This window comes from Protomyctophum parallelum, assembly GCF_964188405.1.
Source record: "Protomyctophum parallelum genome assembly, chromosome: 12".
NCBI classification, from domain to species: Eukaryota; Metazoa; Chordata; class Actinopteri; order Myctophiformes; family Myctophidae; genus Protomyctophum; species Protomyctophum parallelum.
Genome location: NC_139712.1, coordinates 4,123,551 through 4,195,639, shown reverse-complemented (window position 1 = coordinate 4,195,639; position 72,089 = coordinate 4,123,551). Strand labels below are relative to the sequence as shown.

Sequence of the window (72,089 nt, the reverse complement as noted above, 5' to 3'; positions counted from 1 at the left end):
GACTTGGCTGCCATGACGTCACAGGGGAGCATGAATAAGTCCACCGTGGACCCTCTTCTGAAAACTGTTAATACGTATTTCAATCAATCAATCAAAGTTTAATGTTTCTAAGTTAATCATCATGACGTTGTTTGTTGCACTTGCAACTTTGCAAGTAGTATTTGTATTTGCAACCAGAGGGCTACAAATACAATCAGTCATTCAGTCAGTCAGTCATGCATTATTATATAGACTCGTCGGTCTTTCCTATAAAATAGTAAAAATAATAATAATAAAAACGTATGGGTTTCCAATGGTAGACAATGTCAGACCCAAGTCAGTCATTTTTAGGGGAATGTCATGTGATCTACCAGCATAGCCTTTGTGATCTACTGGTACCTTTTGGGTGCCCCTGATCTACAAGCTCACAAAACATTGCAATGAGCTGCAATTGAAACAAGATATTAAGCACTTGGAAGTGTGCAGGAATTACTCTACATAGCTAATTAGCTATACATGATGGGAAAGCACTAGCTAAATTATGCACTGTGGTAGCCTATATTTTACTGACGTGTAGTCTAGGCGCTGGCAAATTGTGTCTTGGCGATGTACTGAGGCTAAATTGGTCTGGCGGACTACCTGCATGCAGACAAGATCGGAGCCTGCGTGTGAAGTATTGTGTTTTTACATAGTTTCATGACTCAAATGGAAGAAGTAACTAAACATAGCATTTCTAATTACTACTCACAATATTTAAGGTGCTGATCTGTTGTTAAAACTTTGAAGGTGGCTCATTTTCTACATGGAACAAGGACTGTAAGAATAGAAAGAAAGAATACATTTTAGGAATCTAGTATTAACTATTATGCAATTTTTCTGCTCCTAGACATCCTGCACATGTATGTGTGTAAAGAGGAGGATTCTATTAAACGGGAGAGGAGCCCCAGTCTGCTCCAGGAGGAACCAGAGCCTCCACACATTAAACATGAACAGGAGGAGCTTAAAGAGGAACAGGGAGATCTTCTTCAAAAACCAGAGCATCCTGATGGGTCAATGTTGACATTACTAGCAGTGAAAGGTGAAGAAGAAAATGATGATGAAGAAGAATACATCTCTTCCCACTGCTCCGAAGTCGAAGTTGAACTTGAATCTGACTCTGAAGTCAGTGATGATTGGGAGGAGACCTCTTCCCACTGCTCTGAAGTCGAAGTTGAACTTGAATCTGACACTGAAGTCACTAAAGACAGTGATGATTGGGAGGAGACCAGTGAACACATTGATGACGAACAGCCTTACAAGAGTTTCCACTGTAAACATTGTAAGAAGACTTTCACTAGGTCAACTAATCTGATCAGACATCAGAGTGTTCACGCTGGAGAAAAACCTTTCCAGTGTAAACATTGTGACAAGAGTTTCAAAGCGCCGGGTATCCTGAAGTCACACGAACGTATCCACACTGGAGAGAAACCTTTTCACTGTAAACATTGTGACAAGAGTTTCAGCCAGTCAAGTAATCTGAAAAAACATCAGCTTGTCCACACTGGAGAAAAACATTTCCAATGTAAACATTGTGACAAGAGTTTCAAAGCGCCGGGTTCCCTGAAGTCACACAAACGTATCCACACTGGAGAGAAACCTTTTCACTGTAAACATTGTAGCAAGAGTTTCACAACGTTGCGTTCCCTGAAGGCACACCAACGTATCCACACTGGAGAAAACCCTTTTCACTGTAAACATTGTAGCAAGAGTTTCAGTGCGTTGTGTCACCTGAAGGCACACCAAAGTATCCACACTGGAGAAAAACCTTTCCAGTGTGAACATTGTAACAAGAGTTTCAGGTTGCCGGGTTCCCTGAAGGCACACCAACGTATCCACACTGGAGAAAAAACTTTTCACTGTAAACATTGTGACAAGAGTTTCAGCCAGTCAAGTAATCTGAAAACACATCAGCTTGTCCACACTGGAGAAAAACATTTCCAATGTAAACATTGTGACAAGAGTTTCAAAGCGCTGGGTTCCCTGAAGAGACATCAGCATATCCACACTGGAAAAAGAAGGGGGAAAGAAGCTACTATAAATTAGCTCACTTTTCTGTTTGCTGGGACGTGAATAGAAAAACAGAAATATTAAGGATACTGCTCCTTTCAACAGAGGCCTCAGTTAAGACTCGTCTTTTGGAGGCAGGATCTGCCAGCAGTTTTTTTTCCCTCTCCATTCCTCAATGTTCCGTTTGTTTTGTTATTTATGTTTATTCATATCTATTCATTTTTATATAGCAAAGGATGTCATTGTTGTAGTCCAGGGTCAGTCCGGGGTATATTAGAAAAACTCTATTTTGATTTTCATATTTTGCACAGGGCTTTAGATTGCCACCAACATTTGTGTGCAAGTTAACATTTAACCTGATTGCATTTGTGTGAGTTTACGATTATTAGGTTGGTCATGCACCACTTCATATTTAGTGTTTACTTTTTCTTCGTTTTCTAAGTGAATGGCATAATGCAACTGAATAAATTATTCATTGTTACACACAAGACAAACATATTTTCTGATCAAATCTTTCAATTCAGTTGGATTGCCTCCCATGCGCAATTGCTACTTTTGACTATTGTATGGAGTGCTGTTAGCTTGTAACGATCTGTAAGGTCTGAGATTATTTCACGTGCAGGCACTGCAGACTCAGGGCACTATATTGAATGGAGCCTTATCCCTTATGCCTATTGCCAATAAGCATCCTTGTATTACTAGAGTCGGTCGGTCACATAATATGCATATCACCATTTATGGGCATAGCGGGCGGATCTGTGACTCTGGACATCCTGATCTCCATGTATGCCTATGAGTATATGTACACCATAGAGTAATAAAAGGATAGATACCGAACCGGAGTGTATTTTATTGTATTTAATATTACTGTCATCATACTCACATTATGAATAATGTACTGTAGCTACAACTACCATTTTCTTTATTGTTTTAAGAAACTCGTGTTTTGTAGTGTTTTACACTCGATCAACATGCAATGGAAGTATTTGGATGTATATTGTGAGAGAAATGTATGTGCTGCACCACTGGCAACGGTACCCCCTAGACAGGGCAAGGAGTAGTTTGGATGGGAAAGTAGATTAGAGAAGTACTTGTACAAAATGCGGCAGCCAGAGTTTTAACTAAGATGAGATAATTTTGGCTTCGGAATTGGCTTCCGGTTGTTTTTAGGATTGATTTTACAATTATTTTACTTGTTCATAAAGCTCTCAATGGTCTCGCATCTTATCATGACTGACTGCCTAAATATGTCACAAACCGCCCCTAAGGTCTTCCATTGCTGGCCTGCTTTGCCTAAAAAAATGGCAACAAAAATATACGGTGATGCAGCTTTCTTCTTCTACGGGCCGACGGCGTGGAACAAACTCCCACTGTACCTTCAACAGGCAGTCTCTGTAGACACTACACTCTTGCTTATAATTGATCTTTTACATTATATTGGCCATTCTACCGAATTGGTTCAAATTGCAGTCCCACAATGAAAAACGCATATTAAAAACAATTTAGTATTCAGACTTTTCACTGTAGTAATGTCATAGTATGGTCTAATTAATCACAATACATTCATTGAGATAATATAACATTAAATATATAAAATATTATCCTTTATATGTCACTTCCTATTGGAAGGTGGCTGTCCCAACCTCTAACCCCTACATTTCAATTCATGAAAAAGTCCTTAAAGGTATATTCAGTGATTTCACTCAAAAAACCTTAGGTTTCGTTTTTGGCTGTGGGACCCAGCCTTTCGTCCAATCAGGATAGAGAGTCAAAAACGAAACCTAAGGTTTTTTGACCCCCAGGGGTTAACTGGGGACAGGGAGGAACTCCTTATATGGTCAGCACACTCTATAGTAGGGAGGATTATCACAACAAAACAAAAAAATAAGTGATATTTGAATTAAGTGAAATCACTGAATATACCTTTAAATTATTTGTCACTTTCCTAAAAAAATGTTTTTTAAAACATTTTATAGGGAAGTTGAAATAATGAAATTAATTTTGTAGATTTCTTATAAATAAAAAATATATATATGTCAGTGACTGTGACTGTATGGATTGCCATTAAACTAACCGTGGAAATGGGTTTCATTAATGGCAGTGCAAACACACACGCGCACGCACACACGCACACGCCTAGAGAGAGAGAGAGAGAGAGAGAGAGAGAGAGAGAGAGAGAGAGAGACTTCGATGTCTTCTTCCCCAAAGCCCCCAGAGGGCGCTGTTCATTAACCTATGGGTCAGCGGTTCCCGGGACACCACGTGACACGTCGATCACATGACCAAAAAACAAACAAACAACTGCTTTCCCAAGCTTGAAGGACTAATAACGTGACGAAAAATGTCCGTCAACTACCTTTTTTCACTGACGAAAACGAAATTGAAACTAAATAAAAACCAAGCTATGATGACTAAAACTAAGGCTAAAGTATAATTGACAATTTCGTCAACAAATTTCTCATTACCAGGCATCAGTGCAGCACTAATACTATGTCTCTCTCTGTTTCTGGCACAACAGCGCCCCTAATGGTACTCATAGTCATATACTGGTGCTCATGGCCACATAGGTACATAGGTGAACACGGACATTGCTGTTCCTTGGAGTGGTTGCACCACTCAAAAACAAGAGACTTATACTGGACAAGTGATCCAGTATAAGTCATTTTACACTTGAGACTCAGGGTGGGGGCATAGTCTGTGGAGCTGACAGCCATCTTTGCTCTACTCGGGATGAGCGGTTGGTCGTCTCTGCTCCGTCACTGCCCCCCCCCCCCCCCCTGTATTCCTAGAGAATCGAGGCGGAAGGAGGAGGTTGGGGTGGAGGATGGCAAATTTGAAGAATAGCGAAAATAGCCGATCTACAAGTGCAATACTCACAACCCATGTTTGGTCTGTCGTGAAGCAGGACAAACAACTTGGTTGAGAGATCGCAGGTGTATTTATACTGTGGTGATTGCACCAGGGATTGGCTGTGGTGAGAGGAGGCAGGTCTAGTCACTGAGAACAGAGTGGCAGTGATAAGCAGATGGGTGGTCGAGAGACAGCGAAATCCAAACGCGACGTACGACGACGTTGTGACTGATTTTTTTTTGCGTCGCGCCCTATTTTTTTGCGTCGCAACGTATTTTCGAGTACGTCCTGGCGTAAATATCAATTCGTCCCGTCAGAACGGACTCGTCGCGGCTATATCTACCCGTTTGCGTCGTAATATGTTGACTGTTATTTTCCGTCGCAACGTAAAGAATCCGTTCTGGCGTGAGCTGGACTCGTCGCTGCAGAACGTGACTCGTCGCGGCTATATCTACCCGTTTGCGACGTAATAGGTTGACTTGTTATATGCCCGGCGCCCGGCACGTGCGCCGAGCTCTCCGCCGTCTCCAAGCGAGCCTGAGTGGTTCTCTGGGGTTCCAGCAGGCCTTTTTCCGCGCGCATCGTGCCCGGGGAACGGCCCATGCGCCCGCCTTCGCCGTCCCCAGGCGACCCTGCGTTCCAGAGCTGTCACCTTTTTTTGCCCACCGAAAATAGCAGATCTACCAGCTCCTACATGGCCCGACCCGCGTCTGTGGACCCCTGGGGGGGTGTGTGTGTGAGCGTCTGAGCTCCTATCTGTGTGCCTCCCCCCCCCCCACCCCATGTGGACCCTTGCAGGGGGGGGGGGGGGGGGGGTCCCCCTATGCACTTTGTGTAGATGCTGCGTATCGCCTCATACTGAAAAAATTACTATTTTACGCACAGCGCAAGGCAATATGTGATTACGATCGTCCTTCTGGCCAACACAATAGATAACCTACAAGGACATATGAATTTAATTTATATACACGGCTATATTAATTTAGCCGATCATCAAAGCTCACCGCGCTCGTATAGCGCATTGACTGTCTGTCTGTCTGTCTGTCTGTCTGTCTGTCTGTCTGTGTCTCAATGACTTGCCTTAGGCGGATAATATAGACTACAAGTACTTTATTAAAGTAAAGTAAAAGAGTGAGTTCTCATTGCGTTCTCTGCGTCGTAGCGCATGCAGATAGGCAGATAGGGGGGGGGGGGCAGTTCTATAGGCAAGGGCAGAAGGTTCCTATAACGACAGTGGGTGCGTGCCCACCTTAGAGTAGCCTATATATTTTAAGGCACCCGCCCCGCAACTTATTATTATTGGCTTATTATTTTGCCACCAGCGGAGTTGACGCCGTTGTCTAGTATAGACTATAGGCCTGTGCCAGGATGATTTTAAATAAATATGTCTCTGTCTCTGCGTCTCTAGAGCTATAACATATATACTGTAGCACACATCATGTGTGACACATGTGTGCACACACACACACACACACACACACACACACACACCGAGTAAGTATAAGTAGCATATAGGGTACGGCTCTAAAAACATTAAATACTGCGGGAGCATTACACTAAACAAAGTTGGATTTGTACATTGCAGAAACGTAGCATAACGTAAGTGTTCTTATTATTGTCCGTCTGGGTTTTATAATGCAGTGTGAGTCCGCTCCGCGATAGCCGATCTGCAAGCTCACAACGCGTTGCGCTGATTGACAGTGCACGTGCAGCAGCTACTGTATAAAATTATATTTAAGTAGGCAACTTTTTTGTGTGACGTCTGTGTGTTATTGACTTCTTGTTCCTTAATGTGCAGGTTTATCAGAGCGATATAGTGCAGCTGTGAGTGAGTAGGCCTAGCTGCTGCTGCTGCGTCCGTGCACCAATAGAGCGACCGCGGCAGCGGCACGTATGCTTGAAATATTAAATATTTGTGTGTGTGTGTGTGTGTGTGTGTGTGTGTGTGTGTGTGTGTGTGTGTGTGTGTGTGTTAAATGTGGTCATTTAAATGTAGGCCTATTATATATACACGCACCATACAAGCACCTATATTATATAATGTGTTATACAAATGGGCAATCAACATATAGCAGCACCCCCCACCAGCAGATGTATATAAACATGGAATTGCGCTATGATATTAAAATGGACTGAGCTGTGATTGCGCCATACTGCGCCAGTATAAATGCATTATCATGCCTGTTGGTGAAATATAAACATCTAAAATGGTTCAGTAATAATTAGCATAAGTTATTATTAACGAAAAACATCTAATACTATTTTAAATTGGTCTAATAAAGTTAGTAACTAATCAGAAGCAGCAACCATTTTGTTTCAAACAACTATAGACCAATAAAATAGTAGGCTAGTATTTATGTTTTTCGTTAATAATAATACATGCTAATTATTATTGAACGGTAAGTACGCTGGTATGTACGCTATGGTACACTATAAGCTTGTAGATCTGTTTATTTTAGTCAGAATCTCGTGTGTGTGTGTGTGTGTGTGTGTGTGTGTGTGTGTGTGTGTGTGTGTGTGTGTGTGTGTGTGTGTGTGCGCGCGTACACACATCACATGTGCACACATGTGTGCTATATGTTATAGCTCTAGAGACGCAGAGACAGACATATTTATTTAAAATCATCCTGTCTCGCACGGCATATAGAGCCAATGAACGGAGCATACCCCCCCCCCCCCCCTCTCTCTCTCTCTCTCTCTCAGCACACGCTGTGCTGTGATATCAATCAGACGCAAATGATCATTGAGTAACGTTAGCTCTGACTCGCACATTATGTGAGATCACATAAAAGGCCTTTAATATAGCCACAGATCATATAGGAATAGGCTTGGGCACTACCCTACCATCTCTCTATAGTGGGGCACCGACGATCTGCAAGCTCACAACGCGCTGCATGTGGACGCAACACTTGGAGCTTGTAGATGCGCACCACAGATCATACAGGGCGTGTGTTCCAGCTAACCCTATAGCATAACACACACACAAGCAACAGTATAGACATCTATTCATCATTATTTATTTCAAATCAAAATACAATGTAATGCTGCACCACTGTCATGAAGTTCGCACGCACACGCACACGCGACACACACACACACACACACACACACACACACACACACTTACACACACACACACACACACACACACACACACACACACACACACACACACACACACACACACACACACATGTTTGCTTTCATTCGCTGTATGATACATTAGGCGATATAGACCCGCTGCGGCCCAGCGATAATCAACCGCTGTCCGCAGCGATGCGTGAGCTTGTAGATCAGATGCCGACAGACAGACAGACAGACAGACAGACAGACAGACAGACAGACATGAAATGAAATGGTTCAATAATAACACACACGAGATTCTGACAGAATGCGGCGGCATGCTTAAAATAAACAGATCTACAAGCTTATAGTGTACCATAGCGTATACATACCAGCGTACTTACCGTTCAATAATAATTAGCATGCATTATTATTAACGAAAAACATAAATACTAGCCTACTATTTTATTGGTCTAGTTCAGTTGATTGAAACAAAAGTCATGGAATTCAATTGCCTACATTCAGTATAGGCCTGGTTTTGATATAATGATGCAGGGAGATTTTCTGAGCCAGTCCGTGCCATGTCATTTTTTCAGATTAATATTTAAATCTTTAGTTAGTTTAGCCCAACATATTTTTATTTAATATTTCAAGCATACGTGCCGCTGCCGCGGTCGCTCTATTGGTGCACGGACGCAGCAGCAGCAGCTAGGCCTACTCACTCACAGCTGCACTATATCGCTCTGATAAACCTGCACATTAAGGAACAAGAAGTCAATAACACACAGACGTCACACAAAAAAGTAGCCTACATAAATATAATTTTATACAGTAGCTGCTGCACGTGCACTGTCAATCAGCGCAACGCGTTGTGAGCTTGCAGATCGGCTATCGCGGAGCGGACTCACCCTGCATTATAAAACCCAGACGGACAATAATAAGAACACTTACGTTATGTTACGTTTCTGCAATGTACAAATCCAACTTTGTTTAGTGTAATGCTCCCGCAGTATTTAATGTTTTTAGAGCCGTACCCTATATGCTACTTATACTTACTCGGTGTGTGTGTGTGTGTGTGTGTGTGTGTGTGTGTGTGTGTGTGTGTGTGTGTGTGTGTGTGTGTGTGTGTGTGTGTGTGTGTGTGTGTGTGTGTGTGTGTGTGCACACATGTGTCACACATGATGTGTGCTACAGTATATATGTTATAGCTCTAGAGACGCAGAGACAGAGACATATTTATTTAAAATCATCCTGGCACAGGCCTATAGTCTATACTAGACAACGGCGTCAACTCCGCTGGTGGCAAAATAATAAGCCAATAATAATAAGTTGCGGGGCGGGTGCCTTAAAATATATAGGCTACTCTAAGGTGGGCACGCACCCACTGTCGTTATAGGAACCTTCTGCCCTTGCCTATAGAACTGCCCCCCCCCCCCCCTATCTGCCTATCTGCATGCGCTACGACGCAGAGAACGCAATGAGAACTCACTCTTTTACTTTACTTTAATAAAGTACTTGTAGTCTATATTATCCGCCTAAGGCAAGTCATTGAGACACAGACAGACAGACAGACAGACAGACAGACAGACAGACAGACAGACAGTCAATGCGCTATACGAGCGCGGTGAGCTTTGATGATCGGCTAAATTAATATAGCCGTGTATATAAATTAAATTCATATGTCCTTGTAGGTTATCTATTGTGTTGGCCAGAAGGACGATCGTAATCACATATTGCCTTGCGCTGTGCGTAAAATAGTAATTTTTTCAGTATGAGGCGATACGCAGCATCTACACAAAGTGCATAGGGGGACCCCCCCCCCCCCCTGCAAGGGTCCACATGGGGTGGGGGGGGGGGGAGGCACACAGATAGGAGCTCAGACGCTCACACACACACCCCCCCAGGGGTCCACAGACGCGGGTCGGGCCATGTAGGAGCTGGTAGATCTGCTATTTTCGGTGGGCAAAAAAAGGTGACAGCTCTGGAACGCAGGGTCGCCTGGGGACGGCGAAGGCGGGCGCATGGGCCGTTCCCCGGGCACGATGCGCGCGGAAAAAGGCCTGCTGGAACCCCAGAGAACCACTCAGGCTCGCTTGGAGACGGCGGAGAGCTCGGCGCACATGCCGGGCGCCGGGCATATAACAAGTCAACCTATTACGTCGCAAACGGGTAGATATAGCCGCGACGAGTCACGTTCTGCAGCGACGAGTCCAGCTCACGCCAGAACGGATTCTTTACGTTGCGACGGAAAATAACAGTCAACATATTACGACGCAAACGGGTAGATATAGCCGCGACGAGTCCGTTCTGACGGGACGAATTGATATTTACGCCAGGACGTACTCGAAAATACGTTGCGACGCAAAAAAATAGGTCGCGACTTCGTCGTCCGCCGCGTCTGGATTTCGCTCCACCTGGGGTGGTCTCCACTCCTGAAACTACATTGTATAAATACAACTACCCTAAAACTAGACTAACACTACAACATGACTGTTTATTAGACTATAGACATGTGACCAGGCCAATGTATTTTGTTTCTTGTTATTCCTGTTAATTGCTCATTTAGACTCCAGGTGCTGCCTATTGAGTGTTAGCAATCAAGGGATAATCTGCTGCAGTGCTGCTGTGCAGGTACTTTAGTATCAGTCACTCAGTGTGAATTCACTATGAGAAGCCAGCTTCATTTGACGGTCAGGCTTTTTGTTTGTGCTGAGTGTGAGTCAAAGTAAGTTGTAAGTAGGCATGTATAACTTTTCCAAATACATTGTAAATGTTATGTTTCATTGAAAGAGTGGCATATTTGGAGTTCTGTGCTTTTGTTTGTTTGACATGTGCTACTTTGTCATGCCTTTCTGGTACCTAAATGTTTGATTTGCTGCATTTGAGTACATATTTGATGTTTGATACTGTACTTGTTTCGTACTCAACTGTTTTACTTAACCCGTTTATCCATTCCAGTGTATTGTTACATTATGGATATTACAGCAGCAGTGATAACAAATATCATCACACAATCACGCATACGGGTGGTGAGGGCCGAAAAAAACTATTCAAGACACTATGACAAAAACTAAAATAAAAATGTGCTGTCAAAATCAACACTGTGTAGTAGGAGTTGGTATAAAACCACCACAAAATGCATTCCTATGGGACATATATGTACACTAGAGCTCTACACTAGCCGCAATTTGCAACTCTAGATTTTTTTATAATGGGATGAATCTAGAGTTGCAATACCCTCCATTGACTCCCCACTCATCCAATTTGGTTTGCGATCTGCTTGTCTAAAACGATGTTAAAATTGCAGCTGTAGTCCAAGCTTGAATTATCCTCTTTCAATCTGCCGAGCTTGTTTTTCATAAAAATCCACCGTAGCCATGTTATGAGCTACTTTCTGTCAATATATTCTGTGCAGGTGATTATTTTTCTAAGTGCTGGAGTTTGGAATAACTCGTCGTATGTCACTGAACGGCCCTGCGTAATTATCACCTGTTTCGAATTTGCACATAATGCAGGAGGGAAAAAGTCTGTGTGCTTTTCGCCTATTTTAATTGTGCATTTGTTGTTAGTGTACATTGATTTTATGATGTCATAGGTTTCCCCCCAATGCCACTTTCCAACAGTTTGTACATCAGACCCTCATGCCAAATTGAATCGAATGCTTTTTTGAAGTCGACAAAGCAGGAGAATAATTTGCTTTTGTTTTTGTTTATTTGGTTGTCAATTAGGGTGTTGAGAGTGTAAATGTGGTCTGTTGTGCAATATTTTGGTAGAAAGCCAATTTGTGATTTGCTCAGGACATTGCTTTCTGTGAGGAAATTTTTAATTCTGTGGTCGAGGATCATGCAGAGGATCTTTCCGAGGTTGCTGTTTACACAAATCCTGCGGTAGTTATTTGGGTCATATTTGTCTCCACTTTTGGGGAGTGGCGTTATCAGCCCTTGATTCCATGTGCTGGGGAAAATCCCAGAGCTGAGCACGATATTTAGGAGTTTTAATATGGCCAGTTGGAATTTGAGGTCGGTGCATTTTATCATTTCATTTAGAATTCCGTCTGCCCCACAGGCCTTCTTGGTTTTAAGTGTTTTATCTTTTATTTGTTTTTGCTCTTTGTTCTTCTCGATTGGGCCAAAGAGGCTAGAAAAATGGTTCACCCATATATCTCCATTTTGGATGGGTACTTCATCCTGTTTTAGCTTATTAAGTCTGTTCCAGTTTTCCCAGAAGCTGTTTGTCTGTATGGAATCCTCAATATCTTGCAGTTGGTTTCTAACATGTTGATCTCTTTTTTCTCTTACTGTGTTCTTGTATTGTTTCAGTGTTTCCCCATATTGGAGACGTGTGTTGTGGTTGTCTGGGTCTCTGTGTTTTTGGTTTGATAGTTTCCTTAATTTTTTCCTGAGATTCTTGCAGTCTCTCTCAAAGGGCACCTACGGACGGCTGCAATTTGAAACTTGTCCCCGTAAAATCTGAATCCCCCACCCACTAAATGTGATCTTAAACAACCAGTAGTTGTACTGGCTGCAGCAACAGCAGTAATACTATTTGTGTGGTTGCATCTTGGTGAAGGCACTGTTATTAATGTAACCCTGATCGTTCAAGGTTTTTTATGATCTTTAGGTTCATCCAATAACAATAACCGGTATTGAGGATCATGGTAAATGCAGGGGTTGAAAGTTTGAGTACCATTAAAAACCTTTAGGCCCTTAAGGCAAAAGAATATAGGTCTAATTTGAATTATGCTTTAAAAGGATCCCTGGCTAATGAATAGGGGAGAGCCGCCACGATTGTAACGCTTCACGGTTGTAACATGGACGTTATCTCTTGATTGGTCAACGCCACCATGACGCCATCGCGTCAGTATGTGTACAGCAAAGTACTCTACGTGCCCAGGAAGTTTGTTGAAGTGTTTACCTTTATCCTACAGGGAGTTATTGGCAAAAAACTGACTTTTTTCAAAAGGCGTATAATTTGACACCTGGAGTATATCTGTGCTACAATTTTTTTTCTTTGGTGTTGGTGAATAAAAATCCACATGGATGTCTTCATGCTTATGTTCTTCATTAGTTTGCATCGTGTTTAGACGGAATTCACGTTCATTCTGGTCTGTAAGCAACGGCAAAGAAAACTTGTAAAAGTGCAGGCCATTTGTAACATGTTACAAAATGGTCCGCTTTCCATTCAATACCATTATATGTAATATTTACATATTTGACATATTGGCCAATATTATATGTTCAGTCAGGTGTCTTCATTACTGAGTGTATTCTAAAATTAGTTTAGGGTTGTGTAACATTGTACAACTCAATCAATCAAACGTTTGTTTAATCAATGTATTTCCCCATTGAACTGACCAAAAAAAAAAAAAGCCCAAACTGGTACACCCGATACTATTTAATATTTCCCTTATGTTTGATACATTTTCTTACCACATCCATGGTATGAAAACAATGCTAAGGAGTTGCTTTAATGAAATATAATTGCTTTAAGCTGAAAACGATATGTTTAATGGTGTTTTTTAGCGTTGTTACATTTATCATGCATGCCGTTACAATTAATCCGATATGCGCAGCAAATGTAACACTGAAACAGCGTCCACGTTCGGTTTAATAACTCCCGATCTGTTTTATCAAAAAAATAACTTGAAGTGGTTTATTGTATCAGACATGTGTAGGTCCGTTGCCTGAAAATATTACATGTGTAGATAAACGGATCTCTGAGTAAAAAAAATAAACGTGCAAAATGTTACATCCTTGGCGGCTCTCCCCTACATATTTTTTCTTTCATAAATTGTGAATCTTTCACTCAATAGGGACTGCTCCTGTCGCAGGTTGATGTCATATGCCCATGTGTGGTCTAGCCCTATGGAATTATGGGATGCATGTGCTAATACAAAATAACGTAACACTTTCTAAAGTTAATTATTTCTAAAGCAATATTTTTTACATTTGTTATTAGCACGTGCATTCCATAATTCCATAGGGCTGGACCACACATGGACATATGACATCATCAACTTGCCACAGGAGAAGTCCCTATTGAGTGAAATATTCTCTATTTATGAAAGAAATAAAATATTTAAGGTGCTTTTATTTATTTATTTTAGTTATAGAGGGAAAGTATAATGTTTTAAGGCATATTTGTCTCATTAGCCAGGGACCCTTTTAAGAAGTATGTAAGCATGCTAACACCACTAGCTCTCGAGTTACTAAAGTCCTTCCTTATTCCTTTCTTTAAATAATCTGTTATCCCAATATGTAAATCAATCATTGGAATATCCCTCACATTTAATTTTGAAATATATTCTATTTAATGTTTATTTTCTTATTACCATATCCAAAAGCACTTTGGATTTTGCACAAATGCAATGCGAAAGAAAACTGGACCATATAAGTTCACCTTGTGATTGCCTTTACAGTATGGATGTAGGTCTCAAACAGATTTCATGGTGTCTCTCTGTAGGAGACGAGGTGTCTAGAAAGACTAGACTATAAAGTGAGTCTGAACTGTGTGAGAACACAGATATTTGCCTGTATTTTTCGAGGTTTCACCATTTGAACCCTAGCATCCCTATATTGTGGGGGGGAACAGATGCCTTATACATAGTCGATCTACAACAGGGGTACCCAGACATCTTGGACTTGAGCGCTACTTTCAAAATGACCAGCTCGACACGATCTACCCATCAAACAGATTATCCCATTGCTGATTTTATTTATTTTCTAAATACCTGAGGGGACTTTGGAATAGCGGCGATGGTGTTTTAAAAGACAAACACACTTGGAATGGGAAATAGAGGGGTGGAAATGAAGTTGTTTTCTTGTATAACTTTGTAATGCTACTACAGCTGTTTGTGCGAAACACTCTTGAAAACAAAGTATTGCATATTAAGCCCTTTTTGATGTCAATCAAGTCAATAAGTCAAGTGACAGAAAAATAGTTAAAAAAAATATATATATTTAAATTGTATATTTTTAGGGGAATGTCATGTGATCTACCAGCATAGCCTTTGTGATCTACTGGTACCTTTTGGGCGCCCCTGATCTACAAGCTCACAAAACATCGCAATGAGCTGCAATTGAAACAAGATATTAAGCACTTGGAAGTGTGCAGGAATTACTCTTCTGTTTAATTCTGTTTATTCATTTGACATTAATATGCTTAAAGTGTATAGTGCTACTTTTCAACACTTATCCACAGGAGGCATTTCTAAATAGAATAGCACTAGTCTAAAACCCAATCAAGTAAAAATATATAAATATACTGTGAGTGTCAGCCTATAGCAGGCTGTATTGTTCCATTTTGTGATGAGATTAATATCTTGCATGTTCATAATGTAATTGTCAAGCCCCAGTACACGCTCTCCTGTGAGTCTTCACTCGTGTTATGAGTTGCCGATACATAGCTAATTAGCTATACATGATGGGAAAGCACTAGCTAAATTATGCACTGGTAGCCTATATTTTACTGACGTGTAGTCTAGGCGCTGGGAAATTGTGTCTTGGCGATGTACTGAGGCTAAATCGGTCTGGCGGACTACCTGCATGCAGACCAGATCGGAGCCTGCGTGTGAAGTATTGTGTTTTTACATAGTTTCATGACTCAAATGGAAGAAGTAACTAAACATAGCATTTCTAATTACTACTCACAATATTTAAGGTGCTGATCTGTTGTTAAAACTTTGGAGGTGGCTCATTTTCTACATGGAACAAGGACTGGAAGAATAGTTTTACATTTTAGGAATCTAGTATTAACTATTATGCAATTTTTCTGCTCCTAGACATCCTGCACATGTATGTGTGTAAAGAGGAGGATTCTATTAAACGGGAGAGGAGCCCCAGTCTGCTCCAGGAGGAACCAGAGCCTCCACACATCAAACATGAACAGGAGGAGCTTAAAGAGGAACAGGGAGATCTTCTTCAAAAACCAGAGCATCCTGATGGGTCAATGTTGACATTACTAGCAGTGAAAGGTGAAGAAGAAAATGATGATGAAGAAGAATACATCTCTTCCCACTGCTCTGAAGTCGAAGTTGAACTTAAATCTGACTCTGAAGTCAGTGATGATTGGGAGGAGACCTCTTCCCACTGCTCTGAAGTCGAAGTTGAACTTGAATCTGACACTGAAGTCACTAAAGACAGTGATGATTGGGAGGAGACCAGTGAACACATTGATGACGAACAGCCTTACAAGAGTTTCCACTGTAAACATTGTAAGAAGAGTTTCACTAGGTCAACTAATCTGATCAGACATCAGAGTGTTCACACTGGAGAAAAACCTTTCCAGTGTGAACATTGTAGCAAGAGTTTCAAAGCGTTGCGTTCCCTGAAGGCACACCAACATATCCACACTGGAGAAAAACCTTTTCACTGTAAACATTGTGACAAGAGTTTCAGCCAGTCACGTATTCTGAAAACACATCAGCTTGTCCACACTGGAGAAAAACATTTCCAATGTAAACATTGTGACAAGAGTTTCAAAGCGCCGGGTTCCCTGAAGTCACACGAACGTATCCACACTGGAGAGAAACCTTTTCACTGTAAACATTGTGACAAGAGTTTCAGCCAGTCAAGTAATCTGAAAACACATCAGCTTGTCCACACTGGAGAAAAACATTTCCAATGTAAACATTGTGACAAGAGTTTCAAAGCGCCGGGTTCCCTGAAGTCACACAAACGTATCCACACTGGAGAGAAAGCTTTTCACTGTAACCATTGTGACAAGAGTTTCAGCCAGTCAAGTATTCTGAAAACACATCAGCTTGTCCACACTGGAGAAAAACATTTCCAATGTAAACATTGTGACAAGAGTTTCAAAGCGCCGAGTTCCCTGAAGTCACACGAACGTATCCACACTGGAGAGAAACCTTTTCACTGTAAACATTGTGACAAGAGTTTCAGCCAGTCAAGTAATCTGAAAACACATCAGCTTGTCCACACTGGAGAAAAACATTTCCAATGTAAACATTGTGACAAGAGTTTCAAAGCGCCGGGTTCCCTGAAGTCACACGAACGTATCCACACTGGAGAGAAACCTTTTCACTGTAAATATTGTAGCAAGAGTTTCACAACGTTGCGTTCCCTGAAGGCACACCAACGTATCCACACTGGAGAAAAACCTTTTCACTGTAAACATTGTAGCAAGAGTTTCAGTGCGCTGTGTTACCTGAAGGCACACCAATGTATCCACACTGGAGAAAAACCTTTCCAGTGTGAACATTGTAACAATAGTTTCAGGTTGTCGGGTTCCCTGAAGGCACACCAACGTATCCACACTGGAGAGAAACCTTTTCACTGTAAACATTGTGACAAGAGTTTCAGCCAGTCAAGTAATCTGAAAACACATCAGCTTGTCCACACTGGAGAAAAACATTTCCAATGTAAACATTGTGACAAGAGTTTCAAAGCGCCGGGTTCCCTGAAGTCACACGAACGTATCCACACTGGAGAGAAACCTTTTCACTGTAAATATTGTAGCAAGAGTTTCACAACGTTGCGTTCCCTGAAGGCACACCAACGTATCCACACTGGAGAAAAACCTTTTCACTGTAAACATTGTAGCAAGAGTTTCAGTGCGTTGTGTTACCTGAAGGCACACCAACGTATCCACACTGGAGAAAAACCTTTCCAGTGTGAACATTGTAACAAGAGTTTCAGGTTGTCGGGTTCCCTGAAGGCACACCAACGTATCCACACTGGAGAAAAAACTTTTCACTGTAAACATTGTGACAAGAGTTTCAGCCAGTCAAGTAATCTGAAAACACATCAGCTTGTCCACACTGGAGAAAAACATTTCCAATGTAAACATTGTGACAAGAGTTTCAAAGTGCTGGGTTCCCTGAAGAGACATCAGCATATCCACACTGGAAAAAGAAGGGGGAAGAAGCTACTATAAATTAGCTCACTTTTCTGTTTGCTGGGACGTGAATAGAAAAACAGAAATATTAAGGAGATTCATACTGCTCCTTTCAACAGAGGCCTCAGTTAAGACTCGTCTTTTAGAGGCAGGATCTGCCAGCAGTTTTTTCCCCCTCTCCATTCCTCAATGTTCCGTTTGTTTTGTTATTTATGTTTATTCATATCTATTCATTTTTATAGCAAAGGATGCCATTGTTGTAGTCCAGGGTCAGTCCGGGGTATATTAGAAAAACTCTATTTTGATTTTCATATTTTGCACAGGGCTTTAGATTGCCATCAAAATTTGTGTGCAAGTTAACATTTAACCTGATTGCATTTGTGTGAGTTTACGATTATTAGGTTGGTCATTCACCACTTAATATTTAGTGTTTACTTTTTCTTCGTTTTCTAAGTGACTGGCATAATGCAACTGAATAAATTATTCATTGTTACACACACAAGACAAACATATTTTCTGATCAAATCTTTCAATTCAGTTGGATTGCCTCCCATGCGCAATTGCTACTTTTGACTATTGTATGGAGTGCTGTCAGCTTGTAACGATCTGTAAGGTCTGAGATTATTTCACGTGCAGGCACTGCAGACTCAGGGCACTATCTTGAATGGAGCCTTATCCCTTATGCCTATTGCCTAATAAGCATCCTTGTATTACTGGAGTCGGTCGGTCACATAATATGCATATCACCATGTATGGGCATAGCGGGCGGATCTGTGACTCTGGACATCCTGATCTCCATGTATGCCTATGAGTATATGTACACCATAGAGTAATAAAAGGATAGATACCGAACCGGAGTGTTAGCCCCCCCCCCACTATTCATTTCAATGGAAGTTGCTCAGTGGCGTTTTGAAGCACCCGGAAGACTGCCGGAAGTATAATTATAACTCAATGGCTCGAGCGAGCAGAAGTTTAGCCCAGCCTAGCCACGGACCTCAATATTGAGGTCCGGGCTTACGTACGTGACGTCATGAACGTCCACCCACCTCCATGAAAGAGCTGCAATTCCACATTTCGCCAGTAGGTAGTGGCAGCTTCAACGTTGGATAGCCCTACTGGGGGCTTGGTATACACCGGGTATATCTGTCTGGGTGATAAAAGTGTTCCATTCCATTCCATGTTGTTACAACACATGCAAAATATCTTTAATACCTGGTGATTTAGAGGTGGAAGGGCCATCAGCCTTTATGGCTAAAGGTTGTAACCTGAAGACATGCATCTTTACCTTAATGTAGTTCATTTCAATTTATTTTATTGTATTTACTTGCGCAAGCAGAGCGCGCAAGTAATGTTTTCGCCCCGTCTCCTTCGTCGTGACAGCTGTTCCGCCATTCGATGCTTACGCAGAAAAACATCAAATCTGTGCCTGTGTTGCTGGACCAAATGACCACAAATGACCATATCTCTTACGTCATCATTTAGAGCTAGTCATACGTATACTATATACATAATCAGTAAAAAATAAAATAGCAAATTGTGCCTGATCTGCTGGGACCAGAGTACGTGGTGTGTATGTGTATGACTAGCTCTTAATGATGACGTAAGAAATATGGTCATTTGTGGTCATTTGGTCCAGCAACACAGGCACAGATTTGATGTTTTTCTGCGTAAGCATCAAATGGCGGAACAGCTGTCACGGTTTTTGGCGCAAAGTAACCACAGTATACCGCTAATCAACTTACAACTACACACTTTATACAGTATAGAGTATAGAGTATATGTATACGTATATAGTATATGCCTATATACTATATATATTTCTTACGTCATCATTTAGAGCTAGTCATACGTATACTATATACATAATCAGTAAAAATAAAATAGCAAATTGTGCCTGATCTGCTGGGACCAGAGTACGTGGTGTGTATGTGTATGACTAGCTCTTAATGATGACGTAAGAAATATGGTCATGTGTGGTCATTTGCTCCAGCAAACCAGGCACAGATTTGCTGTTTTCTTGCATAAACATCAAATGGCGGAACAGCTGTCACGGTTTTTGGCGCAAAGTAACCAAAGTATACCGCTAATCAATTTACAACTACACTTTATACAGTATAGAGTATATAGTAAATATGTATACGTATATAGTATATGCCTATATTCTATATATACTATATATATTACTTACGTCATCATTTAGAGCTAGTCATACATATACACACCACGTACTCTGGTCCCAGCAGATCAGGCACAATTTGCTATTTTATTTTTACTGATTATGTATATAGTATACGTATGACGTAAGAAATATGGTCATTTGTGGTCATTTGCCCCAGCAAACCAGGCACAGATTTGCTGTTTTCTTGCATAAACATCAAATGGCGGAACAGCTGTCACGGTTTTTGGCGCAAATTTTCAACACATATAAATGATTTATTTGTCTCTGAAAAACTAAAAAGGGATCCAGAATATATATACAACGATAAAACAGTATTTCTTATATAGATAGAAACTTGAATCATACTTAATAATACTAGATGTTTATATGTATAAAGTAGGTAGCAAATAGTTACATCTAAACATTAATCATTTCAAACGTTCCTTCACAGAGATACTGAGATTTGACAGTTTACAGCGGTCGAAGGGACTTGCACGCTCTGCTTGCGCACTAGTTGGCCATTTATGGCCTACTAGTGTGCAACAAGCAAGTATGCACTCGACAGAGTGCAGTTCTAGTTAATATTACTGTCATCATAATCACATTATGAATAATGTACTGTAGCTACAACTACCATTTTCTTTATTGTTTTAAGAAACTCGTGTTTTGTAGTGTTTTACACTCGATCAACATGCAATGGAAGTATTTAGATGTATATTGTGAGAGAAATGTATGTGCTGCACCACTGGCAACGGTACCCCCTAGACAGGGCAAGGTGTAGTTTGGATGGGAAAGTAGATTAGAGAAGTACTTGTACAAAATGCGGCAGCCAGAGTTTTAACTAAAACTAAGATGAGATCATTTTGGCTTCGGAATTGGCTTCCGGTTGTTTTTAGGATTGATTTTACAATTATTTTACTTGTTTATAAAGCTCTCAATGGTCTCGCATCTTATCATGACTGACTGCCTAAATATGTCACAAACCGCCCCTAAGGTCTTCCATTGCTGGCCTGCTTTGCCTAAAAAAATGGCAACAAAAATATACGGTGACGCAGCTTTCTTCTTCTACGGGCCGACGGCGTGGAACAAACTCCCACTGTACCTTCAACAGGCAGTCTCTGTAGACACTACACTCTTGCTTATAATTGATATTTTACATTATATTGGCCATTCTACCGAATTGGTTCAAATTGCAGTCCCACAATGAAAAACGCATATTAAAAAACAATTTAGTATTCAGACTTTTCACTGTAGTAATGTCATAGTATGGTCTAATTAATCACAATACATTCATTGAGATAATATAAAATTAAATATATAAAAAATAATCCTTTATATGTCACTTCCTATTGGAAGGTGGCTGTCCCAACCTCTAACCCCTACATTTCAATTCATGAAAAAGTCCTTAAATTATTTGTCACTTTCCTAAAAAAATGTTTTTTAAAACATTTATTTTATAGGGAAGTTGAAATAATGAAATTAATTTTGTAGATTTCTTATAAATAAAAAAATATATATAAAAAATGCTGCCCCATGTTTTCATGTCACTACCAAAACAGAAAGAGTTTTAAGTCCATAGATGGAGCCTGGTTTAAGCCACACCCCTACACTCTTCACAAAGAAGTGACATAAATGAGTAGTAGTAAATGATGAGTAGCTAGTTTACTTAAGTCTGAAATTAATGTCTTCCAAAGTCTGAAAATCAGTGTGTGGTTTTAAGGAGTGTCACTACCGAAACACATAATTACTCATAAATGATAAACAATTTAGGTTTTTCTGCTAAATGTGATGTTTCTATCCATGTACATCAGTTCAAAGCAGTTTTTCTTAGCCATCTTTGGCCTAGCATTGTAGAGTTAAGCTAAAAACTAGATAAAATTGTCACTGCCGAAAGAGTCACTATTTAGTGACATGATTGTTTGGGTAGTGACAAAATTGGATGTTTAGGCTTTTCAATGTACTTAATTCTAGTAGGTTAGTAGTAGCTTGAGCAAATATAAAGCATCTTATGAGTTAATATTTAGCAAAATAGTTAAATGACTATGGCACCGCATTGTAAAGACAATGCACTACCGAAACAGTGCAGTCACCACCGAAACACTGGTTGTTTTGTCTAAAATCAAAGAGAGTGAGTTATCAACCAATATTTTAAGATCATGATTGGTTAGGTGTATGTGTAATGTCAACAACAAATAATGCTGAAATCAATACACCGGTGATCAACTTTATACATTTTACAAAGAATATTGCGTTTACATTTGGATTACTCTCAATAATAATTTCAACATAAAATGTTTTGTTAACGTATCAATTTAAATGTATTTAATTGTGGAACCACCTACATAAATTTTTAAAAAATATATTAGATCTGGTGCAACATGAATATGGTAAAAGGTTTTCCAAAATAGCATACAAACTTCACACAATTTCCAACTCTGAATTTGAACCAATTCGGTAGAATGGCCCATATAGCATTCTGAGATTGTGGAATAGTTGTCTGGCAACGCGGGGCTACTCGTAGCCTCGCATAGCATAGTAACAGCGTTACCTTTGTTACAAGGCAGATACTTATTCTATATGTTTTAATGTACTTCACTGTGGGAAACAAATTAGTTCAGTCTCTCTCTCTCTCTCTCTCTCTCTCTGCAGTCCAATGGTTATTAGATGAAGACGAAGTAATATGGCTCGTGCAGCTGACAGAAAGATTAATCTCTATTAATAACACCTGACATACTGCCCCTCTCTCTCTCTCTCTCTCTCTCTCTGCATGCACTCATGAACACACACACACAAACACACACACACACACACACACACACAGTTTTATGCTCCAGTTGAGCTGTTGAATCGATACTCGAAGTTCCTTGCTCAAAAGAACAGTACTTAGTACTTAGTTACTTTCCACCACTGTGTCCCTGCTGTGTCCCGACGGTATAAAGCCTAAGCTTTGATCCAAATAATAAAAGATAAAGTCCTGTCACACTGCATGATGTTGAAATACACATCCTTTAATCACAAAACAAAGAGGAAAATAAATATAGGCCTACTGTGTGCAGTGAAGAAAAACATCGTAAATAAATATAATCTCTCAAAAGATGCACATTTCCGCTTTGCTGCTTCGGGTTCTCCCTTTTTTCATTTGTATTTTTTATTTATTTTTTTACAAGAAACCACCGCGTCAACGAACGACGGTGCAGGAATGCGGGCAGATGCTCGACCCGACCATTCGATGCCAGACACACAAACACACAGACAGTCGAGAAGTGTGATTCAGAAAGACAATATACAAACACTATAGTGACATACAGTACAGTATAGTGACATACAGTACAGTATAGTGACATACAGTACAGTAGTGAGTAGTAGTAGTCAGTGTTGTTTTTGGCAGCAAGTTTCTATTTTAGTTTCAGTCATAGTCTCTTGAATAGTTTTCACTTAGTTTTAGTCACATTTTAGTCACCTGGAATGTTCTAGTGTTTAGTCTAGTTTTAGTCGACTAAATGTCATACGATTTTAGTCGACTAAATCTACAGTTGATTTAGTCGAGTAAAATGTGTTTTGACAGGCCTTGATGTCGTTGTAATGACATATTTTACACTTTGGTTGCATGCTGAAAATAGCAGATGTACAATCTCACAACGCGTCGCAGCGCGACGCGTTGTGAGATTGTAGATCTGCTATTTTGTCAGTATATTTAGTCTTAGTTTTAGTCATCATAGCATCGTTTTTATTTAGTTTAAGTCAGTGAAAAAAGGTAGTCGACGAACATTTTTCGTCTTAGTTTTAGTGGAGGAAAACAACACTGATACAGTACAGTAGTGACATACAGTACAAACATTGCCTCTACAAGGGAAGAAGGACAACAAAACAAAGCATTGCCACTTAATTCACATTCACATAACGTAGCATCATCAACCCCAACACCCTTTCATCTTCTTCTTCTTCTTGTAGGGTGTCCGCCTGCCTCTTCAGAATGTACGGCGACTTCCTCTTCAGAGGCATGTTCATGTTCTGCTCTACGCCGGCGTCCGCCAATTCCAGAGAGGCTGTGAGTCAGAGAGAGAGAGAGAGAGAGAGAGAGAGAGGGGGAGGGAGAGGGAGAGAGAGAGAGAGAGAGAGAGAGAGAGGGGGAGAGGGAGGGAGAGAGAGAGAGAGAGAGAGGGGGAGAGGGAGAGAGAGAGAGAGAGAGAGAGAGATGCTGGGGAAGAAGAAGGAAAACCAGTGAATTGAGATGTGTGGGGGGGATGGGGTGTGTGGGGGGGGGGGGGGGGGGGGCTTGGGGGGAGGTTTGGGGATGGTTGTTGGCTGGAGGTGTAGAGAGTGAGAGCCAAACAAAGAGCAATTTACTGGGGGAAAATTGTGCTGTGGTGGAAAGAATAAAAGAGAGAGAGAGAGAGAGAAAGGCCCCAGTTTGTGCCCCCCGACCAATCTAATCTGGGCTCCTGGAGAAGATAGGTGAAAACTAGCCTGAGCTAACGTGTTAGGTTTCTGGTCTAGAGGGGCGGGTCACGGCTGAGATTTGCGCACGCCCTGATTGGATCTCATCGATCTGTCCGTCACCCCCGGCCCCTCCTCTCCCCCCTAGTGCAGCGCTACGTCACATCATTTGGAGCGACGCCCACCCGGAAGGGTTGACTCCCACTTTTAGACCGGAGCGGCACATCTATGTGACAATAAAACACCTTGAACCTTGAACCTTGAACCTTGGAATACAGCTCGGAATTATTATTATGGAGATATCAGATTATTTTCCCCCGCTGGTTTGGGTTCATCGTTTCTGCCTGAGAGAGACCAGATGGAGGTAGGAGGAGGGATTCACGTATGTGAACTCAATACTGCCGCCATCTGGCGGAGTCAGGTTAGGGCCGTGGCTCACATCATCATCATACTATAATTCTAACAATGTCTGTCTGTCTGTGTGTCACTGTGACTGCTGTAGCTCCACACTGCCTGCACCAATCACTCACACTTTTCACACAGGCATTGACCATATGAATATGGAGGGCGTAACGAAGCCCTTTTTTCGATTTGACACATTAATGATTATTAATGAATTTATTAGTCAACTAGAAACAAAATTTCAAGAAATTTTACTGGGTGCCTGAAGCTCGCCAAGACTGTGCAGCATTTGAGCCACGGACCACCATTTGATGACATTTAGCCTCTCAGAAGGGTCCATATGGTTACATGTGAGCCAGGTCTCCCCATTGACTTTCAATTTATTTATTGCGCATTACGTTGCCACCAACATTCTAATGCTAACATGCTAACATGCTAATGCTAACATGCTAATGCTATCATGCTAATGCTATCATGCTAACATGCTAATGCTAACATGCTAATGCTAACATGCTAATGCTAACATGCTAATGCTATCATGCTAACATGCTAATGCTAACATGCTAACATGCTAATGCTAACATGATATCATGCTAACGCTAACATGCTAATGCTATCATGCTAACATGCTAATGTTAACATGCTAATGCTAACATGCTAATGCTATCATGCTAACATGCTAATGCTATCATGCTAACATGCTAATGCTAACATGCTAATGCTAACATGCTAACATGCTAATGCTAACATGATATCATGCTAACGCTAACATGCTAATGCTATCATGCTAACATGCTAATGCTAACATGCTAATGATATCATGCTAACATGCTAATGCTAACATGCTAATGCTATCATGCTAACATGCTAATGCTAACATGCTAATGCTAACATGATATCATGCTAACGCTAACATGCTAATGCTATCATGCTAACATGCTAATGCTAACATGCTAATGCTATCATGCTAACATGCTAATGCTAACATGCTAACATGCTAATGCTAACATGCTAACATGCTAATGCTAACATGCTAATGATATCATGCTAACATGCTAATGCTAAGATGTCTGAGCTGTAAGGGTCCATTTGGTTTCGTTCAGGGGGGCGGCCCGGTTCCGGCGAGCCGCCCTGCTTCTGAAACGGTCGAGAAATGACAGTTACGTGTTTCCCCGATTTTCTCCATTGACTTTCAATGTGTGTGTGTGCGAGTGGTGGTCAACTTGGTCTAAGTGCATGGAGCAAGTTTCAAGACTGTAGCATGTTGCAAACAAAAGTTATAGCTGTGTAAAGGCCAGCCAATAGGAATACAGAGGGGCGGAGCTTAAGCAATTAAGCCATTACAGCTTGTTCCTCTTGATGGTCTACGTCCATGTACCAAAATTTGAGGCTGTAGCATGTTGTAAGCAATAGTTGGAGCTGTGTAAAGGCCAGCCAATAGGAAGACAGGGTTTGTGTGTGTGTGCGTGCGCGTGCGTGTGCGTGTGTGTGTGTGCGCTCAGGGGGCAACCCGGTTCTGGCGAGCCACCCCGCGTCTGAAACGGTCGAGAAATGACAGAGTTACGTGTTTCCCCGATTTTCTCCATTGACTTTCAATGTGTGTGTGTGCGTGCACATGTGTGCATGTGCGTGCGTGTGCGTTCGTGTGTGCGCGTGTTTGAGAGATGGTCAACTTGACCTTGAATCATTAACAAAGTATCAATTTCACCTGGGCTAGGGCTAGTCTATGCAAATGCAAACACTATTGAAAGTTAAAACCACACTGATTCAGTGAGAGAACGTATGTCCGAACAAATTGCTCTATTGCAAAAAGTAAACGTCAAATGCGATTTTTGTTTTCGCCGTGAGTGACCCGAGACATTGAGGTACGCCGTGTGCGATCGTGGTATTGGTACGATAAAAAACGTGGTTATGAGAGCGAGTTAAGAAATTGTGTTTGTGATGAAAAAATTGCTGACTCATTCATGCATTTAACATGGAGTTGTATGACACATTATGATGGTACACCTGTCGCTTTCAGGGCTGTAGTTCACGTACCGTATGAATCTGGGCTGTGGTTGTGACATTGGGTGAAAGAGGACGAGTGTGGCTACAAAATTACCGAAACCCATGCGTGTAAAGTTAATATTTTGGCCGTGAGGACGATTTGTTCGGAGAATTTCGCTACAGTTTTCACATTGGCTTCTCCCTCTGACCCGCTCTCTCTCTGGCCGTGCGACACTCTAAATCGAGATTTTTGCTCAGACCACACACACTTTGAACTGAGATAGCGGGCAAACCGTGCAACGTATTCGAATTCCGTCTTAACCACAACAAAGTCGATGGCCTTGTGTGCTGTTTGAGGTTTAAATCGTGTTTCTACGTAACAGTATGCCAGAGCAATGTGGCTCCAAAGTAACGTGTCGTTTTCTGTTTTTACCCGCGTTTCCCCATTGACTTTGCATGGGGCATTTTTCGCGTCGTTTATTGCGAATTACGTCGGCACAGTAACCCGAAACGGAAAGAAAAGCACAAGCACACCATTCCCGGCCGAGCCGCACGTTTCGATGTATATATTGTGGGGCTTTGGTAAACCGTGCGGCCGGCCATAGACGTCAAAGTTTCGTGTCTTGATTATTATTGCGGCGATTAAGTATGTGTTGCGGATTTCAACCTGTGTTTCTGCCATTGCATGGCAGGCACCCAGAATTACACGCACCCGGGCGCAGTACCCCCTACGGCCACAAGGGGGGGGGGGGGGAAATATCTCACAGTGCTGAATAATTAATGGCCCTTGAATAGAGTATATACTAGAAACAAAATTTCAAGAAATTTTACTGGGTGCCTGAAGCTTGCCAAGACTGTGCAGCATTTGAGCCACGGACCACCATTTGATGACATTTAGCCTCTCAGAAGGGTCCATTGTGTTACATGTGAGCCAGGTCTCCCCATTGACTTTCAATGGGGTATTTTGTCTAAGTTTATTGCGCATTACGTTACCACCAACATTCTAATGCTAACATGCTAACATGCTAATACTAACATGCTAACATGCTAGCATGCTAACATTTTAATGCTAACATGCTAATGCTAACATGTTAATGCTAACATGCTAATGCTAAAATGCTAACATGCTGCTAACATGCTAACATGCTAATGCTAACATGCTAATGCTAACATGCTAATGCTAACATGCTAATGCTAACATGATAATGCTATCATGCTAATGCTATCATGCTAATGCTAACATGCTAACATGCTAACATGCTAATGCTAAAAGGTAATACTAACATGCTAATGCTAACATGTTAATATGCTAACATGCTAATGCTAACATGCTAACATGCTAATGCTAATGCTAACATGCTAATGCTAACATGCTAATGCTAGCATGCTAACATGTTGATGCTAACATGCTAACAAGCTAACACCAACATGCTAATGCTCTCATGCTAACAAGCTAATGCTAACATGCTAATGCTCGCATGCTAACAAGATAATGCTAACATGCTACTGCTAACATGTTGATGCTAACATGCTAACAAGCTAATGCTAACATGCTAACAAGCTAATATACTAATGCTACATGTTGATGCTAACATGCTAACAAGATAATGCTAACATGCTAATGCTATCATGATAACAAGCTAATGCTAACATGCTAATGCTCACATGCTAACAAGCTAATGCTAACATGCTAATGCTCTCATGATAACAAGCTAATGCTAACATGCTAATGCTAACATGTTGATGCTAACATGCTAATGCTCGCATGCTAATGCTCGCATGCTAACATTCTAATGCTAACATGATAATGTTAACATGCTAATGCTAACATGCTAATGCTCGCATGCTAACAAGCTAATGCTAACATGATAATTTTAACATGCTAATGCTCACATGCTAACATGCTAATGCTAACATGTTGATGCTAACATGCTAATGATAACATGCTAATGTGTTGATGATAACATGCTAATGCTAACATGCTAATGCTCTTATGCTAACAAGCTAATGCTAACATGCTAATGCTAACATGATAATGCTCGCATGCTAACATGTTGATGCTAACATGCTAACAATCTAATGCTAACATGCTAATGCTAACATGTTAATGCTAACATGCTAATGCTAAAATGCTAACATGCTGCTAACATGCTAACATGCTAATGCTAACATGCTAATGCTAACATGCTAATGCTAACATGATAATGCTATCATGCTAATGCTATCATGCTAATGCTAACATGCTAACATGCTAACATGCTAATGCTAAAAGGTAATACTAACATGCTAATGCTAACATGTTAATATGCTAACATGCTAATGCTAACATGCTAATGATAATGCTAACATGCTAATGCTAACATGCTAATGCTAGCATGCTAACATGTTGATGCTAACATGCTAACAAGCTAACGCCAACATGCTAATGCTCTCATGCTAACAAGCTAATGCTAACATGCTAATGCTCGCATGCTAACAAGATAATGCTAACATGCTACTGCTAACATGTTGATGCTAACATGCTAACAAGCTAATGCTAACATGCTAACAAGCTAATATACTAATGCTACATGTTGATGCTAACATGCTAACAAGCTAATGCTAACATGCTAATGCTAACATGCTAATGCTCGCATGCTAACAAGCTAATGCTAACATGATAATTTTAACATGCTAATGCTCACATGCTAACAAGCTGATGCTAACATGCTAATGCTAACATGCTAATGCTAACATGTTGATGCTAACATGCTAACAAGCTCATGCTAACATGCTAATGCTAACATGTTGATGCTAACATGCTAATGATAACATGCTAATGTGTTGATGATAACATGCTAATGCTAACATGCTAATGCTCTTATGCTAACAAGCTAATGCTAACATGCTAATGCTAACATGATAATGCTCGCATGCTAACAAGATAATGCTAACAAGCTAATGCTAACATGCTAATGCTCACATGCTAACAAGCTAATGCTAACATGCTAATGCTAACATGATAATGCTTGCATGCTAACATGTTGATGCTAACATGCTAACAAGCTAATGCTCGCATGCTAACATTCTAATGCTAACATGCTAATGCTAACATGCTAATGCTCGCATACTAACAAGCTCATAATGTTAACATGCTAGCATGATAACATGCTGATGCTAACAAGCTAACATGCTAAGATGTCTGAGCTGTAAGGGTCCATTTGGTTTAGCTCAGGCGATTATAGCGAGCCGCCCCGCGTCTGAAACGGTTGAGAAATGACAGAGTTACGTGTTTCCCCGATATTCTCCATTGACTTTCAATGTGTGTGTGTGTGCGTGCATGTGTGTTCGTGTGTGTGCGTGTGTGAGAGGTGGTCAACTTGGTCTAAGTGCATGGAGCAAGTTTCAAGACTGTAGCATGTTGCAAACAAAAGTTATAGCTGTGTAAAGGCCGGCCAATAGGAATACAGAGGGGCGGGGCTTAAGCAATTAAGCCATTACAGCTTGTTCCTCTTGATGGTCTACGTCCATGTACCAAAGTTTGAGGCTGTAGCATGTTGTAAACAATAGTTGGAGCTGTGTAAAGGCCAGCCAATAGGAAGACAGGGTTTGTGTGTTTGTGTGTGTGTGTGTGTGCGTGCGTGCGCATGTGTGTGTGTGTGTGTGTGTGTGTGTGTGCGCTCAGGGGCGCGGCCCGGTTCCGGCGAGCCGCCCTGCTTCTGAAACGGTCGAGAAATGACAGAGTTACGTGTTTCCCCAATTTTCTCCATTGACTTTCAATGTGTGTGTGTGCGTGCATGTGCGTTCGTGTGTGCGCGTGTTTGAGAGGTGGTCAACTTGACCTTGAATCATTAACAAAGTATCAATTTCACCTGGGCTAGGGCTAGTCTATGCGAATGCAAACACTATTGAAAGTTAAAACCACACTGACTCAGTGAGAGAACGTATGTCCGAACAAATTGCTCTATCGCAAAAAGTAAACGTCAAATGCGATTTTTGTTTTCGCCGTGAGTGACCCGAGACATTGAGGTACGCTGTGTGCGATCGTGGTATTGGTACGATAAAAAACGTGGTTATGAGAGCGAGTTAAGAAATTCTGTTTGTGATGAAAAAATTGCTGACTCATTCATGCATTTAACATGAAGTTGTATGACACATTATGATGGTACACCTGTCGCTTTCAGGGCTGTAGTTCACGTTCCGTATGAATCTGGGCTGTGGTTGTGACATTGGGTGAAAGAGGACGAGTGTGGCTACAAAATTACCGAAACCCATGCGTGTAAAGTTAATATTTTGGCCGTGATGACGATTTGTTCGGAGAATTTCGCTACAGTCTTCACAATGTCTTGTCCCTCTGACCCGCTCTCTCTCTGGCCGTGCGACACTCTAAATCGAGATTTTTGCTCAGACCACACACACTTTGAAGTGCGGTAGCGGGCAAACCGTGCAACGTATTCGAATTCCGTCTGAACCACAACAAAGTCGATGGCCTCGTGTGCTGTTTGAGGTTTAAATCGTGTTTCTACGTAACATTATGCCAGAGCAATGTGGCTCCAAAGTAACGTGTCGTTTTCTGTTTTTACCCGCGTTTCCCCATTGACTTTGCATGGGGCATTTTTCGCGTCGTTTATTGCGAATTACGTCGGCACGGTAACCCGAAACGGAAAGAAAAGCACAAGCACACCATTCCCGGCCGAGCCGCACGTTTCGATGTATATATTGTGGGGCTTTGGTAAACCGTGCGGCCGGCCATAGACGTCAAAGTTTCGCGTCTTGATTATTTATGCGATTAAGTATTGGTTGCGGATTTCAACCTGTGTTTCTGCCATTGCATGGCAGGCACCCAGAATTAATAGAGACGGCACCGGATTTCTCCTCCCATCCACTTGCATTAAAGGGGGTATGTCACGGCCCTCGGGAGCTAATTCTGGGTGCCTGCCATGCAATGGCAGAAACACAGGTTGAAATCCGCAACACATACTTAATAATCGTAATAATCAAGACACGAAACTTTGACGTCTATGGCCGGCCGCACGGTTTACCAAAGCCCCACAATATATACATCGAAACGTGCGGCTCGGCCGGGAATGGTGTGCTTGTGCTTTTCTTTCCGTTTCGGGTTACCGTGCCGACGTAATTCGCAATAAACGACGCGAAAAATGCCCCATGCAAAGTCAATGGGGAGACGCGGGTAAAAACAGAAAACGACACGTTACTTTGGAGCCACATTGCTCTGGCATACTGTTACGTAGAAACACGATTTAAACCTCAAACAGCACACGAGGCCATCGACTTTGTCGTGGTTCAGACGGAATTCGAATGCGTTGCATGGTTTGCCCGCTACCGCAGTTCAAAGTGTGTGTGGTCTGAGCAAAAATCTCGACTCTCAGTGTCGCACGGCCAGAGAGAGAGCGGGTCAGAGGGAGAAGCCAATGTGAAAACTGTAGCGAAATTCTCAGAACAAATCGTCCTCACGGCCAAAATATTAACTTTACACGCATGGGTTTCGGTAATTTTGTAGCCACACTCGTCCTCTTTCACCCAATGTCACAACCACAGCCCAGATTCATACGGTACGTGAACTACAGCCCTGAAAGCGACAGGTGTACCATCATAATGTGTCATACAACTCCATGTTAAATGCATGAATGAGTCAGCAATTTTTTCATCACAAACACAATTTCTTAACTCGCTCTCATAACCACGTTTTTTATCGTACCAATACCACGATCGCACACGGCGTACCTCAATGTCTCGGGTCACTCACGGCGAAAACAAAAATCGCATTTGACGTTTACTTTTTGCGATAGAGCAATTTGTTCGGACATACGTTCTCTCACTGAATCAGTGTGGTTTTAACTTTCAATAGTGTTTGCATTTGCATAGACTAGCCCTAGCCCAGGTGAAATTGATACTTTGTTAATGATTCAAGGTCAAGTTGACCACCTCTCAAACACGCGCACACACGAACGCACATGCACGCACATGCACACATGTGCACGCACACACACACATTGAAAGTCAATGGAGAAAATCGGGGAAACACGTAACTCTGTCATTTCTCGACCGTTTCAGACGCGGGGTGGCTCGCCAGAACCGGGTTGCCCCCCTGAGCGCACACACACACGCACACGCACGCGCACGCACACACACAAACCCTGTCTTCCTATTGGCTGGCCTTTACACAGCTCCAACTATTGCTTACAACATGCTACAGCCTCAAATTTTGGTACATGGACATAGACCATCAAGAGGAACAAGCTGTAATGGCTTAATTGCTTAAGCTCCGCCCCTCTGTATTCCTATTGGCTGGCCTTTACACAGCTATAACTTTTGTTTGCAACATGCTACAGTCTTGAAACTTGCTCCATGCACTTAGACCAAGTTGACCACCACTCGCACACACACACATTGAAAGTCAATGGAGAAAATCGGGGAAACACGTAACTGTCATTTCTCGACCGTTTCAGAAGCAGGGCGGCTCGCCGGAACCGGGCCGCCCCCCTGAACGAAACCAAATGGACCCTTACAGCTCAGACATCTTAGCATTAGCATGTTAGCATGATATCATTAGCATGTTAGCATTAGCATGTTAGCATGTTAGCATTAGCATGTTAGCATGATAGCATTAGCTTGTTAGCATGATAGCATTAGCATGTTAGCATTAGCATGTTAGCATGATAGCATTAGCATGTTAGCGTTAGCATGATATCATGTTAGCATTAGCATGTTAGCATGTTAGCATTAGCATGTTAGCATGATAGCATTAGCATGATAGCATTAGCATGTTAGCGTTAGCATGATATCATGTTAGCATTAGCATGTTAGCATGTTAGCATTAGCATGTTAGCATGATATCATTAGCATGTTAGCATTAGCATGTTAGCATTAGCATGTTAGCATGATATCATTAGCATGTTAGCATTAGCATGTTAACATTAGCATGTTAGCATGATAGCATTAGCATGTTAGCGTTAGCATGATATCATGTTAGCATTATCATGTTAGCATGTTAGCATTAGCATGTTAGCATGATAGCATTAGCATGTTAGCATTAGCATGTTAGCATGTTAGCATTAGCATGTTAGCATGATAGCATTAGCATGATAGCATTAGCATGTTAGCATGTTAGCATTAGAATGTTGGTGGCAACGTAATGCGCAATAAATAAATTGAAAGTCAATGGGGAGACCTGGCTCACATGTAACCATATGGACCCTTCTGAGAGGCTAAATGTCATCAAATGGTGGTCCGTGGCTCAAATGCTGCACAGTCTTGGCGAGCTTCAGGCACCCAGTAAAATTTCTTGAAATTTTGTTTCTAGTAATGCTATTAAAATTAGCATTTTGGATTATGACATCAGGTCGGGATCGCACAATTTGACCAATGAAATTGATCTTGTATCTGGGCTAAGGGCAGAGCGCCTCTGGGCTCTGCGAGTTAGCAGTCCTGGTGGCTATCAACTCATGCTAGTGGTTTTGGTGTCAGACTTAGCTTCATAATTGTTGAAAGTGTCAACCAAAATTTTTTTTTTTCACTGGAAAATCTTCGTTACAATGACATTGAGTTGACGTGTAAGTTTTACGGTAAACTGTTGCGTTTTGTTTTTTTCGCGTGACGAGTTCCATGTTCTCCCCGTCTCCCCCCGTCTCCCCCCGCTGACATGGCCTCAAACACGGCTAAGTGCTGAACAGGGCTCCGTGCTGGAGCCCTGGAGCTTCACATGAGGTTACCACTGCCTGTCTAGCGCTACAGCGCCGGGCTAACCTGAGCCCTCTCTCACTCTCTCGACTCTCTCTCTCTCTCTCTCTCTCACACACACACACACACACACACACACACACACACACACACAAGCTGCGTTCGCTTCACGCGTTTGCGCGTCTTACTTGTGTTGTATAGCCTATCTGATCAGCGATCACCAGGGAGCAGCGACAACACACACACACACACACACACACACACACACACACACTCACGTCTCACACACTGCGTCTTGCATCAGCCTTCAGCGCGCATATGGACTGCCTTACGCACCGCCAGTCTCTCCCTCCGTATCTCTCTCTCTCTCTCTCTCTCTCTCTCTCTCTCTCTCTAATACTAATAATAAAACGCATCACAGCGCGACAACATGTGAAGATTAGATATATTCGAAGAAACTATAGCATTTAGGAACCACTGGAAAAAATAACAAGTATCCGTGCGCAACTAGGAGCTCTCCAATAGCCACAGAAGGCATGTGATGTCTTCGTCTAATGAAACGATCATCTCATTAATCATTGACATAGCGTTATTTAGGCTATAATGATCAACTTGTATGGGTGATCATTTTATGTATATCAAATATTATATTAACTCAAGGTAATTAATGCTACAGCTCTGAATATAAATGTCGGAACTGGTGTAAAATGGAGAATAAGTCTGTTGCAGTGTTGCGCACTGAACAGGTACGCTCGCCCCTTTTCCAACTCACCCCCACGAAAAGTGAAGTGCGGTCGCCCTGGGATTTCGAAAAGTGAAGGCGACTTGCCCCAAAGCCATGAATAGCTCGCTCCCAAAGTGTGGTTATCTCGCCCCACAGTGTGGATATCTCGCCCCAAAGCACGAATATCTCGCCCCATGTTTATTTCATGTTTATTTTACCTTATTTCTCATATTAGAACCTTTAGAATCAATGTTGTTTGTCAAAGGAGAACATTTAGAACCAGTTTGTTGTTGGTGGTCAAATGAAAATGATGCATGGTACCCAGGGGGCAAACCACCCTTTTTTTAGGAAACCTGCATTTGCCATGACCTCAAAGGTTGTCCACCAGAAATAATATCTCATAGGATCACAACCTATATGGACAACCCGGTCAATTTCTTTTGCTGGAAATCAGAAAATATAGGTTTGGCACTAACTTCTGAACCAGATGAGCTAGAAATGCAAACTTGGTGTCTATTTCATGGTTTCTGACCATGAGAGACTCAATGGAATACCTATTTTTTATTATTGGGTGTGTCTGGACCCTTATTGTGCATATTTACAAGATGGTGCCTACCCGAAACGTGAAACGTGAAAAAGAAAAGAGACATTGTCTCTTTTCTTTTGCAGCCATATTGACAATATGCAAGCTCAAGGATATATGTCCCTTCTGGGCCATACATTAGCCAATGGATTAATATTGCTTGTGTTTGCCAAAACAGTCAACACTCATGGTAGAAATCATGGTAAAGCACTATTTCGATATTATTAATTTTGACAATTTAGATATTATTTCTGGTGGACAACCTTTGAGGTCATGGCAAATGCAGGTTTCCTAAAAAAAGGGTGGTTTGCCCCCTGGGTACCATGCATCATTTTCATTTGACCACCAACAACAAACTGGTTCTAAATGTTCTCCTTTGACAAACAACATTGATTCTAAAGGTTCTAATATGAGAAATAAGGTAAAATAAACATGAAATAAACATGGGGCGAGATATTCGTGCTTTGGGGCGAGATATCCACGCTGTGGGGCGAGATAACCACACTTTGGGAGCGAGCTATTCATGGCTTTGGGGCAAGCCGCCTTCACTTCAAAATCCCAGGGCGACCGCTCTTCACTTTTCGTGGGGGTGAGTTGGAAAAGGGGCGAGCGTACCTGTTCTGGTTTTCAGTGCGCAACACTGCAACAGACTTATTCTCCATTTTACACCAGTTCCGACATTTATATTCAGAGCTGTAGCATTAATTACCTTGAGTTAATATAATATTTGATATACATAAAATGATCACCCATACAAGTTGATCATTATAGCCTAAACAACGCTATGTCAATGATTAATGAGATGATCGTTTGATCGTTTCATTAGACGAAGACATCACATGCCTTCTGAGGCCCAGGCTATACGTGCATGGATCTTTTGCAAAACGGATATTTTCGTCCTCCGTTTTAGAAAAAATCCCTGGCCATACGACAGAGATATATGTCCACACACAAACGCAGCAACGCATTGAACACAGGATAAAATCACTGCAGTAGCAGGTTTCAATTGTAGGCTATATTATATTGGATTTTATATTTACACTTATGAGGTGCCAATCATATTTTTTAATGAAGGAATAAGTACCACCTAAAGCCACCTAAATTGTGAGTGGAAGTATATGTTTCTTTCATTGTCTGTCAGCAATCTCCAGATCCCGACTCTCGACTTTTCTCTCCATATAATTAAAAAATGATAGACACTTTACCATTGCTCTGGCGACTTGGTACAGAAATTAATAGCAGAGTCAGACCTATAGAAGTGTCCACAACCAGTTGTGAGCTTGCAGAGAGGCTATATTTTCGAGCTGTATAATAAATGTCACGTTATAATGTAGGCTAATACAACGTGCGCACATTGTCAGCATGTAGGCAGAGTGACATGCAGTCAATGGGCTGCATGGCTTATCTCTCTATCATTTGATAAAGGCATATTAAAAACATGACTTGTACACCAAATGAAAATATAAACTTCACGGAATATATAACACTTTGAATTATAACAATCGGTTGTAGACTATCTGAATATCGCACAAGTAAAATCTCAACATCTTTGCACAATGGGCCATTGTGCTGCAGACTGGCAGTGTTTTACCTATACTTGTGAAGACCTCTGCTTGGATTCATGGCGAGTGGGGCACCGACGATCTGCAAGCTCAACGCGCTGCATGTGAGTTGTGGACACAACACTTGGAGCTTGTATACACGGAATGACGATACACATTTCACAGAATATATATACCACTTTGAATTAAAACAATCGGTTGTGCAACTTGTGCTTTGCACTCGGCACCAATACAAATGAAATGACCAGTCCGCACTGGACTAGTTGATATATTTATTATTGGATGCAGCAGAGCAGAGCCTTTGCTCGCTGCAGTTGATGCAACATATGATAAGTTGTTAACAGTGATATATACTGATACTGTGATATACCGATATATGTTGTCGCGCTGTGATGCGTTTTATTATTAGTATGAGAGAGAGAGAGAGAGAGAGAGAGAGAGAGAGAGAGATACGGAGGGAGAGACTGGCGGTGCGTAAGGCAGTCCATATGCGCGCTGAAGGCTGATGCAAGACGCAGTGTGTGAGACGTGAGTGTGTGTGTGTGTGTGTGTGTGTGTGTGTGTGTGTGTTGTCGCTGCTCCCTGGTGATCGCTGATCAGATAGGCTATACAACACTATACAGCAACTGGCCTAATCATTAGAGAGACAGAGTGTGTGTGTGTGTGTGTGTGTGTGTGTGTGTGTGTGTGTGTGTGTGTGTGTGTGTGTGTGAGAGAGAGAGAGAGAGAGAGAGAGAGAGTCGAGAGAGGGAGAGAGGGCTCAGGTTAGCCCGGCGCTGTAGCGCTAGACAGGCAGTGGTAACCTCATGTGAAGCTCCAGGGCTCCAGCACGGAGCCCTGTTCAGCACTTAGCCGTGTTTGAGGCCATGTCAGCGGGGGGAGACGGGGAGAGCATGGAACTCGTCACGCGAAAAAAAGAAAACGCAACAGTTTACCGTAAAACTTACACGTCAACTCAATGTCATTGTAACGAAGATTTCCGACCGATTTTTTTTTTTTTTTTATGATAATTTCACCTAGTATGACGCAGAAAGTTACCTCAAAACAGGTAGCCTTTAGTGCGCTAGCCACTCAGCTTGACTATATGCTAGGTCACGTCAGAGCCTGAGATATAGTCACGTGTCGTTTGAAATCGTTTTCATTCCGACCACGTGATGTTCCTTATCAGCAACGTTAATCTCGGGCCGTGACATACCCCCTTTAAGGTGGATTTCTCCTCCCATCCACTTGCATTAAGGTGGATTTCTCCTCCATCCACTTGCATTAAGGTGGATTTCTCCTCCCATCCACTTGCATTAAGGTGGATTTCTCCTCCATCCACTTGCATTAAGGTGGATTTCTCCTCCCATCCACTTGCATTAAGGTGGATTTCTCCTCCCATCCACTTGCATTAAGGTGGATTTCTCCTCCCATCCACTTGCATTAAGGTGGATTTCTCCTCCATCCACTTGCATTAAGGTGGATTTCTCCTCCCATCCACTTGCATTAAGGTGGATTTCTCCTCCCATCCACTTGCATTAAGGTGGATTTCTCCTCCATCCACTTGCATTAAGGTGGATTTCTCCTCCATCCACTTGCATTAAGGTGGATTTCTCCTCCCATCCACTTGCATTAAGGTGGATTTCTCCTCCATCCACTTGCATTAAGGTGGATTTCTCCTCCATCCACTTACATTAAGGTGGATTTCTCCTCCATCCACTTGCATTAAGGTGGATTTCTCCTCCCATCCACTTGCATTAAGGTGGATTTCTCCTCCATCCACTTGCATTAAGGTGGATTTCTCCTCCCATCCACTTGCATTAAGGTGGATTTCTCCTCCCATCCACTTGCATTAAGGTGGATTTCTCCTCCCATCCACTTGCATTAAGGTGGATTTCTCCTCCCATCCACTTGCATTAAGGTGGATTTCTCCTCCCATCCACTTGCATTAAGGTGGATTTCTCCTCCATCCACTTGCATTACGGTGGATTTCTCCTCTATCCACTTGCATTAAGGTGGATTTCTCCTCCATCCACTTGCATTAAGGTGGATTTCTCCTCCCATCCACTTGCATTAAGGTGGATTTCTCCTCCATCCACTTGCATTACGGTGGATTTCTCCTCCCATCCACTTGCATTAAGGTGGATTTCTCCTCCCATCCACTTGCATTAAGGTGGATTTCTCCTCCATCCACTTGCATTAAGGTGGATTTCTCCTCCATCCACTTGCATTAAGGTGGATTTCTCCTCCCATCCACTTGCATTAAGGTGGATTTCTCCTCCATCCACTTACATTAAGGTGGATTTCTCCTCCATCCACTTGCATTAAGGTGGATTTCTCCTCCCATGCACTTGCATTAAGGTGGATTTCTCCTCCATCCACTTGCATTAAGGTGGATTTCTCCTCCATCCACTTGCATTAAGGTGGATTTCTCCTCCCATCCACTTGCATTAAGGTGGATTTCTCCTCCCATCCACTTGCATTAAGGTGGATTTCTCCTCCCATCCACTTGCATTAAGGTGGATTTCTCCTCCCATCCACTTGCATTAAGGTGGATTTCTCCTCCCATCCACTTGCATTAAGGTGGATTTCTCCTCCCATCCACTTGCATTAAGGTGGATTTCTCCTCCCATCCACTTGCATTACGGTGGATTTCTCCTCTATCCACTTGCATTAAGGTGGATTTCTCCTCCATCCACTTGCATTAAGGTGGATTTCTCCTCCCATCCACTTGCATTAAGTTGCTCAAAAGCGCATATAGGTTGCTGCCTTCAGGAAGGAGATATGGTGTTCCAGCATACAATAAGGTCAGACTAAAGAGGTCCTTTGTCCACCAGTCGACCTTGAGGCTTAATCAGGAGTTGTAGTAGCCACAGGATAATCTAAGTGGTGGATATTGCTCTTGTCTTCATGTCTTTATGTATGTAAATTGTCCGGTTCTTTGTGTTATGTCAAATGTGTGTATATTTGTTCTGCATACTTGCAAGACAAATTTCAGTGTGAACTAACAATAAAGTACTATATCATATCATATCATGACTCATGAGGCAATTTCACTCCTGCTTCTGGGTAGGAACAGAGTGCATTCATTCGCGTTCACACGCTCGTGTTCACGTATGAAACAGCGTCCACGTGTCATCATGAATGTGCGCAATGATAGTCAACGGACCAGCGCGTTCATGTGTTTAGGGCCAGCGCTGCAATACCAAATTCGGCCACTATGTCCATTTCACCTCAGGGTTTTTCCTCCGGGTGCCGTCTCTATTAATATATACTAATACTATATATATAATATATACTACTTAATATAAGCTTGATGTGAAAGTGGTTGAAAATGAGTTATAATAAAGAATGGGATATCGATCAATTAATACTTGTCACCTGATCACATGGTTCCCATGGTGGAACATATAAAAAACTATAGATTGATTTGGCAATTAAAAATGACTTATCAACAGTTACATACAAAATGAATAAATAAACCTAGAAACAATTAAGTTAATAAATAATGAATAAATAAAGAATCTTTGTCTCTATGACATACCGAGTCTTTTTTTGTTGTTGTTGTTGTTATGTCTACAGTTCTCATTGGCTGGGAGGCAGTGTTGACAGTCCTCATTGGCTGGGAGGCCGCGTCGATAGTCCTCATTGGCTGGGAGGCTGAGTTTGTCTACAGTCCTCATTGGCTGGGAGGCTGCATTGAGAGTCCTCATTGGCTGGGAGGCTGCCTGCGTCTACAGTCCTCATTGGCTGGGAGGCTGTGTCTACAGTCCTCATTGGCTGTGAGGCTTCTTCGATAGTCCTCATTGGCTGGGAGGCTGCGTCGACAGCCCTCATTGGCTGGGAGGCTGTGTAGTCCAAAGACTTATACTCCTAATGATAATCCATTCCTTCTGTCCCGCCGTGACCACGATGCGAACGCACTCGACGTCGAAGGCGATCTTGTGGTCGACGTCCTGGACCTCGATGTTCCCGTTCTTGAACTCGCCCAGCGTGATGTAGGACGAGCACTGTTTCCCCTTCTTGGTCCCGACCACCTTCTCCCCCACCTCCAGCGCCCCGTGGTGGAGCACGTCGTTCTGGCGGTCGTCAGAGCCCGTGGCGATCTTTATCCTGCTGATCCGGGCGGAGCGGTTGAACACGATGACGAAGAAGTCCCCCGTGGCCGGCGGCTTCCCCCAGAAGTACTCGTCGGCGCTGCTGTAGGCCTTGACGGCGTCGTAGCTCTCGAAGACGTCGATGTTGGTGTGCAGGCTGGCGGGGGGGTTGTCGGGGATGTCCACGGGGTCCTCCTCAAAGTCGTCGTCCTTCAGCTTGTTCTCGGCGCCGCGGTACGACGAGTAGTAGCCCATGTGCTGGAACAGCGAGGGCCGGAAGCGAATCACGTCCTTCTGCGCCAGTAGGCCGCGGAAGTGGATGAGCAGCCAGTCGCACGGCATCTCCTGGTAGAACATGAGCAGGAAGCGGGCCAGCCGCGGCAGGTCCCGCGAGTGGTAGAGCTTCCCGATGTAGCCCAGCTTGGAGAACTCCAGCATCACCCAGTAGGAGCCGTCGCGGGACGCGATGACCTAGATGTAGCATTTGATACATTTGACTTATAGCATGTTACGTAGACGGCACTGAATTGCATTTGTCATAGTATTTCATAGTACATATGTATATGTATAGTTTCATTATATAGATATTCCACTGTTACGTTCTTAGCTTACGCATGTTTCATGATAACCATGCTTTTTGTTCTTGCTTAATGTAAATCGCTCTGGATTAACACCCCCATCGCCCAGGACGAAGTTCTTTGTCCTTTCTATTATTAACGCGATAACGCCCGACGCCCAAGACAACGTTTTTTTCCAAAAGACAAAGTTTATTGATATGAAAACGGATTGCATCGCTCCACAGCCTGGGAGCACCTGTTGCGCAATCCTCGATGTTGCACAACAGTGAGACGTCATCGATACTGTTCCCCCCCGTTTAGCCGACGACAACGGACATTTTAAAACGTTAATAACTCGCGATCTAAATCATCCCGTCTAATTATGAAACATTTGACAGCCCTCCGCTGGACTATTCGCGATAGATTCATTCTTACCTCCCGTTGTTGTCGATCGCATCGAGAGTGGTTTGGCTACATTTAGCTGCTATAGAAACAACAACCGGTCCGTCTGTAAAAGTGCTCTGTTGCTATAAATCGACTGGGCGCTATGATTTAATGGATTAAACAACCCTGGGCAAAAAAATGTATAATAATAAATATATATATACGATTTTTGTAACCCATTTTTCTCCCCTGTGTCAATTATCTAATGTGATCCTGGGCTCTACACACCCTCCACCAACCTAGTCCCCATATATGGGGGACAAGGGGAGAGCAACCTAGTCCCCATATATGGGGGACAAGGGGAGACCAACATAGTCCCCATATATGGGGGACAAGGGGAGACCAACCTAGTCCCCATATATGGGGGACAAGGGGAGAGCAACGGACTTGAACTCATGCTTCCTTCATGCCTGAGTGTCCAAGTTGCTCCTTTACACCTGACAGGGGGGAATTTCCCTGGTTGGACGTAGCGCGTGGAAGGAACACGTTATTCCAACCAGTTCCTCTCCCCTCCATCAGGCGCCCCGGCTGGCCAGGGGGAGGCAGTTTGGGCAATTTAAGTCTTGATGTAAATCGCTCTGGATTAAGAGTGTAAACTGTAAATTGTAAATTGTAAACTGTAAATTGTAAATTGTGAAATGTAAACTGTAAACAGTAAATTGTAAACTGTAAATTGTAAACTGTAAACTGTATACTGTATACTGTAAATTGTAAATTGTAAATTGTAAACTTTAAACTGTATACTGTAAATTGTAAACTGTATACTGTATACTGTAGGCTATACTGTAAATTGTAAACGGTAAACGGTAAACTGTAAACTGTAAACTAAACGGTAAACGGTAAACTGTAAGCGGTAAACGGTAAACGGTAAACGGTAAACTGTAAACTGTAAAGGGTAAAGGGTAAACTGTAAACTGTAAACTGTAAAGGGTAAACGGTAAACGGTAAACGGTAAACTTTAAACGGTAAACTGTAAACTGTAAACTGTAAACGAACCTTCTTCAGCGCGGTGAGGAAGTTGCGGGAGCAGCGCACGTCGTCCTCCAGCATGACGTAGAAGTGGGACAGGTTGGTGCAGAAGTCCAGCAGGAAGGCGTAGTCCACGTTCTGCTTGGAGCGGAAGCGGACGCGCTCCTCCGGGTCGCCGTAGTTCCGCTTCAAGCCGTCCAGCGCCGGGTAGAACTCCTCGGGGGCGTGGATGACCAGGAGGCGCCCGGCGATGACATGGTGGGCGAACCTGCGTGTGATCTCCGTCACCAGGCCCTCGCACCACGCCACGTCAAAATCGGCCAGGTGCACCACCACCACGATCTCCTTCAGCTCCTCGTAGGAGGACTGGTCGAAGATGGACTTGATGGTCTCCAGGAGGTAGTTCCCGCGCTTCCTCTTGACCGACGACAGGCCGATGGTCAGATACTCTGAGACGGAAACAGAAATAACATTAGTCTGTCTTTTGCTTCTAGACCAAAACCGTTATCGTGGATATGATCTCGTTTTTCCTGATTGTTTCTGTGATTTTTGTCCTGTAATGTCTACTATTTTGTAATCTATGTCTATGTCTTGTCTGTTTTCCTGAATGGTGACGTCATGGACGCAAAACTAATTTCAGTGACAAATAAGCTGACAATAAAGTTGTATCGCATATTCGTATCGTATCGTATAATGATTAAATATATTTTTTATGAGAATGCAAACGATGAACGATTATGTGAAACTTTTTCTGGGTGCCTGAAGCTCGCCAAGTCTGTGCAGCATTTGAGCCACGGACCACCATTTGATGACATTTAGCCTCTCAGAAGGGTCCATTTGGTTACATGTGAGCCAGGTCTCCCCATTGACTTTCAATGGGGTATTTTGTCTTAGTTTACTGTGCATTACGTTGCCACCAACATTCTAATGCTAACATGCTAATACTAACATGCTAACAGGGCGTCATCGACGCCGAGGTACATACGAAAATAGGCGTCAAAAGGCGAACTTGGCGACAGGTGGAGTTAAGACAGATGAGTGAAATTAAAGGGAACTCTCCAAGAGTAAGAGACAAAGAAAAACACCTCTACGAAATCCTCACCATTTTAAATAAAATGCTTAACTCATTTAGGCCTGACCTCAAAATTATAATTTTTCTTTTTTAAATGTCTGTTTTTTTCTGAAATGCCTCATGTTTCTATATCAGTGGTTCTCAATATTTCATGTCAAGGACCCCCAAAAATATATGCAATTGCCCCCCCCCATCTGAAAATATGTTGTTTCAGGGCCCACCTCCCCATGCAGAAGCAAAGATTTGAGTTAAAAATGTTCGCTCTGAAACCACATGTTCATGATTTTTTTTTTTAAATAGCAGAGCTTGTGGATCTGCTATTTTTCAATAGCACCAAAAAAGGGGGTTCTTACTCTTGCGGTTCAGGGGGGACCCGGCGAGGTACCGATAGGTGACGTTGATGCTTCCAGAGGAGTTGGTGAGGTCCCTGAAGGTGGGGGCGTAGCGCTCTGTGCTGGGGGCGGGGTGCGCCGACGCTTCCCTCAGCTGACGCTTGTCCCCGTCCTTCAGCGTGTCGCACGAACAAAGACAAAGACAAGACAAACACACACTTGTTTCGTGAGCTCGCTATTGGTCAGGATATAATGTTGGTCAAAGGGATCGTGACATATAAAATTTAATTTTTCTTATTTGTTTTGGTTTTTGGTTTTCTGAGCTCAATTGCACTAAAACCCCCCCCTTTTTTTTTTTTTTTTACTTAACTTTTTATCCCACGATTTTATAAAACAGTTTTCTTTTCACCCAGTGCCAATTATCTAATGTAATCCTGGGCGCTAAGCTTCCTCTGCCAACCTGGGGGGGCAGCGGACTGGCATCATGCCTCCTTCTATGCATGAGGAGTCCAAGCTGCTTGACTTTTTAACATTCAGTAGTAATATACAGTAATATATAGACCAGACAAACACACACACACTTGTTTTGTGAGCTTCATTATCAGTCATGAAATAATGTTGGTCAAAGGGATTGTGACATAAAAAAAAGGTTTTTGTAATTTTTCTCATTTCTTTGGTTTTTGGTTTTCTGAGCTCAATTGCATTAAAAAAAAACTGGACTTTTTAACATTCAGTAGTAATATACAGTAATATATAGACCAGACAAACACACACACTTGTTTTGTGAGCTTCGTTATCAGTCATGAAATAATATTGGGTCAAAGTTTTTGTAATTCTTCTATATTTTCTTTTGGGTTTTCTGAGCTCAGTTGCACCCAAAAAGCCAGAACTTTTAACATTCACACTGCGTGAAAAGAGGAGTCAACGGGCAATTATGGGCACTGTATTTTTGCCCGTAAGCAATTATGGGCACTGTATTTTTGCCCGTAAACCTCAAGTCTAGCAGCATATACAGTTAATATACGGTAATATACAGGTGTGATGGTAGAATTCTGGAGTTTAACCGGAGTTTGTTGGAACGTTTAACAGGAGTTTCCTGTCATATATTCATCTGTATTCCATGCTTTTTGCGCAGTAGTAGATTGTCTACTACTGCTCAAACCGGTGCTCTGATTCTCCTGCTGTTTGTGATGTCACAGCCTGCAAATCTCATATACTGTATGCCAGTAGGATCTGCCAGCAGAGGTCACTGTTTTCACTGTTTTGCCTGTTTTCATTGCAGCTTAAAAGGCTTCACAGACACAGAGAAAAACCCTAGACCACAGAAAATCCTACTGAATGTTCAAAGTCCAGGTTTTTTGGGTGTGATTGAGGTCATACAACCTAAAAGAAAAACGTAAAATAAAAATAAATTAAAATGAATGTCATGAAACCTTTAAAGAGACAGCAATATTAGCAGGTTTAGCAAAATATGCTGCATGACAAAAAAGCGCAGGGCAAACTATTGTATTATTGGTAAATAATTTGTGCATTATTAATAAACCACTTAACACTAGGAAGTCTGAGCAGCCGTTCTGACCGAATTTAAAATTTCAACGTTTATTTTCTTAGCCCATGGAGTCCAGAGAAAGTTCCCCTTGCATGACTTTGTCTAAATATTCGGTTGAAATCATCTCTGTTTTTTTTTCCATTTGAAACATTTTGTAAATATGATTTTAGGCATATATCACTTACTCAGTCTGACTATAATCGGCCCAATCGACCGCCGTCACCCTTTCTCCCCCTCTCGTCTTTTGTTTGCGCTGCTTGATAATGGTGTTAATGGTGATTCCCCGACATTTCCTTTTCACTTGATATCGTTTCGTAGAGAGCGCCTACACAACCGATTTATATACCAAATGAAAGCCCCAATTCCATAGTTTACATGGTATTTTGATTTTTTTTAAATGAGCAAAAAATGAGCGAGTTATGGTGGTTATGGTGGTAGGGGTGGAGAAAAAAAAAGAACACACAAACGGACAGCTGGAGAAGACATTGTTGTTGTTGTTGTTGTTCAAGCCTGCATTCCATGTCCAACGAATTAAATCATATACGTTTGGCTGGTTAATTAACTTGGAATTTGTTTATTATTTTGATAAGATAATAGGAATATGAATACAATGATTATTATCATTGTTATTATTATTATTATTATTATTATTGAATGCTCGGTTAGACTCGACCCGACATTTACTTTCCATGAAGTGAGAACGCTTGCCGATGCGCGTTACAAAATAAAAAGTGTTTGAATAATTCCAACCAGATAGACCTCCCGAACCGCTAAATGTTTTGTCAGTCAAAAGAACAGTTCTTTCTGCAAGCGACGTGGAACTTATGTAGGCATGCTGCTGTGGATTAATTTGTTCTGGCATATAGGCTCAATATCGCCAGCTCTTTGTCAGTCAAAATAGTTCAGCCTGTCCGTCCTTCTTTATCTGTAAACTTTTTCTCTCTCTCTCCCTCTCAGGGAAGCATGCAGATGTTCATGAATTCAATAACTGCACGATGTTATAAACAGCAGCTGAGCTGGTGTTTCTCCTCAACATGCAGTGCATTTCACGTGTGGAGTTTATTTTTTGTATCACCAGGCTGCAGGCTTTCTATTTAGTGTGCAAGGCTTACATCCGGTAAGCCACTGTATGCGCTGACTTCCATACACAACACATACACGAACCGTATCCTCTCCTCACCGGATGTTGAATTCACAGTGCTAACGGCCGTATTATGAACGATGTTTTTTATTAATTAAACTGATATAACAACATAACGTGGCTAATAATTGTTTATTTGGAATGTACTTGTACTTGGCTGGTAATTTAGGTAAATATAACGCGACTCACTTGTATAAGTAATTTACCGCGGACAGGCCGCATTTAATGCAATACATTGGCTTTAGTAATGTTGTTAGCTTATAATATTAGCAACTGTAAGCTAACGGCTGGAGGACTACGGACAATCCGGTCAATAACATCATTACACTTAAACATTAATACAATTATGTCATGTTTACATGCCTAGTCAAGCAGTCTGTACATCGCGTGGGGTCACATATATTAATTACATGGATAACACACAAGAAAAGACAAGTGATCTTGCTCTTTTGGAAGGAAAAAAATAACAACAAAAGGCAGCAACGTGACACTCTTCCATGGCTATGTTGCAATATAGTACTAACGGGCAACGGCAAAATATATATTTTTCACATGTATTATTAGTTTTATACATTTTAGGAGTGAAAACATGTGTTAAGAAACATATTATGATTTAATTAGTTGGAAATGGGATGCAGGCTTGAACAATGTCTTCTCCAGCTGGAGAGGGACGTGTGGGGGAGAGAGTGGCCAATCAAATTGCACCAAAAACACGGTCCCCCTGACCGTTCAGCCGACTGAGTAGTAGTGATTTTTTTTCAGACTTCGTAGTGTTAAAGAACGAATAGGCCTAAGGAAATGAGCAGCAAGACATGGACAAAACAACAACATGAAACAAATGTATATAATGAATAAATTCAACAGTTCAGTTTCTGCTATTTTCTAATAGCTGGAAAGGAGAGATTATGTAGAGCAGTTGTTTTTCAACCAGTGGTCTGGGGACCACCAGTGGTCCTTGAGGGGGTTCCAGGTGGTCCGGGGACCACCAGTGGTCCTTGAGGGGGTTCCAGGTGGTCCGGGGACCACCAGTGGTCTTTGAGGGGGTTCCAGGTGGTCCGGGGACCACCAGTGGTCTTTGAGGGGGTTCCAGGTGGTCCAGGGACCACCAGTGGTCCTTGAGGGGGTTCCAGGTGGTCCGGGGACCACCAGTGGTCCTTGAGGGGGTTCCAGGTGGTCCGGGGACCACCAGTGGTCTTTGAGGGGGTTCCAGGTGGTCCCCATACAGCTAAATGATGGAGAGTTGGTAACCAAATGGACCCTGATAGATCTTTAACTCTTGAGAGCGTAAAATTAAACCTGGACCCTTACAGCTCAGACATCTTAGCATTAGCATGTTAGAATCTTAGCATTAGCATGTTAGCATTAGCATGTTAGCATGTTAGCATTAGCATGTTAGCATGACATACATAACATGCACAACATACACAAGTGTATGATCAAAACAAGCAAACATGCACAACATACACAACAGAAGGACATACATACACACGCAACCCGCCGTTGGAGCAGTTAGGCACCGCTCAAAACAGAAATAAAGAATGAAAGTTTTCAACCCTTTTCATATCAAGGCACATCATTATTATTCTGTGTTTGAGCCACAGACCACCATGGGATGAGATTCAGCCTTTCAGAAACCACCAAAGACTCCGGCACTAGTCAGTTTGTCGCCGCCCGGACGCATGGGTATTTTAGGAAAACCTTCACTTTCAATTCCCCCAAAAAATCAGGAAGCAAAATCACCGTATAGCTAATGTGAGCATCGTAACTTTAAAAGTCATCAGAACCGCAAGGATATTGTAACCGTGAGGTAGCGACGATTCAGTAATGAGCCGCTAACATCGACGTTCTGATCAATCTTGTCACACTGTTTACAACAGAAAAGTTTTTTCTCCAGTGTGGATACGCTGGTGGCTCTTGAGATGGCCTAACTGATTGAAGCTCTTGTAACAGTGCTTACAGACGAAAGGCCTCTCCCCTGTGTGGATACGCTGGTGTGTCTTAAGGCTATGTAACACAGAGAAACTCTTTCCACACTGTTTACAACAGAAGGGTTTTCCTCCAGTGTGGATACGCTGGTGTGCCTTCAGGTGACCTATCTGACTGAAACTCTTGTCACACTGTTTACAATAGAAGGGTTTTTCTCCAGTGTGGACACCCTGGTGTGTCTTCAGATCAATTGACTGACAGAAACTCTGGTCACACTGTTTACAACAGAAGGGTTTTTCTCCAGTGTGGATACGCTGGTGTCTCTTCAGGTTACCAATCTCACTAAAACTCTTGTCACACTGTTTATATTACACTCGGATCCATACAGTCTTGCACACGATCGTTGTGTATCAAAAGATTGTTCGTTTTATTATTTTCAAAGCAGGAGAGACATACCGGTACAAAACATCCACACAGATCAAAACGTGGTTCCCCTTCAACTCTATCTCTTTCCGCCCTGTGTGACCCCACACTAGGCATTCCACTAGCTGTGAACTAACACTGCCACCTATTGGCAGGTGGTGGAAACTATGGATGTAAACACCTATGTGACTTAAACAGGTATGATACACAGGTAATGTCAAACACAATCCTTGTAGGTACTACATTCTCCCCTGCAAAATAAAGGTTGTCCACAACATGAATGTGCATTCTCTGCAAAAGAGCTGCCAAATGATCTTAAGTCAGTGACTATGTGCATTCTAAAGCAATAAAGCAATATAGGCTACATTCTGTTGTCATTTCCTTCTTTCAATTTCCATGTCCATGTCAAATTGTCAATCACAATCAACAATACTCAATTACAGTTTCAACCGTCAAATATTTTTATCACTAGGCAAGTATCACAGCCCTTCCCATTGCTTCAAAATAGTATCAAACCATTGCAATAACAGGTGAGTAACAAGTTATCTTTTTCTTTTCATCTCTTTTTCTTTCCTTTCTATTCACATCACAGTGCCACACTTTACTGTTCTCATTATTCCATATACAACTGTATGCAGAGATCAGTTCGAAAGGCTATGCGAGCCTCATATTAGTCCGTATGTCTGATTGCACTGTGCATGTAACAGTCTCTCCGAAGCCATGTAGGCTGTGTGTGCATGTGTAAGACAGTCCTTTGCCGGTCACACACCGTAAGTGGATTTCAATAATATACAACAGGCACCGATATGGGGTGTATCATCTGAGGACCACACCAGTATGGGACTGCCCAGGGTACTCCATAATGTCCACTGGCTAGCCTTGTTGCATCTACATACACTGGATTATTGTGCAGTTCTACAACACGGTGAGTAGGTTGACCTAACGTATCATAGGTCAGTGTCTCTTTGGGCCGACGCTCTCTTTGAGATCTCCGTTGTTGTGTTTCAGGCTGAGCTGGTTCCTGGTTACAGCCGTCACCTTCCAGTTCTACTGTCCCTGTCAGCCGTTGCATTTCAGGCTGAGCTGGTCCCTGATTACTGCTGTCGTCTTCCAGTTCCGCTGTCCCTGTCAGCTGCACAGTCTCCGTTGCCCTTTCCTCTTCCACGGGCTCCTGAGTATTCTGCTTCTCCCTGGCCCACGCTCTGGTTTCACTTCATACACCGGACTGTCCTCTCCTTTCCTGGAGACTACAACATGTATTTGCTCTTCCCAATGGGAGCGTAATTTCCCAGGTCCTCCCCGCTCAGACATGTTTCTTACAATAACCCTGTCTCCTGCTGTAAGGACTGAGCTCTGTCTCCTTTGATCATAGTACCTTTTTCCTCTGGCTGTAGTGTTTGTGATTGTCCTAGATGCAATATCATATGCTTCCTTCATTTGCTGCTGCCATTTCTGTGCATATTCTTGATATGACTTCCCTTCCTCTTCTTCACTTAGCCCAAAGATTAGGTAAATCGGCAAACAGGGCTTTCTCCCAAACAGTAAGTAAAAAGGTGAATAACCTGTGGCCTCACTCGTTGTGCAGTTATAAGCATGGATTACTTTATTCAGATACTCACTCCAGTTGGGCTTTTTGTCTTCGTCCAAGGTCCTCAGCATGGACAACAAGGTGCGATTCATTCTCTCTGTAGGATTTCCTTGTGGGTGGTAGGGGGTCGTTTTTGAATTAGTCATTCCTGTATATTTCTGTAGTGTTTTTAACAGCTGGTTCTCAAATTCTCGACCCTGATCGTGGTGGATTTTCGTGGGAAAATTGAATTTCAGGGAAAAGTCATTAAAGATTTTGTCTGCAGCCGTCTTTGCCTGATTTGTTTCTGGTTGCATATGCCTGTGCAAATTTGGTGAAATTGTCAATGATCACTAAAATATACTCATACCCTCCCCTGCTTTTTTCAAGATGAAGATAATCTATAGATACCATTTCAAATGGTGCGGTAGCAGGTATGTGACCCATGGGAGCTCTGCTTTGAACAGTAGGTTTTTTTTGTTTAATGCACTTACATACTTTGGTTACAAAATACTCAATGTCACCCTGCATTCCGGGCCAATAAAACCTATCTCTGGCCAAGTTCACAACCCGCTCTGAACCCAAATGGCCCATCTCAGCATGTAACTGTTGGTAAACTAAATCCTTGTGCTTTTCTGGAAGCACCACTTGAGTACGGGACACAGTTTTACGGATCAGTAGGCCTTCTTTTGAGACAAGTAGCTTATTCCATTCACGTAGCAGGCATTTCACTTTGGTTGATTCTTTACTCAGTGTTTCTCGGTCTGGTTTTTCCAATTTATTTTTCATGTGCAGTACTGTATATATGACTGGGTCCTGAAGCTGAGCTTGTAACAGTTCCTGCCGTGTCACTCGTATCCCTGACTGTTCCTGTGTAGTTATGATATCTTGAATAGCTGGATTACAAGTGATGGCTGAGATCCAGTTCACATCCTCTTGTGTCGTGACTGCGGTTATGACTGCAGCTAACACTTCAACTCAACTCAACTCAACTCAACTTTATTTATATAGCACATTTAAAACAACCATAGATGCCACAAAGTGCTGTACAGTACATAGGTAAAAACAGTAAGTAAACACATAGACTAAAAACACAGAATACAAAGACAACACATAAAACAAGAAAAGGAGGGGGGGGAAGCAAGTTCAGGAACAGAGGTCTCATGCTGTGTTAAAAGCCAAAGAATAAAAGTGCGTTTTCAGTGAGGTTCCCCTTCAACTCTATCTCTTTCCGCCCTGTGTGACCCCACACTAGGCATTCCACTAGCTGTGAACTAACACTGCCACCTATTGGCAGGTGGTGGAAACTATGGATGTAAACACCTATGTGACTTCAACAGGTATGATACACAGGTAATGTCAAACACAATCCTTGTAGGTACTACATTTACAACAGAAGGGTTTTTCTCCAGCGTGGATACGCTGGTGTGCCTTCAGGTGACCCATCTGACTGAAACTCTTCTCACACTGTTTACAACAGAAGGGTTTTTCTCCAGTGTGGATACGCTGGTGTGCCTTCAGGTGACCTATCTGACTGAAACTTTTGTCACACTGTTTACAACAGAAGGGTTTTTCTCCAGTGTGGACACGCTGGTGTGTCTTGAGGCTATCTAACACAGAGAAACTCTTTCCACACTGTTTACAACAGAAGGGTTTTTCTCCAGTGTGGACACGCTGGTGAGTCTTCAGATCACTTGACTGACAGAAACTCTTGTCACACTGTTTACAACAGAAGGGTTTTTCACCAGTGTGGATACGCTGGTGTACTTTCAGGTTACCTATCTCACTAAAACTCTTGTCACACTGTTTACAACAGAAGGGTTTTTCTCCAGTGTGGATACGCTGGTGTCTCTTCAGGTGACCCATCTTACTAAAACTCTTGTCACACTGTTTACAACAGAAGGGTTTTTCTCCAGTGTGGATACGCTGGTGTGCCTTCAGGTGACCTATCTGACTGAAACTCTTCTCACACTGTTTACAGACGTGAGTTTTCATTCCTGTATAAGTCATCTGACGTGTCTTCACTTCTCCTGGTTGAGTCTCGGTAAACAGTTGATGACTGTACAATCTAGGTTCGTCTCGGTCTCCTTGTTCCTGGCTGGTTATTGCAATGCTGGTGATTTGCTGACAGGATTCTGAGGGGATCGGTCCCTTTCTGGGCATTTGGCAGTAGAGGTCGTCGTGGCTCGGTTTGTATGTACAACCAGAACGGTGGACCTTAGCCTGGGAAGATTGAGACTCCTTCCTGGAGTGGTGGTTCATCATCTATACATGGACCGTGATGGCGTTGTAGGTTCTGTTGGGGAATGGACAATCTTCTCTCTCGTCTCCCTATTATCCTCTCTTCTGACTCCTTATGGTCACTTTATTTATCCTCTCTTTGACTCCCTTTAATATGTTTTCTATCTGCTTCTCTCACAGAACTGAGTAAAGCCAGCTAAAAGGGGTAGGTCCTGGTCTCTGTGGAATGAAGTGGAATTGATTTTTTTTTTTTTTTTAATAATTATAATATTGAGCAGAGTTCTGATCTGACCTCACTCACAACACAACCGGTTGCCGTTGCATGCCTGACTACACCGATGTGCGCATGCAGGCCACCGCCCCTCCATATTTGGGCAATAATGACGTCATCAATATGATATCTCTGTTTCTATTTTGCGTATAGCTTTTTTTCCTTTTTGAGCTTGATCCCATCTTATAACTGCTTGCAGCTATATTTTTATCGTTTCCACAAAAGGAAAGGAAAGAAGACGGGGGGGGGGGGGGGGGGGCAGGTGGTTAAAAAAATCACACTTTTGTGAATTGAGTGGTGCAGGCTGCTCAAAAACACCTCTGGCTGGCTGCCACCGGTATTGCAGCTGTTCATACTCTAAACAGAAGGACATACATACACACGCAAGCCAAAAGGAAACATTTCCAATGCCTGCGAGGCATCACAAGTAAACACACTTAGGTGGAAACACTGCAGAGAGAAAGAAAGAGAGAAAATGTTTTAATAATTTAAACAACACATAGGACAATGTACACAATCGTTTTTGAAGATAATCCTAGTCTTTTACTAACTGGCTAACAGAAATAGCAGAGAAAGAAGTATTAACCATCGTATTTTGTAAAAAGTGTGTTTATTTTCAGTCCACCTAAAGCTAATGTTCCAGATGGGGGCACTGGTGAATCAGAACAATGGAACATGCTTCCTGTTTCCAATAGCAGAAGAAGAACACAATGTAAACATTGTAACATTATGTCACCATAACGTGGCTATTATTAGTTACTTTGTAATGTACCTGCCATGAAAATTAAGGTCATAATAACGCAGATCACATCGATATGTAATATAGAGCGATATGTACTTGTTTTAGCTACAGGATTGATATCAATATAATGCTAAACGTAAGCTAAAAAGCTATCGCGGGGTTGCCAGGTACTGAGAAATAAGCAACCCGGTATATGAAAACAAGCCCAAAATAAGCGAAAATAGCCGATCTACAACAATACAAATCTTGTCCCTGGAGACAAATAATAATAACAGGCTAATAGGCTATAGCTATTTTATTTGTAGGCTACTCATCTGGAACATTTACATAGGCCTGATCTAATAAGAGTCCACTTGGTTACCAACTCTCCATAATCAACTACACTTTAAAAACAAGCCCAAATAATCAACTACACTTTATCTTTTGTCAAATACATTTTTAGTAACAGGTTATAAATTATTATAAAATTGGTACAGTAGGCCTATGCATTATTTTTCTTTAGAAACAAGGCCACCTAATTATAATAAGCAGACATGGCAACACTGCTGGTTGAATAATGGAGGAATGGAGGGAATACAGCGCCCCCTAAAGTCATAGATCACTGCTGAAATCTTTGAAGGGGGAATGCTCTAATTTGGGAATTCTGGTTCAACAAGTTTCAAATGGTCATATCGTCTTCATTTCCCCCCCAATTTCAATGAGCAATACATCATATGAAAGGTTACAGTGTGCAGTTTCATAATATGTAAAGAACTGAAAAATGACCATGGCCCCTTGTATATTAAACCACTGGCACTGGTCACATATGCCAGTGTTTCCCAACCTTTTTTGTCCCAGGGAACACTTTTCATAGCCTAAAAATCTCGGGGAACACCTAGGGGGGGGGGGGGGTATATAATATACATATATATTATATATATATATATTATATATATATATATATATATATATATATATATATATATATATATATATATTATAGTAAAAGTAAATATATACGTAATAGTAATATAATAAAATAAAAACACACATGACAGCACTCATCAAATAACGAGAATGAAAAGGACAGAGACGTGCCTCAGTTTCAAAAAATTGCTCATATGCAATGTGAAATGCCACCTAATCCTTTTCCTTGTCTTTATTATGGGCCAACTTGTGAAAGCTGCATGCTTTTATTGTGCAGGGTCTCAGTTCTCACAGCCTGCTTATTTTCACATGCTGAAAATAGCTGATCGACAAGCTCACAACGCGTTGCGTCCCAACGCGTTGTGAGCTTGTAGATCAACCATTTTCAGCATGCAAGCATAACACGTGTACGACGAAGAATAAATCACTGCGCTTCTGTGGAGGGAGGGAGATATATTTTGTTGGCCGAACGAGGCGATCATGTTTGGACATTGGACAGCTATTTTCCGTGGCACATTATGTTTAATCACAACAACGTCACGTTTACTTTACGTGTTTGGGTCGGGACTACGAGAATCTAAATGTTTGGGCTAGGTCGGGAGTGGGACATGTAGGACTGTATGTGTTTGCTCTCTACGTGCATGTGGCTGCGCTCTGCGCTCCAGTCTTCTGGAGGGAGCGAAATGTAGCCTCTTCTGCATGCATCTAAGCATTAACATTTCAATGGCCGAGGGTCGTTAGTCTATTGTTCCGTGTTTATGTTATCGCACGTCTAATGGACGTGTGACAACAACGACGCAACTATAAGAAGCCTTCGGGGGAGAGTTAGTGTTCCGCCTGATTTGACAGAAAGTAACACTATAACTTAATTTCGGTCAAATTACGCGGAGCACTTGGACACATCAAACGGAGCACCAAAGCTCCGCGACACACAGGTTGGGAAACACTGACATATGCTATACGTGTGGAAGACCCATAGATCCATAGACCCCAAGGTAGCCGCAATGAAGTAATACATATAGCAATAGAGTTCAAAGGGTGCAGATGAAGAACAGCTGCACTAATTTACGTCGTTAAGGCGTGCATGGCAACAGTTTGTGTCTTGTGTGATTTCAGACCAGAAGATACAAGATGAAGCACCGTGTTGAAAATGACTGTAGACGTCGAGAGAGAGAAGAGAAAGACGGACAGACAGACAGACAGAGAGACAGACAGACAGACAGACAGACAGACAGACAGACAGACAGACAGACAGACAGACAGACAGAGTGATGTTGTCTTGGACCGTTTCCAAAGCAGGAGGACCAAAGCCAGTATATCATGCTGCTGTAGCAGTGAGGAACAAACTGTATTCCTTTGGAGGCTGTGATGGAATGACCTTCAACAACATGGGACAGATGGATGTCTATGTCTTCAACACAGTGTCTTTATGCTGGGAGAAGTTACCCCCAGTGGAACCAGGAAGAGGAGACGGTGACCTTGACGTTCCATCCAGGCGCTACGGCCACACAGCTGTGTTGGTTGAAGATACAGGGAGGCTATCGTTACTGCAATGTGCTTTATGCATTTGATGTTGACTCCCACAGATGGTTCCAACCCAGGGTTTCTGGGACTGTTCCAGAGGAGAGGAGGCTCCACTGAGCCTGTGTGTTGGAGAAGGTCATGTTTATCCATGCAGGACACACCAAGCTGACTGGACGCACTAATGACATGTACAAGTTGGACATCAGCACAATGGTCTGGACTTTAACTAACACCAGAGGAACTCCACCTCCTGATTCATAATGTCACTCTGCCACCATCGTCAGGACAAAGATGTTTGTATTCGGAGGCTGTAGGTCCCAGGGGGTCTGCAAAATCATCAGAGTGTTTGACACAGAGACCAACTCTGGCTGAACACACCTTCTGCACAACTTCTACTAGAAGGACACTGGTGTCATTCAGCATTTACCTACAATGGAGAGCTGTACATATTTGGTGGCTGGAACGGAACCAGAACTTCAATGATGTGTGGAAATTCAGTCCAGAGACCTTCTCCTGGAAGAAGGTTGAGCCCAAGTGGAAAGGACCATTTCCAATTATTGGTATGTGCTGTTGCATTGTGGGAGATCACATCATCTTCTTTGGAGGAAGGAAAGGAGGTCACACTATCTCTGATGAGCTGTTCATCTTAGACATGAGTCCTTGTCTTAAGTCGTTATGTAAGCTAGAAGTTACTCAGTACGCTCTGGACCAATCAGAACTCCCACACGACATCAGGTGGGAACTGGCAGCCATGGCAACCAACGACAACAGAAGACAACAACAACCGAGACCACATTCCACCTGATGGTGTGCCACCTCACAGCATCACTTACTGAGATTCAAACCTCAGGAGACTCCTTCTCTCCAGACAGGCTCTCTAACCATTCAGCTAGGCATCAAACAATGACAATTGTTCCGTCCAACACAATGCCGTGGAAACACAAACCTGTGTCTGTATGTTCCAAACTGAACACGGTGGAACTCTCCTTATTGTGTATTTATTTCTATGATCTTTTTTATTTAAAGGACCAAGCAGTCCTGAAAGGACTTGGTCCTTTATTGTTATTGTTAGTGTTTTTTTCCTTCTCCTTCTGCCAAAAAAATGATTATCGCGAAACGTACAGAAAGAAAAATCAATCTTAAAGACTATCTGTTACACAGCAAGCTAAAAGGAATCAACACACCAGCACGCCACAGACCAGAATACTACAAACCCAAACAAATAGTTAAAAATAGAACTACAAAATGCATGTTGGAGATTAAACAACAGATAACAGCCAGCACCAGCAACTGTGTTTATTTAATCACATGTGAAAAATGTGGCTTACAATATATTATGTCGGAGAAACGAGTAAAACAATAGCTGCAAGGCTGAGACAACACAAATACAATATTAACAATGCAAAAAAGACAACTAAAATGATTGTTCAACATTACATGGCACATGGCATTGAAGCTCTAAAAGTATCTGGACTTCAACACAACCCCAACTGGACAGTAGGACAAAGACGTTTTAATGGAAAACAGTGGATTAGGAACCTCAACACGGATTTTCCTGGAGGTTTAAACATGCCAAAATATTAGACAAGTTGTTTTGATTTTGTACCAAAACTCCCATGCTAAACACAGCCAACAATCAATGGAAATCAGACTTTAAATATAGGGGACAAATTAGCACATTCCACACCAAGCCAACCTGGGACACGAAGCAAGAGTGTACAGTGCACTGAAGTCCCCTCAGTTAACCACCGCCACTCTTGGCCCTCTCTCTCTCTCTCTCTCTCTCTCTCTCTCTCTCTCTCTCTCTCTCTCTCTCTCTCTCTCTCTCTCTCTCTCTCTCTCTCTCTCTCTCTCTCTCTCTCTCTCTCTCTCTCTCTCTCTCTCTCTCTCTCTCTCTCTCTCTTCTCCCACAATGTTAATGTTAGTAAAGTTACACCTATATCTTATGTAAATAACATGGTAAAATGTGCAGCATTGGGAGGTAAAGGGGAGACACTTTAATTGTGAAGGGACGACAGGATGAGGAGAGGTGTTGTTGCTAATTGTCGAGAGTAATGGCTGTGTGTGATATTGAACAGTCAAACTATTCGCATCAACATACGGCTACATCAACAAAATAATGATGTCATGGGTATATGGGGGCCTCATATTTGGTCTTGAAACGGGCCTCCAGATTCCTGAGGCCGCCCCTGACTACATGTCACAGCCCTATAGTGCCTCTAGATACTCACAAGGACGTTTCCGTCCTCGATGTAGAGGTTGAGGAAGAGGAGGAAGGTGATGAGGAAGCCCAGGAAGGGGATGGCGGAGCGCTTCCTCAGACACCTCATCTTGTCCAGGGATTTCCACACCAGCCTCATGGCGGAGGAGACACTCTGTCTCTCTGCTGAGGACAGGCTCTGTCTCACTGCTGAGGACAGGCTCTGTCTCACTGCTGAGGACAGGCTCTGTCTCACTGCTGAGGACAGGCTCTGTCTCACTGCTGAGGACAGGCTCTGTCTCACTGCTGAGGACAGGCTCTGTCTCACTGCTGAGGACAGGCTCTGTCTCACTGCTGAGGACAGGCTCTGTCTCACTGCTGAGGACAGGCTCTGTCTCACCGCTGAGGACAGGCTCTGTCTCACCGCTGAGGACAGGCTCTGTCTCACCGCTGAGGACAGGCTCTGTCTCACCGCTGAGGACAGGCTCTGTCTCACCGCTGAGGACAGGCTCTGTCTCACCGCTGAGGACAGGCTCTGTCTCACCGCTGAGGACAGGCTCTGTCTCACAGCTGAGGACAGGCTCTGTCTCACAGCTGAGGACAGGCTCTGTCTCACTGCTGAGGACAGGCTCTGTCTCACCGCTGAGGACAGGCTCTGTCTCACCGCTGAGGACAGGCTCTGTCTCACTGCTGAGGACAGGCTCTGTCTCACTGCTGAGGACAGGCTCTGTCTCACCGCTGAGGAGGACAGGCTCTCTGTCTCTCTGTGGAGGACAGGCTCTCTGTCTCTCTGTGGAGGACAGACTCTCTGTCTCTGTGGAGGACACGCTCTCTGTCACTGAGGAGGACAGGCACTCTCTCTCGCTGCTGCGGCGGCCGGGATCTGAAACAGAGAGATGGAGAGACACACGTTAGGCTTCATAGACCATTTGCAGACGGCGGCCATGTTTCCATCAGAGTTTGGAAGCACTCGTTTGCAGTAAAGCAACGTCGCCCTGCTGCCTCCTGCGTTATGTGCTAATTCAAAACAGGTGGTACACAGGGGGCAGTTGAGTTGAGTGATATCTAACGAGCACTTCCAAACTGCAACACTTAGGAAAATAAACACCTGCAAGGACATAAAGTATAGCTCATAACAACATGTCTACGGTGGATTTTTATGAGACAAACACTTTGAGGATAGAAAGAGGATAATTCAAGCTTTCCGTACAGCTGCAATGTTGCCGAGTTTGACGTCGTTTAGTGCAATCAGACAGGACTTTCCTGTTTGCATGAATGGGCTGCCATTGGAAGTTGCACCGTGTTAGCGCCTTGCCATTAATGGTAAATGGTTTATCCAAGGCGCTTTACATAGATGGATCATTGGACGACCTGCTCTACCTCTTGAGCCACAGTCGCCCTTGTTAGCACCTTTGCCATTAACTTAAGGCTCATACATAGTCTGGATTTTCGGTGGTGAGGTGACCACCGAACTACAACATGACGTCCGTCACTGAGCCGAGGTGAAGAGCAAACCACCGTCACGGCTCCAGCCCCTTCTCTCTGTTTTTACTCACCACCGCTCAACGTTATTTCACCTCCGGTGATCATGCAGCTCACCACCGGAGCGGTGGTCACCTCACCTCATGGTAAAGATGGCCGTGGTCTGCATTATGGAGAATGGATCTCCAACCAGGGAGATCATGAGACAAACGTTAGGCTTCATGCCACGAATGTCATCACCCCCCCCCCACTCTCAGCCCCCCCCCCCCCCCGCCAGGCCACCGTGTATAAGGCCTACAGTATAGTATATAATATGCAAATCATCTGTCTTCCTCTGCAGCGCCAATGACCCATTCTGACCTGAGATCAGATTCTAAAAATGTCTTCTACACCCTGACAGTTTTCTGAAAAAGCTGTATGTTTCTATGTCAGTGGTTCTTCGATTTTCCAAAAAAAATAGCAGACCTACAAGCTCGTGAGCTTGTAGGTCTGCTATTTTTCAATAACTAAAGCATAGCATAATGCTATAACGCCCAGAATGGGATAAGTTCTGGGGGGGGGGGGGGGATTCATATTAGTGGCTGCCTGCGCCGCGCCCGGCCCCCGTCGTATGTCACCCTATACTCTTCCGCTGGAATCATACTTTTCAATACAACCCCCTAATGAGATGTAACGGGGGTACTTTTTCTTCTCAGGGAAGGAGGTGGGCTGAATTTGGGCTGATTGGAATAAAGCAGCATAATAATAATAAGCCGGGAGAAAATTGATGGCAGAGCAGGAAGGCAACGGCTCCGACGCCTCGCAGCCGGCCGGCTGGCTGACTGACGGCGTGAATCAAACCGCCCCAAATGCAATAATAACAAAAGATAATGGATGACGTTTTGGGCACATCATATCCTGTTATCCATGTGAGTTAAAAAACATTCGCACTATAATATATTCAAAGATTTGTGCCACACATTCTCACATTTGTCTTTTTTCAAAATCACACCCGTGTGAACTGAGTGGTGAGTGCAGCTCTCTCTCTCTCTCTCTCTCTCTCTCTCTCTCTCTCTCTCTCTCTCTCTCTCTCTCTCTCTCTCTCTCTCTCTCTCTCTCTCTCTCTCTCTCTCTCTCTCTCATTAGCAGGCAACAGTGCAGCTCTCTCTCTCTCTCTCTCTTCTTCTCTCTCTCTCTCTCTCAGCAGGCAACAGTGCAGCACTATCTCTCTCTCTTTCTGTTTCTGGCACAACAGCGCCCCCTACTGGTACTAATAGTCACACTGGTGCTCACAGTCACATGGTGCAAGGGTGGGTTAACGTCACATAGATAGGCGGACACGGACATTGATGTTCCTTGGAGTGGTTGCACCACTCAAAAATAGCAGATCTGCTAATTTTTCAAGCTTAATGTAACTCTTGGCTTGTCACGTGTATACCGTATCTTGTGCTAAAGCACATTCTTTGAGTAAACTTTGACTCGTATACTTGGCAATAAAAGTTCATCGAATGTTTTTGAAAAATCAGGCTGAGATGTTAATTAGCCCGACATCTTATATACGATGCCAACTCTCGGACGGTTGGAGGAAACATTCACACTATAACGGCAGGAGCTGGAACAGCGATTTAACGACACACGTACTCACTCCTAGCCGCCAGACATTTGGAGGCACCGACGGGGTCTTTTGTGTCGACCGCTATACAAAACCCAAGGGATGTCTAATGGAACGAATACTACGCTCAAAGCCTCGTTCAATGACCGACCGCACACACACGCAGTCGCGCGCACACACACACACACACGCGTGTGCGCGCATCGATCAACTCGCGCCGGGAGTCTAGCTTGTGTCTCCGGGGAGTTTGCCTCGTCAATAGCTCTTTGAACACACTTTAAAAGGTGAATTTAACACATCCATCCATCCTTCTCCAAGCTATTATCAAAGCCTGACTGCCCATATAGAACGCTCAGAGCAAATCACCAGTGATTATATTCCATTCGGTGTTGTCTTTTGTTTCTCGACTGAACCACACAGTCTCCCCGTCAACAGTGAGGTCAGAGGACGCATATAAACATAAGTACACACATTAAATAACAGTGAGGTCAGAGGACGCATATAAACATAAGTACACACATTAAATACGATGTGGAAACGTGCAGAAGCAGACCCGATGGAGGCGAACATAATTATACCGGCGCTGCGATGATAATAAAGGCCAAGACAAACAGAAGCCCGTCACTTCGTGGCTCGTTCTAATCACCCTATACGTCCCTCCTGTCACCTCTAAATTGGACTGTGCTGTCATCTTTTACATTCCGTGCACAGGGAGGGGTCTTTCTCTATAAACACAGACAGGGGCCTCTCTCTATAAACACAGACAGGGGCCTTTCTCTATAAACACAGACAGGGGCCTCTCTCTATAAACACAGACAGGGGCCTCTCTCTATAAACACAGGCAGGGCCCTTTCTCTATAAACACAGACAGGGGCCTCTCTCTATAAACACAGACAGGGGCCTCTCTCTATAAACACAGACAGGGGCCTCTCTCTATAAACACAGACAGGGGCCTCTATATAAACACAGACAGGGGCCTTTCTCTATAAACACAGACAGGGCCCTTTCTCTATAAACACAGACAGGGGCCTCTCTCTATAAACACAGACAGGGGCCTCTCTCTATAAACACAGGCAGGGGCCTCTCTATAAACACAGACAGGGGCCTCTCTATAAACACAGACAGGGGCCTCTCTATAAACACAGACAGGGGCCTCTCTATAAACACAGACAGGGGCCTCTCTATAAACACAGACAGGGGCCTTTCTCTATAAACACAGACAGGGGCCTTTCTCTATAAACACAGACTGGGGCCTCTCTATATAAACACAGACAGGGGCCTCTCTATAAACACAGACAGGGGCCTCTCTATAAACACAGACAGGGGCCTCTCTATATAAACACAGACAGGGGCCTCTCTATATAAACACAGACAGGGGCCTCTCTCTATAAACACAGACAGGGGCCTCTCTCTATAAACACAGACAGGGGCCTCTCTATAAACACAGACAGGGGTCTTTCTCTATAAACACAGACAGGGGCCTCTCTATAAACACAGACAGGGGCCTTTCTCTATAAACACAGACAGGGGCCTTTCTCTATAAACACAGACAGGGGCCTTTCTCTATAAACACAGACAGGGGTCTTTCTCTATAGGCTGCTGACCCTTATAGCCAGCAGGAAGGAAGGAAGGAAGGAAGGAAGGAAGGAAGGAAGGAAGGAAGGAAGGAAGGAAGGAAGGGAGGAAGGGCCAGCGAGTGTTCCATGAGTTTCAGTTATGCCCATATAGCCCATCCTGGGCGGGAAACCCCTTTTGGTGTTTTAAAGGGATTGTGACATTAAAAAAAGGTTTTGGAATTGTTGTTTTTTTTAGGTTTTCTAATCTCAATTGCACCCAAAAAACATGAACTTTTAACATTCAGTAGATTTTCTGTGATCACTTACTGCAAATCCCATATATGTCAATGGATTTGCCAGCAGATGTCACTGTTTCACTGTGTTGCCTGTTTTCATTGTAGCTCAAAAGGCCCAAAAAACCCCAAAGAAAACTTCAGACCACAGAAAATCCACTGAATGTTCAAAGTTCAGGTTTTTTGGGTGTAATTGGGGTCATAAAACCTAAAAGAAAAAAGAAAAAGAAAAACAAAGAAAATGAATGTCATAAAACCTTTAAGCATTATTTTACACTTTAGCTATTTTTGGAAGAAATCGCGGAAATGTGACGCAAATCTTTGAATATATATATTCTTTCAGAGCAAACGTTTTTGAGTCACATCTTTGCTTCTGGGGGGGGGGGGTCCCTTGAACAAATTAGGTGGGCTAGACGTGATGGGGGGGAGAGAGGGGAGGAGAGGGATCATTAGGGCCGCCTCAGCCAGCGGATGACAGAAAGCCCCTGTATAGGACCCAACTCAAAGCCCCTGTATAGGGACCCAACTCAAAGCCCCTGTAGAGGGACCCAACTCAAAGCCCCTGTAGAGGGACCCAACTCAAAGCCCCTGTATAGGGACCCAACACAAAGCCCCTGTATAGGACCCAACTCAAAGCCCCTGTATAGGGACCCAACTCAAAGCCCCTGTATAGGGACCCAACTCAAAGCCCCTGTATAGGGACCCAACTCAAAGCCCCTGTATAGGGACCCAACTCAAAGCCCCTGTATAGGGACCCAACTCAAAGCCCCTGTATAGGACCCAACTCAAAGCCCCTGTATAGGGACCCAACTCAAAGCCCCTGTATAGGGACCCAACTCAAAGCCCCTGTATAGGGACCCAACTCAAAGCCCCTGTATAGGGACCCAACTCAAAGCCCCTGTATAGGACCCAACTCAAAGCCCCTGTATAGGGACCCAACTCAAAGCCCCTGTATAGGGACCCAACTCAAAGCCCCTTTCTAGGCAGCTCTCTGCTCACGTCGCGGGACACAAAAAGCCGTCTCTAGCACTTCCAATTCCCTTCTGGATAAAAAATGGAAACGTGTTGCTTTATAGCTGTACGTGTTCTTTTTAATAAACAGATACACAAGCTCTTTTGAAGGCGAACAATGCGGGTGGGGGGGGGGGGGGGGGAATCAATGGGGAAATAAAAGTTATTTACGTCCTTTCTATTGCAGGACACAATTGTATAACAGCAGGGTGTATTTTAAGTTCTGTTCTGCACACTGTGATTGAACTGGTCTTTTAACCCATTCTGACCTGAGATCAGATTCTAAAAATGTCTTCTGAATCCTGACAGTTTTATGAAAAAAGCTATGTTTCTATGTCAGTCGTTGATGTATCTGGATCACGGCGCTGTTGTGCGTAAAGGAGTAAAGTGAGGCAACCCTCAATGAACCAGACAGAGGAGTCTCCTTTTCAATCCCAGTGTTGTATCGCAGTTTTATTGATACAAGCACGGCTCAATTAACAAGGCAACGTGAGGACAACGGCCCACGACGAAAATGGAGTCACAGTTTGAAAGCCCTTCTCGAATCAACTTACAATACGGTGAACACACCGACATTAGTCTCAAACATTACATTTATATTCACTTCGAGACCCCCCTCCGGAAACAGCTACAGGCCACCTCCGCTTTTACGGGAACCAATCTGTCAAGGCAGACAGGGAACCCAGATGCAGACAGATCAGACAAGGAAAACGTGGTATGATGCAAAAATCCAGAGTATTTATTCACTCCAAAACACAGAAGTTCAAGGCAAAATAAACTCAAGTCCAAAAGGTATAATGTCCAGTTTCCAAGGCAGAAAATAATACTTAGGTCTTCAGTTGGAGCTGCGTGGAGAGGTGGTCAGGCTGGCAGGCAGGTACTGAGAAAGGAGACCAACAATTAGGATCAGGCCAGTAGAGGAGCGGAATATGTTCTTGAGTCTTAGAATACAACTGACCTAGTACAAAAGCACAGAGGTGTGCACTGGCCGAAGAGGAATTATCACTGAGCACTGCGTGCCATCACAGCCAGGTATAAGTAGCCAGCCAGGTGATTGCCAGATGGGGACCAGCCAGGTAATCACCAGGACACACCTCTCCACAGGTAGAATGCAGCTCCAACCTAAAGGACATAGAAATACAGAGTTAGAACAGACAGACATTCAAGCTGCCATGACACAATCAAAACGTTATACTCACAGGATGTTCCTGGGAGTAGGAGGGGCACATTGCAAGTAGCTCATGTGGCACAGTGGCACACACTTACCTATACGATTTATATCAATAGGACTAACTAAATATCTATACTATATATGAAGTATTGCAGAACTTTATTTAACACCAGTAACTATAAGAATGAAATGCATGTACCATATTAAATATACAGGACATTGATTACCATATGTAATGAATTTAGACTGTTTCCTTCAAGACAGACAAACCGAAATTATTCATGACTCAGAGATGAGCCTTATACCAGCTGACACTAACCATATTCACACAGACCCTGGGGGGTTTAATTATACCCCTAATATAAAGCTCTGTTATCTCAGGTCGCCTCGTAAATAACTCTCCTATCTTCGAGGAATCACTGTTGAGCAAATTGACTGAAATAGCAACAGTCTAGTAACAGCTGTCTTCTGGGCTCATTGAGTGACTAGCTTTAGTGACCTCTTCACTCAGGCTTCTAACTACATGTAAACTATAGGCTGAAATGTTATTATGATGTGTACAATTATGACATGTATTACGGCATATGCTATCGAAATATACATCATCGTTCTTCGATTTTTCAAAAATAGCAGACCTACAAGCTCGTAGCGCGCCACTCGGTGGCGCGCTATGAGCTTGTAGATCTGCTACTTTTCAAAAGCTAAAGCACGACATAATGTTAACACCAAAAGCGGTTCCCGGCCCAAAATGGGTTAAGTTCTGCGCACACTGTGATTGAACTGGTCTTTTTTAAGTTCTGTGCTGTGTCTGTGGTGGGATTCTGTCCTGTGGTGATGCTGACGCTATGGGACAACGTTCAGTGGCTGCAACGCTTCTGGACTTCACAACAGGAAGGCACAGCGTGGAACCTCGGTACTATAGGCATTATGTCGGCCTATTGGTCGTTAGCCTGAATGTGAAATGCATGTCAATGGAAATGTTGCTATACATCATTTGGATATAATAGCAAACCGGCCGGTTCCACACGCTGCACAAGGACGGTGCCCTTTTTACATTTGAGCATCTGCCCCTCTAAATGTCTGTACACGCCACTGGATTCATCCGTACTGCGATATGCTGCTGTGAGGAAAGGAAAGGTACTATGTTTACCCAGGGTAACTGGACTAAGGAAAGGAAAGGTACTATGTTTACCCAGGGTAACTGGACTAAGGAAAGGAAAGGTACTATGTTTACCCAGGGTAACTGGACTAAGGGAAGGAAAGGTACTATGTTTACCCAGGGTAACTGGACTAAGGAAAGGAAAGGTACTATGTTTACCCAGGGTAACTGGACTAAGGAAAGGAAAGGTACTATGTTTACCCAGGGTAACTGGACCAAGGAAAGGATAGGTACTATATGTTTACCCAGGGTAACTGGACTAAGGAAAGGATAGGTACTACCAGTTACCCTGGGTAAACATATAGTACCTATCCTTTCCTAAGGAAAGGTACTATGTTTATCCAGGGTAACTGGACTAAGCTCAAGAACTTGTTTACAGCCAGGCCCTGCTCATAGAACATTTCATGGTAGAGGTTCAATGCCTTGCTCAAAGGGCACTTCAGCGGTGGTAATTTTAACGTGCCGGTTCCGGGGATACGAACTATAGCGACCATCCGATATCAAGACCGCTCTGCAAACCGTTCGGCCACCGCTGCCTGTGACGACAGAATGTCCCCCAGGATAAATAAAGGATCCGTCTGTCTGTTTGGACAAGGAGGTATACCGAGACAATGAGAATACATCTCTGCTTTACTCCTATACCAGGAGTTATTCTGGGAAGGATGATACAGTAGAGACAGAGACAGTGAGAATACATCTCTGCTTTACTCCTATACCAGGAGTTATTCTGGGAAGGATGATACAGTAGAGACAGAGACAGTGAGAATACATCTCTGCTTTACTCCTATACCAGGAGTTATTCTGGGGCCCCATGGAAGGATGTGATATAGAGACAGAGACTATGGCCCTCATTTATCAACCGTGCGTACGCCAAAATATGGGCGCACGCCGAAATTACCGACATTTTCGGCATTTAACATTTCCGGCAAAGCTTGAAATTGAACTTGAGTAGGACAAATAGTCACGTCTGGTCGGGACCTGGCGTACGCTTTGTCCTTGGCTGTTTTTCTGTCTTACACAAGCGGAGCAGCCTTGTCTGAACTGCTGAGAGGCTGTCACAGGCATCTAAACATATATGTATTCACTCCTAAAATGTTTATATAAAAGGTATGTATAATGTATATGGGCTACATGTAAAAAATAAATAAATAAAAATGTTAAGGAATACATGTGTCATATGAAATTAGTAGGAGATAAAATCGCGCAATTAAAAACAATGTTGCAAGAGATGCTTAAGCCATTTAAACAGTGTTTTGCATCAGCGCATACATGCGAGGATTTGGGCTGTCTGTGCTGAAATATTTCCATGACGGGACGTTGGAGAGTAGGCTATAGTTTAGCAGTGCTGCAGCTCAGCTGCAGAGAGTCCCAACGTGCAGGTATAGCCTACTGTAGCCTAATCTACAGCATGAAGGCCGATGTCTTTCTTACGGTATGTGCAATATAATAAACCCGACGCGTCGCTCGAATGCCAAATGTACCGTGCCAGGCTCCCAGCGCAAGTGGGAACTGCATCGGAGATATAGGTATATTACCCAGCCAGCCCACGCTGCCCACCACCAGCCACATGAGGCTATATACTGTTTTGGCTGCACATTCATATAATGACAGTTGACAGCCCGGCCACTGCAGTGACTAACGACGTCTGCGAGGCAATCTAAATAGACTGTCGAACGTCGGAACGTGCATGGTCAGTTGGTCACGGACGGACCACTGTGATAGAGAGAGACAGACAGACAGACAGACAGGACAGGAGGAGCAGCTGCAAAACAGCAGCGTGTCACGTGTGTGTGCCTATTTGTTATTTAATTATGGTTCACAGGTTCAGGTTTTCGTTCACTAATATATCTTGTTGTATATTAAATTAAAAATACTTTAATAATTTAATATACAACTAACAACACACAGTGAAAGTTGCAAATGGCGATATGTGCGTGCGGGGGGTGAGGCGGGCAGCAAGGGAAGCGAAGCGAGAGGAGAAACAGACAGCTTTATTTTAATGTGTCATGTAGGTGCGTGCGTGCATGACAGCAAGGCAAGCGAGGTGAGAGTGAAACAGACAGGGTAGGCCTACAACTTTATTTAATTCATGCAGATGTTCGTTCTTTATTTGTTTAACAACACACCAGTTAGTTGGGCTTGCAAGTTGCGTGTGCGTGCTGTGCGTGTGTATGAGAGAGGGGGGTGAGGCGGGCAGCAAGGCACGGGAGAAACCTATTTTTTCATGTAACCATGGTTTCAGGAAACGTATTGCCGTTGTTCATGTCGCAAAAACGAGGGCGAGGCTTGATTTCTTAGGGCGTGCCAGATCAAATTCAGCCGTGACATTTATTAACGTGAGAACAAAATTAAGGAAGGATCAGCTGTTTGCGATCACTTTATAAATGCCGTGGCGACGTGGGTGTACTACGAAACCTGCACTCGAATCTGTGGCAGATTTTACACCCGATTGATAAATGAGGGCCTATGGGCCTGATTCTTCAAAAACGAAATGTGCCAGAGTGTAACGGTGGCGGAAACAGATATCGTATTTATCCGTCCGATCAAGCTACGTTGAGATGACGTGTTATTCAGAGAGTGGTGTGTACCACAGGTGCGCAGGCGTATCGCAGGTGTATGTCATACTGAATGCAGCGGGTGCAAAGTGATCGGAAAAGCACCCGACAACCTCATCTGCATTGATCCATATCGCACCATAAAAGGCTTCAAGCATGACTCAGCAGAAAGCAGTTTGTCTGCGATCCGTCTGTCAAAAAAAGAAAAAAGGCTTTGCAGCCGCAGACTGCACCATTGTATATTACCACTGTAGGCTACTATATATGTACAAACTGACATCAATCCATCAAAGGACACCAAAGGAAATAAAAAGATTTCCAAGCTTACAACGGTGCGTGCTCCGCTGAAGCAATATAATTATAATTTATTTAATTAAGTTCGGGACCAAGGCGGGTGCTCACTCACACCTTTGCAGAGGTAAAACATATCCGATATTTAAAATATCGGATATGTCAATGCAAAAGTCGTCTTTTGAGAGAGAGCTAGAGAGAGAGAGAGAGATAGAGAGAGAGAGAGAGAGAGAGAGAGAGAGAGGGAGGGGGGCATGGGCCCTCAACACTGTTTGCGCGATAAAGAACAGTAGCCTATACATTCAAAGTGAATAATTATAGGCCTATAGCCTATAGGCCTGGGATCCTCTTGTCTGAAGAAATTATAATCCAGTGAGTTTATCCAGTGAGTTAAAATATTCTGTGTGTGGCATCCATGCATGTGATCAATATCAATATACATTATTATAAAGTCTGTCCGTCATGTTTGTGAACAAGCGCGAGTGGAGGTGAGCTGGCTTTCAAACACGCTGATGCCATTCATTAGGCTAATGTGATCTTTTTTATAGGGCTATATAGCCCTATTCATTTTCCAATGTGAATCGGATCGGCAGCACGCTGCTGTCTGCCCCCCCCCCCCCCCCCCCCCCCACACACACACACACACCCTCCACACACACACCGACCGACCGACAGTCAACTGACTCAAGGAGCTCCGTAACAAAACAATTTCAATAGGCCTGCCGCCTACAGCAGGCATTACTACACTAAACAATGTTGGATTCGTACAGTGCAGAATGCAGATAAGCCTATGTTCTTATTATAATTGTGAGTTTGTTTTTTAACATGCAGCGCGAGTCCGCGAGAGCCGATCTACAAGCTCACAACCGTTGCACTTCGAGTAGAAGGCTGCCGAGTGAGCAGCCCCAATCGCGCATGATAGAAATATCCTAATGCATGCATTTATGCATACAAGTGCACTCGGCTTTTATATATATATATATAGGCTATCATTTTTTTACGTGCTGATCGACCAATATGTTGGGGACACATGCCTACATATTTTATCTGAGATTTGGGAACAATTTATTGATTCAGCATGAATAAATCTATACGCAAGTGTATGCTTGCGTAGATTTCTCCGCCACCTAAAGAGGTCCGTAGGATTTGGCGGAGTTTCCGACAAACCTACGTGAGCGTCAAGTTCACGGTCATTTCCATGAATTCCAAATGAATGTGGGAAATCCACGTAAATACCTTTACGCTGATATATTGACGTGACGCTAGCGGAAACGCGTTGAAGAATCAGGCCCAGTGAGAATACATCTCTGCTTTACTCCTATACCAGGAGTTATTCTGGGCCCCCATGGAAGGATGTGATACCAAGACACTTATTAACGCTTTTAGACCTCAGGCCCATTCTAAAAAAGAATCTTCTAAATCATGAAACCTCATGTTTCTATATCAGTGGTTCTTCAAACTATTTCATGTCAAGGACCCCAAAAAATCATATGTATTTGGCCACCGATCCCCATCTGAAAATATGTAGTTCCAGGGACCCCCCCCCTCCCCAAAGTAAATATTTTAGTTAAAAATGTTCACTCTGAAATAACATATATTCAAAGATTTGCGCCACATTTCCAGGATTTTTCAAAAAACAAAAAAGCAAATCTACAAGCTTGTAGATCTGATATTTTCCAATAGCTAAAGTATAACATAATGCTCGAAACACCAAC

The 72,089-nt window shown here is 42.9% G+C and overlaps 1 protein-coding gene across 1 annotated transcript; it reads right to left on the bottom strand.

Annotated features, from left to right (window-relative positions):
- Positions 1-41,137: 41,137 nt before the first annotated feature.
- On the bottom strand, positions 41,138-59,425 carry LOC310868137 (alpha-1,3-mannosyl-glycoprotein 4-beta-N-acetylglucosaminyltransferase C-like; the record flags this gene model as incomplete). The annotated part of the gene is made up of 4 exons (XM_083778398.1): positions 41,138-41,872; positions 43,399-43,820; positions 44,797-44,947; positions 59,297-59,425. 4 exons carry the CDS (start codon positions 59,423-59,425, stop codon positions 41,138-41,140), a joined length of 1,437 nt encoding a protein of 478 aa, XP_083634524.1.
- Positions 59,426-72,089: the final 12,664 nt, after the last annotated feature.